General features: G+C 38.2%; 2 protein-coding genes and 1 pseudogene across 2 annotated transcripts; all 3 read right to left on the bottom strand.

Annotated features, from left to right (window-relative positions):
• Window positions 1-13,734: 13,734 nt before the first annotated feature.
• On the bottom strand, window positions 13,735-16,890 carry LOC149815712 (cytochrome P450 CYP72A616-like; annotated as a pseudogene).
• Window positions 16,891-35,955: 19,065 nt separating this feature from the next.
• LOC149815710 (uncharacterized) lies at window positions 35,956-70,099 on the bottom strand. Its single transcript, XM_089989642.1, has 6 exons — window positions 69,702-70,099; window positions 68,167-68,334; window positions 67,820-68,081; window positions 67,569-67,735; window positions 38,216-38,365; window positions 35,956-36,552 (listed from the first exon to the last, which is right to left on the bottom strand). The coding sequence occupies exons 1-6, from the start codon at window positions 69,744-69,746 to the stop codon at window positions 36,205-36,207; spliced, it is 1,140 nt and encodes a 379-aa protein (XP_089845768.1). The 5' UTR covers window positions 69,747-70,099; the 3' UTR covers window positions 35,956-36,204.
• Window positions 69,833-70,054, bottom strand: LOC149815711 (ATP-dependent helicase/nuclease subunit). Its single transcript, XM_089989643.1, has one exon. The coding sequence runs from the start codon at window positions 70,052-70,054 to the stop codon at window positions 69,833-69,835; it is 222 nt and encodes a 73-aa protein (XP_089845769.1).
• Window positions 70,100-72,089: the final 1,990 nt, after the last annotated feature.

The raw sequence follows: 72,089 nt of genomic DNA, 5'->3' as shown, positions 1-72,089 counted from the left end.
CAAACAATTTCTCACGTCGCAAGATTTTCATAAATCTCGCGATATTTGTCACTATGCATACGAATTGGGTGGAGTTGGGTTCGTGTTGAGGTATGCTAACCCGCCAATCCGCTGACACGACCCGCCAACCCGACCCTATTGCCACCCCTACCTATTTGTTCACGTTCAGCTTGCCTAGCTTATTTTATGGGTTTGAATGAGCTCCTTACCAGCTAAAAATGAGCCGACCAGCTTGACTTGTTTCTCAGGCTGCATAATTATTGGAATGTAGGTCCATTGATTGGAAGATGCTGATTGAACTGTGCACTTTTGTAGTTCCACCTGCTCTCTTACGTGTACTTACACTTTCTTGTTACTTTTGGTTGTTGAGTTGGACCTGTCCCCTTCAATAAGTTGGTCTGAAGCAATGTTGTCAGTATCGGTATCGGCCCTGAATCGTTGAGCCACCGATTCAGATGTATCTACCGATACAGATACTCAAGTGAATCGTTCTGTATTGACCATTAAATAATAAAAAATATTATGTATCAATCTTAACATGACATGTGTTAAAATCATTAAAATGATATTAAATTACTAATAAAACTTTAATCTTAGTATTCATACCCAAACCAACCTGATCCAAAACCTGTCTTGAACCCCCGATACTCAAACTAGGGATGGCAGTGGACAGGGGAAAACGGGGTCCCGCCTCGCCTCGCCTCACCCCTTTTGAATCGGGGATGAAGGGCATGAAGCGGGGATGGAGGCGGGGATGAAGGTTAAAATCCACCTCCGTGTGGGGATGGAGGCAAGGATGGACTTACGCTTTCCCCTACCCTGCCCCATCCCTGCCTTGCCCCGGCCCGCCCCATCTCATCCCCAATCCTTCTAAGGGATGACAATAGACCGAGAGAAAATGGGGCCCCGCCCCGCCTTGTCTCGCCCCCGTTTGGACAGGGGATGGAGGACATAAAACAAGGATGGAGGCTGGGGTGGAGGTTAAAATCCATCCCCCTGCAGGAATTAATGAAGGTTCAGGTTTTGAGACAGCGTGGGGGTGGAGACCTTGTCCCCCGGACCCGCCCCCACCCGGTTCATTGCCATCCCTAACTCAAACTGATCTTAACCCAATATAATGTACATTGATTATGAGAAATTTAAATATAGTTATCAATAATAAAAATATAATTATCATTAATCCAATAGGGTTCCTTTACCGTAACAACTTTTTTAACCTAAAAATCTGAAAAACCTAATAGAATGAACTCCTATTAAAATAAACCCACCTATTTATACTCAACCTAATTCATACCTTAACCCACCTAAGCCATACAAGTCTACAGTCTTAATAATATCTAGACTCGACCCCAACATGAATAAAATTAAGACCCGACCCATTTAGAATAGACCTGTTTTTCACCTAAACATGTTAACCCATATGGGGTCCACAAATTTCAGCCATAGCCAAACCCAAACCTGGACCCAAATCAAATTGGGTCAGGTTTGGGTCTATTTATTAGACCCGATTGAAAAATGGGCCTACTTAAGACCCAACTGATTTGCACCTGAACCCGTTAACCCACAGTCTTCAATTTTAGTTATACCCAAACCTGAACTCCGAATCAAATTATAGATTGGATTTAAGTCTAATTTGTAGACCCAATTCCAATTAAAAAACGTGTCTGACAAGATTCGAACCAACCCCTACTTCAATTTGATATTGGTGAGTACAAGTCGTAGTCAACCTGCCGTGGTCAACTGAAACAAATACATGAATGGTCCATTCTGTTGACTCCCAACGTGGACCGTAATCTATGAGCCTTAGCTTGACTTTAATCGAGGATTTTCTTTTCATTTGGGACATGAGCCACTGGACGACTCTTCCATGACGCGACTGTTTAGCCTCCATGTGCTAGCGGGATTCGATCCTGGGCCTTCAGCTTGACACAGGACCCACATGGGTGATCACTAGATTCTTTGCTCAATCCCAAAGGATTCTCCTCTAATGCCCTTCATCTTCGTTCATGCAATGAACGGCATCTAACTACTGTTATTTTTTGTTTTTGTTATCAGCCATGATTGAAAAATCACAAGCATTATTTCTCTCTAAAAAAAAAAGAAGAAAAAAAATCACAATTACAACTCTGTCTAAGGTTTTCTGAAGCATGAAAAAATGCAGAAGGGATTCAACATATCTCCTTCAGTGATGGGTAGATGTATGCTCATATGAAAAATATTAAACAAAATTATTTTAAAAAAGATTGTATATTGCAATGGAGTATTTTATAAAGAAGAAACAAGAGAATTTAGACTTTTATTATGCTTGATGACAAATGACATGCTGCCAATTGTTTTTAGGCCGATGTTATAGCATATGAAGACTAGTACTATTTTGGTGATGCAGTGCCTTTTGATACAACATACAATAAAAACTAGTATATGATGTCATTTGCACCATTTATTGGTGTTAATCTTTATAATCAATCAATCTTGTTTGGTTTGTGCACATGTATAGGGATGGCAGTGGACCCGGGGGAAAGCCGCCCCCCCTCGCCCCGTTTGGACCGGGGATGAAGGGTATGAAACGGGGATGGAGGCGGGGACGAAGGTTAAAATCCATCCCCGTCCGGGGGTGGAGGCGGGGATGGACGTGCACTTTTCCCCGCCCCGCCACGATCCCCGCCTCATTCCCGCCCCGACCACTTTTCCCCGCAATATCCCCGCCCCGCCTCATCCCCGTTTGAACCGGGGATGGAGGACATGAAACGGGGATGAAGGCGGGGGTGGAGAATAAAATCCATCCCCGCCAAGGAGGCGGGGCGGGGGTGGAGGATAAAATTTTGAGGCGGGGCGTGGGTGGAGACCTTGTCCCCCACCCCGCCCCGCCAGGGGGGGGGCAGGACTGGGCTGTAGCCCAGTCCTGCCTCCCCAAACAGTTAAAAAAAATTTTTTTTTTTTTTAAAAGCCCAGTCCTAGCCCTGCCCTGATTCCATATGAAATAGATTTTTATCCATTTTTTAGCCCAGCCCAGTCCTAGCCCAGCCCTTACTGCAGCAAATAGTTTGATTTGTCCATATGAAATAGATTTTTATTAATAATTGTAGCCATTTTTTTTATCTCAAAAAAAAAAATTTTTCGGGGGCGCTGCCCCCCGAACCCCCCACTATCACACAAATAATTTTTTTTCTACACCCCTGTTTGCCCCCCCTCACATGAATCCTAGCTACGCCCCTGCTCTACCTGCCACCTCTCTCTAAGTGGGGGCTGATTGACTCTATCTCTTTCTCTCTCTAAGAGGGGGTTGATCAACCCTTTCTCTCTCTCTCTCTCTCTTGTTTTTTCATATTTTCCCACTCTATTTTTCTCATGCTATACAAAACAATCAAAAGATTTTCATTTAGAAAAGTTATCATATTAAAACTTCTCCTAGGAAAAATTTTCTTTTTCTTGCTTTCAAACATGCCCTAAGAGATGATCAAAGACTGCAAAGAGTTGAACAATACATCTATGGATTTCAGAAGGATCATCCAAGTCAGGCGGCACATCTGTAGCTATAAAAAAACAAGTGTTTTCTTTGAAGGCAAACAAATGCCTGAATGAATAAAGTATTGGAGTGTGACTTGTGTTATGAATCTTCATTGGATGACCTCAATATGTTGCTTGCATAGAATAAAGACGGAAACACGTACTAGTATGAAAGACATCATGACCATTATAGAAAATGAGGTTGGTGTTAAAGACTTCACGACTGGTGGAGAAAATAAGGTTGTTGGTATTAAAGATGTCAGTGCCATCGATGAAAATGAAAATGTTAGCATTAATGATGCCAAAGCTTGTAATACAAGTGGGCATATGAGATTGGTATGTTCCACTGATAATTGTATATATGATGACATCACTATTAAAGATCGTGAACCTGTGGTTGTGAAAGAGAGTGGTAAAAGAATTTTATCAGGCATCCATCAAAGTAGAACCAAGTCATGCGCATGTTGTCATGGGGATGAGCATGATTTTCGCAAATGCTCTCTTAGCATAAAATCAGGTTAATCATTAAATTTTGCAGTACTTGATCCTTTTATAATAGTTTGACTTCAGTGTATTATGACTTCATTTTATTTTTGTTTTTCTCTTATAGGAATACTTCAAATGACAGTACAACTAAACCATGGAGAAAGAAGCAATGTTAACATATTTATAGTTATTAGGTCATTATTACTTAATCTCCATACATGCTAATCTGCTTGTTTTGACTTAGCTAATTTGTAGGTATCAATGGATTCAAAAGGCAGCTTCATTGACTCATTTTTAGTCTATGATAGGGCCTTCATAAAGGTATTATATTTAACTATGAAAAAATAGCAGTGGGTTCTTTGTATTATTAGTTGAACTATTACTGATCTCAATACCTCTTCATCTTGCAGAAGTTCTTTTTCTAGTTTTGTTCTGCGTCTAAATAGTGCCAGTAGCTATAAGTTTTAGATAGGGTGTGAATTGTTAATTCCCTAGTCCAGCTGGAGGATGGGTATTGGCAATTGAAAATGCACATTTTGACTTGTATAGATAGTTGTTCCTGGTGGTGATCTTGCCAAGGTGTAGAGGGTTGTTTGTGTGATCTCCAACTCGACTAGTGTTGCTATGGTGTTCTCTTGAATCGACCACAAGTTGGTGAGAATATTTGCTCGTGAAGATCTTGCTACAGTGGAGAAAGATTATGAAGAAGTTGGAGCTGAGTCTGCAGAGGGAGAAGAATATTGATCTATGTTTTAGTTGCTCTTTGGTTTGTTGGCTTGGTGTGCTCCCTTTGTATTTGATACCTGGGTCTATGTTAATTGTTGTTTATGTTTCACCTTGGTGTTCATGTGTATCCTACCTCTTCCCTTTTTTGCAGGTGGTGGTGGGGATGCTGGTTTTATATATACAAAGAGGGATTAGTTGTTTTGTATAGGCCTCTCTCTTCTATTAAGATAGATGTTAGTTTTTTTTGTTTTTTGTTTTAGTTGTTTTGGGTTTGTGATCTCATGTGACTGATGCAGGGAAATGGTTTATTTTGATCAGTATACATTGGTTTTTTTGGTTTCTTTGGTACGCTATTTTTAGGTACAAAATCTCTCTGATATGTCTATCCATCTGCTGTATCCTATTCAAACTTATTCTTGTAAAAGGTTTTGGCCTATTCCCAAGATGTGGGGGGGCTTAGTCACGTTCATGATTGTAGGCTTAAGTTATCTTCTTTTCAAATGTAGCTAGTTAGTGGAAAAGTGAAAAGAAACTCTGAACTTTTCCAGTTACTCATGATTTTTGAGAGAGGTGAATAGTCTAGAGTTTAGCACCTTGTTAATAGGTATGACATTCAAACCATGTATAAAAGACCAGAAGCTGCAGTTTTGAGGTTGAATTACATTTTTTTAGCAGGTGCACACCCGCATTTGCATGTGATTCCTCTGTCATGAATGAGTATTCGCCAAGATTTGTATCACTCAATTAGTTCTCGAATATTTGGCAAAAAACAATCATATGGAATCAATCTGAAAGGACATAGATTATGCAGCAGATAGCCATGGGAAGAGCATGTCCAGTCCACTTTCTCATGCTAGAATGTCTCTCTGAACTTTCACACTTATAGGCATGCTCACTCATCACCACCACCCTCTTCCTCTTATGTCTCATTTTTTCCATATTTTTTCACTTTGTTTTTCTCATGCTAAAACAAGCTTAAAAACATTTTTTTTTGGAGAACTTTTCCTACCACAAACTCTCATAGGCAAAACTTTTTTTCTTATCAGAGCTTTTCTCTCTTCCAAATGAGCCCTTAACATTTTTTTTACTTGAAAAGAATGAGGAAGGGAAAATATGTGTGAATGATTGGGCAATTTGGTTATTTTCAATTTAGCATTTATTTTTACTTGGAAATCGAACATCTCACTTGAGAACTTGCATGAGTGGGTCCAATGCACATCTCCATCAAGCGATATGCACGGTGGGGATCCAATATGATCAACCGAGATGTACCACGGAATTGAATTACTTGCGAAGCAGGTTATATGTTCCCCCCCGGAACACACAGGTGCATGTTCTCGGGTCTAAATGAAAGCCACATATGTAAGCATGTGGGGCTCGTTTCCTCGTGTGTCGGCATCACTTAGCATCAGAGTCTGGTGTGTTTGCAAAGACTTAAGTATCCTTTCCCGCCATTAGCGCCATAAAACGACGTTTCGAGTAAAGGAAAAAAATGTCCTCCCGCCAGAAAGGGTTAAAATCATCATTGTTTTTGCCCTAAGGAGTAAACTTCTCTGCTTTAACAGGAACTCCTCGCAATATGCCGCCCTAAATGTTCTGGATCACCCTTTGACGATGCACCATCTGCTGTAACAGGAGCTACGATAGACGACACACTCTTTGTCATCGTCTGCTGTCGTTGGAGCACCCTTTGTCGTCGTCTGCTGTCGCCAAAGCACCCTTTGTCATCGTCTGTTGCGATCGGAGCACCCTTTGTCGTTTTCGTCATCTATTATCGTCGGAGCACCCTTTGTCATTGTCTATTCGTGAGAAATAGTTGAACTACCAGAAAAATCAGTATTCTGTCTATTGTTCATTATGATACCAGGGTACAAGTATCGAATTGAGTAGACAAAGAATAGTGATTAACAACAGAGATAATGATGACAATATCAAACTGAGTAGAGTAGCAATTTACAATAGAAATCAGATAAGAGAGTAACGATTTACAGTATAAATCAGATCAGAAAGTAGTGATTTACAGTAGAAAGCAGATAAGAGAGTAGCGATTTACAATAGAAATCAAATCAGAGAGTAGCGATTTGCAGTAGAAATCAAATTAGAGAGTAGCAATTTACATTAGAAACCAGATAAGCGAATAACAATTTATAGTAGAAATCAGATCAGAGAGTAGTGATTTACAGTAAAAATCAGATTAGAGAGTAGCGATTTACAGTAAAAATCAAATCAAAGAGTAGCGATTTACAGTAGAAATCAGATCAGAGAGTAACGATTTACAGTAGAAATCAAATCAGAGAGTAGCGATTTACAATAGAAATCAAATCAGAGAGTAGCGATTTACAGCACAAATCAGATTTCTATTGTAAATCGCTACTCTCTAATCTGATTTTTACTGTAAATCACTACTCTCTAATCTGATTTTTACTGTAAATCACTACTCTTTGATCTGATTTCTACTGTAAATCGTTACTCTCTGATTTGATTTCTACTGTAAATCGCTACTCTCTGATCTAATTTTTACTGTAAATCGCTACTCTCTTATTTAATTTCTACTATAAATTGCTACTCTTTGATTTGATTTCTACTGTAAATTACTCTTTTCAATAAAGAGAGTAAAAAACCCCACGACTAGCTAGAGAAAAATATTATTGCTCTTTTCAACAATTACAAGAGAGAAAGAAAAGAAGAAATTTATACAAGGCAAGGGCGACAACCCTAAACCTAAACAATTTGGGTTTGATCCATAAGAAACCGAGTTTCAAACATAAGCCCAAGAAAAATTTGTTCTAGGGGGCGCTGCCCCCCTAGACCCCCGCCCGCTGATCGCTCAGCGAGACTTGTGTCGGGGGAACCCTCAGACCCCCCTTTCTGTAAAGAAAAAAACTATGAATCAGGTTCCACAACTCATCAGACAGGAACAAGAAGGCAGCCATGTGTTGTAACACAAGCTAAAAACAAAGGCAAAATGTGCAAATCTATTTACGGAGAGCGGGAGGACATTTTCGTCAAAAGCATATCTGCCTTTTTTATATGTTATTTTATTATAAAGGCATCGTGAGCAACATTGGCATATGAATTATTGCGGGTCCCAAGATATTCCCCCCTACACACAGGAACACGTGAATTTGTGTTCTTGGGAGAACACACACCACCTGCTTGTATTCATGCTTAGGTTGATGCCAAAGATACAAGAGACAGGATCAGGTAGGTACAACGTGATTTCACACTTTAAGCAGGCTGTTGCACAGGATCACCCACTATCTTTAGGATAGTGCCTGTCGGTTATGGGGCTCTACATCAGATGGTGGGTGATCAGGTGGAGAGGTGTCTCTCAAGTAAGCCAAGCTGAGCCGAGCCAAAAAAAAAAAAGTACGATGAAGTAAAGAAGGAAAAGCTACCTGTAAAGCTCTCATAATGACATAAATACCCAAAAGACAAGGCCCTGGACGTAGAGGTCAACTACATCTTCATAAGGGCAAACTCGGTCATTTTTTTTCCATGCAAACTGTCAAGGTGTGTATATGCAGGACAGTGAAAAGACAAGCAGAAAGCATTGTTGTGCAACAAATGGATGAGATGGTGAAGATGTTGCATAGCTGGAGCTATGGGCTGTGCACAGGGGAAGTGCAGGAATACAACAATGGCTGTACAGGTGAATAGCAGCATAGCTGCCAGAAGCTGGGGTGTAAAGTAAACAACAGGTAATGGGCAGTCGGGGTGCATAGCATGTGGATAGTGGGGTTGGAGCTGTGATATATATGAATGTAGTGTTGCACTGTGAAAGGGAAAGAGGGCAATGGTGATTGATGATGTTATAAGATTCAATGTAGCCCAAAATCGTTAGCTAAGTGCCGGCTAATTTGGCTGGAAATGGAAATTTACTGTGTAATATGCCATATAGCAAGCATGAACAGGATACGTGTGATAGTTTTAGCTTGACCAAAAGGTACTTTTCAGACATTTTTCAAAAAGTTTTCAGACCATGAAGTCTGGCAAACTTTTTCCAGAGGACAGCTTTTCAGATAAAGTTGACATTATAATAAAACAAAACCTAATTTTATGTTTCTTTTCTTCATTTTCTTCTTTTTTTGGCAGTTTATGCTTTATCAATAACCATTGGTAATTCAGTCATTATACAAAGTTTTTCTAAATGAAAGTCATTACACAAAGTTAAACAAGTGGATAAAAGTTATTTGCAAAATATTTCCTTGAAAACAATCGAGTATCAACGAGCAAAGTGATAGTATGGAAATTAAGGCTCTCTTTGGGAGCCTTGGTTCTAAGGTGTGTTGCAGTTTCCCCAAATACTCATGCACTTTGACTGTTTGGGAGCACTAGTGTTGCCAAAAAGGCCCAAAACACTGTACTAGGAATGGAGTTGGCAGCCCCAACACCACGTTTCAACACCATTCAAAAGGAAATGTTTTTGACAAGTACATCATCAACGCCCATTTTGGCAACACATGGAAATGGTGCTTCTATCTTAACGCAAGGTGCCAAAAGGGAGCCTAACTTATTAAAATGAAGCGTTTGCGGAAGTAAAGGTAGTGTGCATGCCTCCAGATATTGTCTCGAAAAACTCATCATCAAAATCAATTTCCAAAAGAAACAATTTCCTAGAATCAAATATTCTTGCTTTCTTCAACAACACTAAAATTGCAAAAAAAAAATTGGACCACCTTTTGTTGAAGCATTCCAGTTTCTGCAATTTGTGAGTACCATCTAATTATCAGCAAATATTGTTAGTGAATGGTACTAACATCAAGATGCATGCAGTGCACTATACCCATTTGCGTGTATGGACAGTTAATGCTTACTCTATATATACAGTCTTGGTATTCAGTTGCAGACATCTCCATCTTCAAACAAATCCTTCCTGAAAGATCACATTTACAACTGGTCATGGATGCTGGCAAGGACTCACAGTCCCACGATAAGAAGGCTTCTGGCACAGAGGGTGGTCCAAAGAAGGACCATGACATCATGAAAGCTCCTGGAACAGGTGGGGCTGCAGAAATTTCAAGGAAAGAGTTTGAGGCCAACCCTCAGGAATATTTCAGCAATCTGCATGAGGCTGAGAAGAACAAGAAATAGGATCATCTGATTCTCTTTCATTTTGGTATGGGATGTTTGGCAGCCTGTAGATAGAATGACAATGATGGGTTGCATGTTATGGTGAGCCAGGCCTTTTGGTTTCAAGTTTGATAGTTGAATAGCAAATAACTATGTTCTTCTTCTGCCTTGTTTCTTCAAGTGCGTGTGCAAATGCTTGGAAAACGATATGAAATTAAAGCTCTGTTTGAAGGCCTTGAATTGGAGGTGTGATGCGGATTTCCCAACACCCTTTGCTGTTTGGGAGCAGTTTGTTGCGATTTTCCCAACACACTCTGTTGTTTGGAAAAGTGGTGTTGCCAAAACACTACACAAGGATGAAGTTGGCAACTCCAACACCACATTTCAAACACCATTCACAAGAACATGTTTTTGATAACTTCATCCTCAACACCACATTTTGCAAGACTATATTTTAGCAATACCACATTTTGGGTGACACACGGAAACAATATTTCCCTCCCAAACAGAACCCAATATGAATTGACACTCCTTGAATTTTCCTTTGCAATGGAACTACTTGAGTGGGCACAAGTTTATAGCTGCTAACAAGCACACATTCATGAACATTTCAATAAGCACTACACTACACTAAGATGAATAAGATGAATTTCATCCTAGTGTAGTGTTGTTTGGGAAAGTAGTGTTGCCTATACACTACACTAGGATGGAGTTGGCAACCCCAATACCACATTTCAACACCATTCACAAGAGCATGTTTTTGACAACTTCATCCCCAACACCACATTTTTGGTGACACATGGAAACAGTGTTTCCGTCCCAAACAGAACCCAGGATGAATTGACACTCCTCGAATTTCTCTTTGCAATGGAACTACTTACATGAACCTTGAGTGGGGCACAAGCTTATAGCTGCTAACAAACTTATAGCTGCTAACAAGCACACATTCATGAATTTTCCAATAAACAAGGAAAAAAAGAAACTGAAGCTAAATTGGTCCAAATAAAATCTCATTCTAACAGCTACATAATCCCTTCAAGTTTCAAAGAAATCTAGGAGCCCCAGGTAAACATCTTTAACTTTAGCAGAAGGGCGTCTTATAAAAGAATTCATGCTAATAGCTTGTCAAGGTCTCCTGTAGGGCTGTCAACGGACCCGACCCAAACCAAACCCTATAGGGTCCGTGTATGGTGATAAATAAGAAGACCCGATTAAGACCTGGGTTTGGACCCGAAGGTCTGATTAATACATGGACCCAGGTATAGTTTGTGAAATTTTATACCAGACCCAGACCCGGACCCGACCCGAGTTCCAATTAAGATCTGCAATTTTTCAATGTAAAAATGATAAAAAAAAATATGATTTTGTCGGATATGGTCCGGGTTTGGTTCGTGTAGTTCTTATCAAACCAGGGTATGGTTTTTCTTGTAGTGGATCCGATAAGACCCAAGTCTGAACCCGATACCATACCCAAAAATCTGGTCCAAGTCTGGTTCCACCTGGGTCCGAACCAAAACCGACCCGTTGACACCCCTAGTCTCCTGTAGTCATTTCCAACAGACCAGCAAAAACGGAACGCTCTTAGGCAGTTTTCTTAGTTTATGTAATGCAACAAGTGCTCCTAATTGATGGAAAAGATTGCCTAAAATGCCATGGCCATGTCTGCAACTCTTACCTTACCCTAAGATATGGTCATTTTTATGAAGTTTTTTATATGATTAGTTATTTTTATGAAGTTTTTGATATGACTATCATGTAAAGAGGCTATATGAGGCCAAAATGGAGTATCCATGTGACATAAACCTTACCCAGCCATTATAAAGGAAAACGAGCATGAATCACTAGCTTGACCTGGATTTTAGTCTGCAGGCCTGAAACCTTAACCTGACCAAGACAGAGCCACACATAAACCATGACATGCCAGCAGTAGTTAGGGGGGTGGTTGTCAAATTAAAAGATTGGATTTGATCAGGATCCCAGCAAAGATCCATCAAAAGTATTGATCAAAATCCGAATTTTTCGACCATGTAAGCCAAAGTCCAATCATAAAACATCTTAGAATCCTAACTTTAATATCCATGGCTAAAATTAATGCTTCAGATTTGGATCCCAAGGTCTAATATGACCCATTTGTACACATAATCATGTCTCTCGTCTATATTTGCTTGTAAAATGGGCTGGACTTGGTTCAGATCACTACCCAGTTTGACTAATCACATAACACGGGATCCATGTCATACCCGACACACCTCAAATATTTATTTCATTTCTCCATGTGGATAGGTGTCTGGTTTAATGTTCATTGGATCGGATCCAATGAACATTTTCAAAAAGAAAGTGAAAAAGAAAAGACTGATCCAGTCAAGGCTCTCATTAACACTAAGCCTTTGTACAGAAACGAGTTTTTGCCTGAAATTACAACAATTAAGACTAGTTACTTGATTAATGATGCAGATTAAAAAAACAAAGAAGAAGATTGAAAAGCCAATCAAGATTTCCATGAATCAACATGCAGGAAGCCTCCGGCCTAGATGAAGCTCTCGCAGAAACCCGTCGCATTTGAAGTGAATAGTTGTCGTGTGGCAAAGGTGCAATGCAGAGGAGAACAAGAAGGTGAGAGAAGTTGGTTTCTTTCTTCATTGCCATGGTTGATCTGATCAGAGGGTATGGAACCATGTTCGGGTCCATATGGTCCGAGTCCAATCTGTGTGCTGCAGGACCATGTTCGGGCCTTGATGGCCGAAACTAAACCAAGGTTAACTGGGTATATTAAAGAGAAAGACATGTAAAATTCCTGATCTTAATTGGATCTTGGGTAAGATTTAGGTTCTTTATTATGAATCTCTCAACTTTTCAGGACCTGTGGATCCAGACTGATCGATTAGCTAAGCGGACCTGAAATAGTAGGTCCAGACCCTAATATTATCAGGTTGGTTCCACATCTACTTAGGTCAGACCGGACCCATTGACTCTAATTGGACCTACCATAGTAAAATCCAATACATCTGCAGCTAAACAATGGTAATATGATGATCTCGTTAGGCCCAATATTACATCTTGGATCCACCTAATCTCGGTTGTCACAAATAAGTTGATCCTCCTCCCTAAGCTGATGACGATTTTGAAACTTTAACCTTTATTGTGGAGAATAACAGATATTGGCTTGCAAAAGTCATCATAAAATATCAATTTCCCAAAAAGAAACATTAATTTCCTAATATCAAATGCCCTTGTTTCCTTAAGAACACTGAAATTGCAATGCTTTTTGGTCCACCTTTTGTTGAAGTATTCCAAAATCTGTAATTACGAGAGTACCATTTGATTATAATTAGCAAATACTAACAGCTTTATATATAGGAGAAAATGTGAAGTAAAAAATATACGGTTACTCCAATAAATTTGACTCCTAGGAAAAAGAATGATGTAACGTCTGTCAATGATATTTACATCAAGAATGCATGCAATTAATGCACTATACCCATTTGCATGTACGGGCAGTTAATGCATACTCTCTATATATATACAATGTTGGTGTTCAGACAAAGTTTTGCTTGCATTTAGATGTACTGAGAGTCCATGTTATCCATTAAATACAAGTTGACTAAATCTTGAAGACGAACCTTTCATGAATTGTGCTCTTCCTGTTCCTGTTCCTGTTCCTGTTCCTCTCTCTCTCTCTCTCTCTCTCTCTCGTGAACAAAATTTGTTTGGTTCTAGTCCATGAATTACATATTATATCCTACAATTCAAGGTGTTGCAAATTCCTAAATCATACAACAAATGATCTAAAAATACTTGAAAATTTCTCTAGAAGCATAGGACTACATTGCTTCCTTGTCTATTGCAACCAAACGCCTGCACCGGTGTGTGTGTGTGTGTGTGTGTGTGCAGTCTTAGAAATACTATGTCAAACAAAGCTGAGGGAGGTGACTGACAGTTCTCTCAGATACAACGCAAGATGATTTGAGCTCCATACTGGGGTTGTAGAGTTAGGATAATATGTGGGGCATGAGTGTAAGATGGCGAGTGCTCAAAGGAGAAATGCTGCAGAATCATGGCTAGCGCCAACTTGGCCTCAATTAATGCAAATGACTGACCAAGGCAGATCCGGGGACCCCAACTAAATGGGAAGAATGCCAACTGATGGTTTGAGGCATTTGAAATTCCTACTGAGAACCTCTCCGGCTTGAATTCAACTGCATCATCACCCCAAAGCAGGTAATCGTGATGAATCTGGAGTTTTGGTAACAGCAGACGCACTCCGGCCGGGAGGGTGACATTTCCTAGTTTCGTTGTTTTGTAAGTGTGCCTCAAAGCAAGTGGTGCAGGTGGGTATAGCCTTAGAACTTCATATAGAATTATAGTTACCTGTGGTGCAGTTTAACACTATCAGAACAGCAAATTGGCAAGTTTGGAACTAAAGATTCAACTAGGACAACCTAACATTTCAGCCAATATGCTTCATTACTCATCTGGATGCAGTCATGGCTGAACCAATTCAAATAGGAGGCCGCCACAATCTTCACAAGAGAAGGGAACTTACAGTCTTTAGGTGGCTTAAGCTTTCAAAAGAGGGAGTGCTCTTCCCACAAACTTCCCTTGCTTGCGTCTGCCGGCAAAAATGCATAGAAAGTAGAATCATGGTCCACGTTAGCAATACTGCAGTTGTCTCCTGGCCTGCAAAGTAGAACACTCTGCATTCCTCTATGACTTCAGCTCTTGTCATTCCTTTACTTCCATGTTCATGGTGGTTCTTATTTGATTCTAATAGTAAGCCCAATAAATCATCATTTTTAGCAGTCCCCATCATCTCTTTCACTCTTCTCAATTATACTATTAAGCACGGATATGATCTTTCCGTTCAGCTCCTTTCTTCTAAGATTCTTCTTTGTGGGCAATAACCTGTTTTATAGTAGCACACACTTAATTTGGACTACGTTTTCCTAGTGAACTGCAAAGAAAATATAGTTACACTACGTTCAATTGCTTAATTGCAAAGATGAATAGATTTCAACATGGAAGAGAGACAAAAACAATGCTGCTGTATGGAAAGCATTTTTTCTCTTTGTATGCTTCTGATACATGTTTAAAACAAACATGTTCTACCTGATTCCGGGGATAAGCGTTCGAATGGCTTGGTCGCCTTCCTCATTCTGTATTTGGAATATACACTTTCCTTCTTCATAGTTACTGCCAAATGATGCTCTAGAAAATGACATCTCCAGTAAGATTCTGGAATTCCACAAATACATCAAGTTCACAAGATCCTTTGGGATCAATGGACTTTTCCAATCTCTGAACCAACTCACTGTAGCTAGAAGAAAATAATGACAGCATTCCCTGTTTACCAAAAGCAATGACAGAACTTGATAACACAGCTAAAGATGGCCATAAGGTCCTTATGAAAAATCTAGCAAGCTTTTCTTTTTTTCTTTTTGGATAGAAAGCTGGGTGGTTTTGAACGAAAATTCGCTAAATGTTTTGAATATGAACTTTTCAGTGAAATATCGTGATAGTGTTGGAAATTAGTGATTAACGTGAAATTGTCAGTGCATCACGATATCGTAAAACAAACATTTAGAAACATTATTTTCCAAAAAATTAAGATGATTGTGATTATGGCATACAGTGAAAATGGGTTCAGGTCAACTAATAGCAACCATTTATTGGCACATACTTGGAGCTGATAGATCAATTGTGATAATGGTCATTTTTGGAGAAAAATTGGGTCTGCATCTTTGTTTCATAGCCTTGACTAGGCTCTTCTTGATGCAGGGTTGTGTTTGGATTCTGAAAGTTTCATGGAACTAATTTTTTACTGAATTTCCATGTGTTAGTAAATGAGTTCTGCCAAATTCATTTGTCATTGCTCTGAGGTTGGTGGGATATAAACTGCACTGAAATATGAATTCAGTCATGATGAAAATTACCGTTCATCTGAAATTTAAGAGTGGTCTTATTATATGAAAACTTGAAGCAAAATCTGGAAACAGAAAACAAACAAACCAATTTTTCCAAATGAAAAGCGGGACTGATGAGCCTTCTTCGTGCTGACCATCGTTCACCATCGAAGCCAACAATGCCCCTTGAAAGATTTTGAAAGTGACCAAATTTGTTTGAAAGATTTTCTTTTACCATCTCTGGATCCATAACGATGAGCGGTGGAGTTTTTCCAATCCAACCGAGAGATAGTCTAACAATCCAATCTTTACCATCCATAGCACTCAACAAGAAACTCTCTCTCTCTCTCTCTCCACACACACACACACATGAATTATGCAGAGAAGCTATTTTGAAGGCCGTAAATCACCAAAAGAAAATATTTTAAATCCACAAAATTAGTGGCTCATGAAAAACGGTAGCTTGTCAAAATCGACAAACTAATGAGATTTAAAGAGGAAGCAAAAACATTAAGATCTTATTTTAGGAATAGAAGTATGAAACAAAATAAAATCTTAAATGGTGAACTTACACAGTATAAGAAAACTAGAGATAAACATGGACTAAGAAACTACTAGAATCTAACATACCATACTTCTCAACATACTAATGAGATTTAAAGAGGAAAGGATTTTGGAATAAAAGTATGAAACCAAATAAAATCTTAAATATCAAACCTGCGTAGTATAAGAAAACTAGCGATAAACACGGACTAAGAAACTACCAGAATCTAACATACCATACTTCTCAACATACTAATGAGATTTAAAGAGGAAAGGATTTGGAATAAAAGTATGAAACCAAATAAAATCTTAAATAGCAAACCTGCGTAGTATAAGAAAACTAGCGATAAACACGGACTAAGAAACTACTAGAATCTAACATACTATACTTCTCAACAGCTTCATTGAAGAAGGGTAAGACACGTGGCACTATATCATGGGAGAGGCCAATGGGCTTAGACCATGCTTGCTCTTGCATACTCAGTGCTTCCCTTATGTTCCCGATGATAAGTTTGTAAGGGTAGCCATGGATCCCTTGCCTCCTCAAGCCTCTGCAAATTAACTGCCTGGGCTTCCACCATACTGAGTACGCTATCTTCACTGCCCATGAAAGGCACAGTGCTGCAGAAATGAAGAGAAAAATGGTTGCCACCATGTCTTCCCTGCAGCGCAGTATGGGAATGGAAAACCACATGGTTGGTGTTTATGGGGTGTTCACAAATTTCTTGGTCACAGAGTAGCATCGAGTCAATAATGGATTTGAACTTGCTGCAGAAAATCAATCTGCATAATTGTTCTGAACACCATTTATTGCATCCCAATAGGTGTTTGTCTTAAATTGCTGACAGAAACTTGGTCTTGAGTCTTGACGTTACAAAGATTAAAATTTGTGTGCTTTAAAGAATACTATTTTTTTTTCCTAAAAAAAAAAAACCTTCTTTGGCATTATGAATTTCATTCTCAAAAAAAGAAAAAATCTGTATGAATTTGCTACAATGAGATCGAAGTGAACTCCATGATGAGATGATACTTACATTTTGTGTCTCGGTTTAAGTCAAACCGGTTCTTTACAGGCACCGTTTGGAAGTGAAAAAGATGTAGGAAAAGTGATACACGGACCCTTCCTAACGCTAGAATTTTTTTTTCTGAGTTTTTCTAAAAAGACCCTTTTTTTATAAGAAAGATTTTATTTTGGTTTAGTAAACTTGAGATTTTGTTTTGGTTTTGTACAATCTAAGTTTACTGATTGTTTGCAATTTCTGTTTTATGTAGATTCACCAACATTAATCAGTTCTTTTATTAGTATCATGTAAAACAGGAATTTTGATTATCTTTTGTCTGGCACAGAAGGTTTGAGGAGGTATGGCATGGTTTCTATAAATTGGAAAAAAGAAATCATTTGGTCAGATATATTGCCCCAACAGGGTCACTTAAAGAGGCTGTATTCCTACGATCTAAAACTCTGGGTTGAGAATAAGAGCATCCAGCCTTACACGCCCCAACCCTGATAAAACCAAGGTTTTAAAACTCGCCGAGTCAACTCGGCTTGGCTCGAACCTTTAGTGAGTCAACCCGGCAAGGTAAACTCGGTTTGCGAAGACTCGGCTACGACTCGGCCGAGTCACGAGTCATACTGGACTCAGGCGAGTTTTGGGCACTTTCGGCATGGACTGGATGTTTGAAATTTGATTTTTTGGGTATCAATTTGATGATAGACTTTGTCATTGTGTTATGATTATTAACTTTATACTTATGAACTTTATAATTGTGTTATATGGTCATAGGCCTTATGTTACGAAAATCGCAAGCAAAAAACATCCAAGAAAAACTGTCTCAAACATAAGCTCAAGAAAAAAAAAATCTGGGGGGGCACTGCCCCTCTAGACCCGCCGCTGAATGCGTAGCTGGACCCGAGTCGAGGGGAGCCTCTGGAACCCCCCCCCCCTCCAGAAAGGGCAAAAAACTCTGAATCAGGCTCCACAACTCGTCACCTTATGCTTTATACTTTACATTTCTTACTTGTAGAGTTGTACTAGATTGTGATGAATGTTTTACAACTTTACTCAACATCTTTAGCTTATCATGTGATAATTTCTAAATTTTCAATATATTAAGAGTTGGTACATAAAAAATTAAAATTGTTGTCACTCATTAAATTTGCAAAATACATATGATACAATACAAGTACAAATTGAAGTGAAAACTGAAAAACGAAAGTTGATTGCTGAAATACATTATAGATTGCTCAAGTATGGTTATCTTTACTATAGTTTTTATTCTTACTCTTGTAAGTTTTTAACTTAACTTTAAGGCTTGTTTCTATTGAAATATTGAATTATTGTTTTGCTTGGTTGTTTAATTTCTTGTTATTAGATAAGTAATTATAAGTTAGATATAGTTTTACTTGATGTTATTTTACTTATTAATCAATTAAACTAGTAATTAAGTCATTCTACAAACCTTTATATGTTTAAATGACAATTTATATATTATTTTTCTTTTAATATCAAAAGTTAACAAACCCCGATCTGAGTCACCGAGTTGACCCGCCGAGTCATAAGTCAATAAAGAACGAGTTGAGTCCCGAGTCACTGAGTTTTAAAACCTTGGATAAAACAATGGCAGTCCATGCACCAACAAGATTCGATCTTGGGCCTTCTGCAGTTTTGCTCCACACAGGACCCCACCCATTGACCACGTGGGTTAAATAATGTTGTGGTATGTGTGTCACATATGTTGTCAACATGATCTTAATGGTTCGCTGAACATAACAATGTTTTTGGATTGATGGTATGTTTAGATATTTAAAAAATAAAAACACTATTATATTGAGCAATAGCATGGATTCTTGAAAATTATTTTTATCTGCAATGATTGTCAAGAGAAAACCATTGTTATCTTTAGTGAGTGTAGAAATCAATGGTATCTATATATATACAAGTTAATCTAACATTCAACTAGATGTGTTTAACATGAGATAGATTCAACTTTTGATTAAAGTACCCTTAATATCAACTTTTGCCTCCTAATCTGTTTTTTGTTTTTTTGAGCAACTATAAAAATGTATTTCATCAGTGAGTGACGAAGGGAGTAAAATCAGTGGATGATGAGGGGTCATTCGATTACATCAGGAAGGATAATTTCAAAACTAGGATCACAAAGCCAGAACATATCAGAATTGGGTCGTTTTGAACTTATTAAAAGGACATCCATATGAACCAGACAGTGCAATTGAGCAACAAACTCGACATCTTTGAACGTTTTTGAGTTTCTTTCATTCCAAAGCGAGCTCGCTTTGGATTGAAAGAAACTCAAGAACCTTGCTTTGGAATGAAAGAAACTCAAGAACGTTCAAAGATGTTTTGCTCAGATGGGACGTCTAGTTCATATGAATGTCATTGTTGTAGCCTACGCAGAAATGAGACAAAATATACCTGAAGTGGTCATGTTCGTCTGATAATGGCCGTAGAGTGAAACCTGACATGAGTGGTCTCTGAGCTGTTTGTCTCCTCAGCCAATCACAGCCCTCAATGAGCGCAGGCCCTTCAGTGACGGTGAGGAGGATCAGATCCCAAAGAGAGATAATATCTTGATTAAGTTTCAATTAGCTTGATTTTCTTGACTTACATAGGGTTTCTCATCAATATCCTTTTTATATAATTAACCCTCATTAGGAAATAATTAAGATAATTGTTTTCTCCAAAATGATGAGGTTTATCCAATAGGGACACCTTTAGGGGAGTCATTATATGTGGGTGACTCTAACATTCTTTTACTTGTCCCAACGATAAACCCTGAATACCTTATGAGAATAACTTGATGAATAGATTGGCCTTTAAAATCTATTCTACAAATCCTTAGTTGAATCTCTAATCCTTATGAGATAAACAACCTAAAAACATAATGAGAATCATAAAACATTGTATGTGATCACTTTATTCATATGCATATGTTTAAAAAGAGCTTAACAAGTCCATCCTCAATACATGTTTGAAATACAATCTCGTTGCTAGCCCTTTAGTAAGAGGATCAACAATCATCTCTTTGGTACCAATATTAACAATATGCACTAGATGATTTTATGTATTTTCTTTAACGACAAAGTACTTTAATTTTATATGCTTACATGATGTAGTACTTTTATTGTTATTCGAAAAGGATACTACAACTTTATTGTCACAGTAGACCTTCAGTGACTTCTCGATGGAATCGACCACCTTTAACTGTGATATGAAGTTCTTCAACCATATGGCCTGCGAAGTAGTCTCGTATAATGCTATAAACTATGTCTCCATGGTGTGAGCAACAGTGGTCGTCTGCTTCCCACTCCTCCAAGAGATCACACCCCAGCAAGTAGGAAGACATACCCAATAGTTGACTTTCTACTATCAAGGCACCATCCTAAGTTTGCATCTGAGTAGCCAATGACCTCAAGGTGATCAACCTTATGATACGTCAACATATAGTCTTTTGTCCCTTGCAAATACCGCATGACTTTCTTAGCAGTCTTCCAATTGGATATGTCTGGGTTAAACTAAAATCTACCAAGCATCCCTACTGTGAAAGAAATATCTGAACATGAACAAGTTTGCGCGTATTGCAAGCTGCCAACAACTGATGCATATGGATAAGCACTCATTTGTGCTTTGTCAATATCGTTATGTGAACAATTCTTTAGGCTCAGTTTATCACCTTTTGATATGGGTGATGCACCAGGAGAACAATTCTTCATCCCATATCGCTTTAATATCTTATTTATGTAGGATCTTTGGGAGAGGCCTAAAAACTTTTTTGCTGTCTCGACGGATCTCTATATCAAGTACATAAGCAGCCTCACACATATCTTTCATGTCAAAATATGATGTAAGAAGTTGTTTTGTCTTTGCAAGTAACTTTATATCGTTGGTTGCAAGCAATATATCATCTACATAAAACATCAATATAATGAAGTTACTCCCACTTTCCTTAAGGTATATACATTGATCAATGATGTTTTCCGTAAACCCTAAAGTCAAGATGACTTAGGAAAATTTAATATATCAATGTCGGGAGGCCTGTTTAAGTCCATATATTGATTTGTTAAGCTTGCAAACAAAATGATCATCTTCAGATAAACCAAGAGGTTGATCTATGTATACCTCTTCATTCAAGTCCCCATTGAGGAACATTATTTTCACATTCATCTGATATAGCTCTAAGACATAATGAGCTACGAATGCCAAAATTATTCTCATTGACTCCTTAGTTGAGACAGAAGAGAATGTCTCATTATAGTCAATGCCCTTCATCAGGGTGAACCCTTTAACAACCAAACTTGCCTTATGTCTCTTTATGTTACCTTTGGAGTCCCTTTTGGTCTTAAAGACCCATTTACACCCTATGGATTTTACTCCTTTAGGTAACTCGATAAGATCCTACACTTGATTCTTAGCCATAGAATCCAACTTTTCATTCATGGATTTTATCCAGTGTGAACATTGTTTGCTTTCAACAACATCCATAAAAGTCAACGAATCATCATCTATATCTATAAAATCATCAGGCTCTTGAAGTTACACCACATAATCAGGATGTATGACAGAAGCAGATTTGGATCCCAATCAAAATATCCAGACCCATTTTGGACATCGCTACCCAAGGCGATCCACACGCTTACAGGACATATGTGGTCCTAGTGGATCTCTCAGTTAGTCGATGCTCATCGTGATCCTTTTATTGCTTTGATTCCATTACGAAATCATATTTTTGGATATTGTTTCATCAATAGTTATTTCATGTAATTTTTTTTGTTTTTTTTAGGAGTCAGATTCTATGGATCCGGATAGTTCTGGTACTCTGTAAGATCTCTTTGTGGTACTAGAAGGTGTATGGGGTCCAAGGGTAGTTTTATTTTTTTGTAAATTCGTTTTTCTCTTGGTGTTGGTGCAGGATCCAATTCGCAGCCTATCTGGATCTGGATCCATCTTCATGAGGGGGGTCCTAGGTGGCACCACTTTAGTGTAGTCCATCTTGGACCTCATTTGAATTCATGTTGACCAACCCAAAGTCATAAATGAACTGTTGGTGGAGTTATTAGCATTTGACAAAATTTGGGCTTGCACAAACATTTTTTGTGCAAAGCTTGGGAAGGCCCAAGGTTTCTTCATTGTGGCTCTTCCCAAGCAACCTAAGCCTTTAACTAGGAAAGTCAACCAAGGGGTTACGGAGCTTCTTTATTTTTGAAATTGGTAGTGTGGTTGATTTTAGAGTGAGAAAAATCAAGTTTTTGGTGTGGTTGGTGCTTGAAAAAAGCTTTTGAGTGTGGATGTTTGGTGGAAGGTTGCTTGGAGAAGAAGGTGAAACCTTGTATCACCTTGTGAGTGTGGAAGTGGAACTCGTGGGTGGTTTCATTCGTTGAGGCTGATCTAAACTTCCGTTCGTGGTTCATTTATGGCATCGGTTGCTTCCCAACGACGGCCATTCCAACTACAAACCGGATAATAGTGGGTTCTTCATTTTGTTTGTTTACTTTGATCATATGAAACTTGTGTTGATCGTTTCATATTGCTGAAAGTGTGACTAGTTCATTGACTCTTTTAAATGCATGATTAGATCATTTTTATGTTAAAAATTGGATTCCTCAATCAAGTTAATTCTCGGAATATTCAGTGTGATTTGGAACTCGTTATTATAACAAATTTTGTGAAATCGTTGTCTTTGTTCGCCAGAGATACCTTCAACGAAACGGTCGTATTGGTCTTAATACTGATCTGATTTTGACGTTCTTTAGCTTTCCGGAAAGCTAAGAAGATTGTATCCAACTTTGTAGTTGAGACTATTTCATGATTCGGTAGTGTGAGGCCCTGAACGTTGCTATCAAAGTCTCGGACTCACAGTGACCCACTGTGATTAATGTGGTTCAGAACACTCCTAATAGTGTTCGGTATTTTGCCGTTATCTAAAGATCCGCTTCATGAAAATTAAAAATTTTTATTCTGTGAAAAGCTCAGACCAAATCCTACAACTTTGATGTTTGAAGATTTGATTGAATCATTGTATTTATATTCCAAAAATATCAATTTTTGCTGTCATCAAATACTTGAAGTTTAATTCCTGCAATAATATTTTTATATCATTTTCGATATTCAAAACATTGTAGAGGATTGTAGAGACATCAAAAAATTATGTTATTTAGTGTTCTGGAAAGGTCTGAAACTAAACTTCATTTTGTCAGTTGTAAGTTTTTAGAAACTCTAATGTTTACTAGTCCAAAAATCTCATCGAACTGACTATTATCGAAATCGTCAGTTTGTGTTATACTTGAATAGCAGTCCTAGTTCCGAGTTCATGGAACGGACGTTCCTACTCCGAATCTGGTATTTTCGGATCCATTGGAAAGCTGTGCAAATCGTGCACAACTTTCATTTGGATCGTCTTCGTCAAAACAAAGTGCACAGGTCCTTAAAATCTATTTTACAGAGTTCTGTTTGGACTCTACATCGTATAAGCTTCCGCGTGCATTTGGATCCGTTTGGATCCTGGATCGTGGATCGGTGTGTACCGAGTCCATACCGTAGCATTGCATCATTTTGGTATCAAAGCGAGGGTTGTTAGATTTTTCAATGCAACATGATTCCCGGTGTGGTGGGGAATTAAAAAAAAATTAGGTACCATTCACCATGGCGGGTTGAATGGGCGGTCGAGGTCAAAATAAATTTAATAGGAGAAATGATGATCGTGACCACCAATATGAGGTGCGAGATCTGTAAAGACAACTGGCCAAGGCTAATTGCCGAGTTAAAGATTTAACTCGTCAAATGGCCAAGAATGTTAGATTTAACGATCGGCGTGAGGAAAGAAGTTTGCACAGTTCTCGAGAAAATTGAGAAACCCAATCATATGGTTCTGATGATGACTTCAAGTTACACCAACGAAGTCTAGAGAGAAGAGATAACCTATAGCCTAGAAAATCTCATTGGGATTCAGTCTTACGTTTTGATATCCCAGAATTCAAGGGAACTGGAACTCTCGAAGAATTCCTAGATTGGATTAGCGAAGTTCGTAAAATCTTTGAGTTTAAGGAGGTACCCGAAGATCATCGTGTGAGATTAATATCCCTCACATTAAAGGGTCGAGTTGTAGCTTGGTGGCGTCAGCTCAAGCAGACACGCAGACATTAGGGTCGAACCCTGATTGAGCGATGGGAGCACATGAAGCAGAAGCTTCGTGCTCAGTTCTTTCCGTTAAACTATCATCACGAGTTATATCATAAATATCAAAGTCTAAAACAAGGAACCAGATCGGTGGATCAATACACCAAAGAATTTCATGATCTCGTGGCATAGAACGACATCCGTGAGAGTGAAGAACAATTAGTTTCGAAGCATATTGGAGGACTGAACTTCTAATTACAAGATATATTGAATTTCGTAGAGTGATGGATTGTGTCTGAAGCACATCAAAAGGCACGTCAATGGGAGAGGTCCACCCAGAGAAAGACCTTGGTTAGGCCTAGTCCTGTGACTAGACCCGTAGTGCGGGCTCCTACTGTCCCCAGTGCGAAATTTGTCTCACCCTACCGTCACCCCAATGCTTCAAACTCACCTAGGGTTGCGAACCAGCATGGCCCAATAGGAAACCAGACTAGAACCTCTAGTTCGAACACTCCCATCAAGTGTTGTACTTGTGAAAAACCTGGTCATAAGTCCACTGAATGTCGTGGCAAAGCCCTATTCGTTGAAGGAATTCATAAGAAAGAAGATGTCCAATTCAATTCTGAGTTTGATCACATTTATGATCCGGAAGTTGAATCATTTGAAGAGGAACCAGAAGAAGAGTTTGTGGATGAGAATGTGTTGCTACCTGATCGAGGTGAAGCACTTATTACGAGGCGAGTTTGTTTAGCTCCGAGACAAGAAACAAGTGATTGATGGCTAAGAACTCACATCTTTGAGTCTGCCTGTACCATCAATGGGAAAGTGTGTCGGTTCATCATAGTTTCAGGTTATTGTGAGAACGTTATTTCTGTAGAAGCCATGACTAAACTAGGTTTGAGTTGCAAGACTCATTCCCATCCGTATCAGATTTCCTGGCTCCAAAAGAGCGTTGATGTTCGTGTCGACCGGCAATGCTTGGTCAATTTTTTTATTGGAAACATCTATTTTGATCAAGTATGGTGTGATGTGCTCCCCATGGATGCTAGTCATATCATACTCGGAAGACCATGGCAGTATGATCGTTCTGTTATCCATAATGGTCGATCTAATTTATATTCGTTCACCTTCAAAGGGTGGAAGATTCATTTAAAGTCATCCAAGGATCTACCACCTTTATCTTCATCTTCATCATCTGCTTCATCTTCTCGTACTTCAGATTCCACTCAAATTTCTCACCCCACTTCATCCAAACCTGCTCCTTCAAAAGTTAAACTTTCAAGTGCTTTTATTGCTAGACACGAGCTCCAAGAGGCTCTGAGTCAATCTAGCATGTGCTACTTGTTCTCTGTTGATTCTGATTCATCTCATGGTGAGTCAAAGTCTGACACCATGGATCCTAGAGTCACACCCCTTTTAGAAGAATTCCATGAAGTCTTTCTCGATGAGTTACCGGACGGATTACCCCCTCTGCAGGAAGTCTAGCATCATATCGATTTACACCCTAGCACGGTATTGCCACATGCCCCACATTATCGCATGAATCCTACGGAGTATGAAGAGCTTCGTAGACAGGTTGAAGAATTGCTGACTAATGATCACATTCGTAAAAGTCTTAGTCCATGTGTGGTTCTTGCTCTTCTTGTTCCCAAGAAGAATGGAATGTGGCGGATGTGCATTGATAGTCGAGCTATCAATAAGATAACCATCAAGTATAGGTTTCTCATTCCGAGATTGGATGATCTGTTGGACCAACTGACTGGTTCAAAGATATTTTCTAAGTTAGATTTACGTAGCAGATATCATCAAATATGAGTTAGGCCTAGCGATGAATGAAAAATCGCGTTCAAGACTCGTGATGGTCTCTATGAATGGATTGTAATGTCATTTGGTTTATCCAATGCTCTATCTACCTTCATGAGAATTATGAATCAAATTTTTTGATCTTACATCGGCAAATTCTTGGTCATTTATTTTGATGATATTCTCATATATAGTTGAACTGAATCTGAACATATAGAACACTTACGTTTAGTGTTCGATATCCTCAGAAAGGAACAATTTTATGCATTTATCGATAAGTGTGTCTTTTGGGCCACTGAAGTTTTATTCCTTGGTTACGTGGTCTCGACGACAGGTATATCTGTTGACCCTTCAAAAGTCAAGTTGATTCGAGATTGGCATGTGCCAAACTCCATTACTGTCGTGCGTAGCTTTCATGGGTTAGCTTCCTTCTATAGGAGGTTCATTTTGCATTTTAGCAGCATTGTTGTTCCGTTGACCGACTGTATCAAAGGCAAGACCTTTCAATGGAATCCAAAAGCTCAACAAACATTTGAGCGTTTAAAATCCTATCTCTATTCAACGTTAGTGTCAATTTTGCCTAATTTCGATCTTGCTTTCGAGTTGTCATGTGGCGCATCTGGTGTAGGTATAGGTGTTGTGTTGAGTCAAGAAGGTAAACCTGTGGCTTATTTTAGTAAGAAACTGAATGAATCCAAATTGAAGTATAGTACCTATGATAAAGAATTCTATGCTATCGTCAGAGCATTAATGCACTAGCGGCATTATTTGGTGCATCGAGAATTTATTCTCCATACTGACCACGAGGCTCTCAAATACATCAATGGTCAGCATAAGTTGAATGCCCGTAGAGCCAAATGGGTCGAATATCTGCAAGAACTTACATTTGTGCTGAAGCATAAGGCATGAAAGGATAATGTTGTCGTTGATGCCTTAAGTAGGAAAACCATTCTCCTGTCTACCGTGAAATCATCTGTTTGGGGTTTTGAGGAATTCACGTCATTATATGAGTCAGATAGTTATTTCTCAAAAATTATTAATGAAGTGAATAGTCAACCTCATGACAATTTCTCACTGGTTGATGGATTTTTATTTAAAGGTAATTTACTTTGTATCTCAGACTGTTCCCTGAGGCAACATTTGATTTCTGAGATACATAATGAGGGACATTTTGGTCGAGATAAGACAATGCATTTAGTGTCTTCAACATATTTCTGGCCCCACATGCGAAAGGAAGTGAATAGATTCGTGAAAAAATGTCATACATGTCATATCGGCAAAAAAAATGCCACTAATGTTGAGTTATATTTGTCGTTGCCTATTCTTGAGAAACCTTGGCAAGATATAACCATGGATTTTGTGTTAGGGTTACCTAAGACCTCTCATGATCTTGATTTTGTCTTTGTGGTCGTCGATCGATACACAAAAATGGATTGATTCATTCCGTGTAGAAAAATCATGGATGCATATCATATTGTGGATTTGTTTTTCAACGAAATCTATAAATTGCATGGCATTCCGAAAACTATCACTTCTGATAGAGATGTTAAATTTGTAGGTCATTTTTTGCGTCAATTATGGAAAAAGTTAGGAACCAATCTACAATTTAGCATTGTGCATCATCCTCAAACCGACGGTCAAACTGAAGTTGTTAATCGATCTTTAAGAAATTTGTTGTGAGCTTTAATTAATGATAAACCTATGTCATGAACTCAAATAATTGCACAAGCTGAATTTGCTTTTAATAAGTCTGTAAATCGTTCCACTGGATTTAACTCTTTTACTATTTTGTATGGTTTTAATCCATGTTCTTCTGTTGACTTAGCTCACGTTCCTGTTGTTGGTCCTGTTTTAAATTTTGTTCAAGATCGTGTTTCTTTGTTGCAAGATATTCATGAATAGATACATTTCAATCTTCAAGACAATATCAGTAAGTATAAAGCAAGCTATGATAAGAAGCATCGACAGGTATTGTTTGAACTTGGAGATCTGGTATGAGTTACTCTTACTAAAGAATGTGTACCTCCTGAGTTGCATGGTAAGTTGGCGCCTAAGCGCATTGGTCCTTGTGGAGTTACTGGCATCATTAATTCTAATGCTTACAGGGTTCAGTTGTCGGCTCAATTCAAAACTTCGAATGTGTTTAACGTCAAACACTTGGAGCGGTATCGTGGTGATGCAGAAGACGAGGAGTCAACTTCAAGGATGAAGCCTTTTCAACCTAGGGGGATGATGCAGAGCATCTAGAGACAGAAGTGGATTTAGATTCCAATCCAAATAATCAGACCCGTTCTGGGCATCGCTACCCAAGGTGATTCACACGCTTGCAGGACATCAGTGGTCCTAGTGGATCTCCCAGTTAGTTGATGCTCTTCATGATCCTTTTATTGCTTTGATTCCATTACGGAATCATATTTTTTGATATTGTTTCATCAATAGTTATTTTATGTATTTTTTTGTTTTTTTTAAGAGCTGAATTCTACGGATCCGGATAGTTCCGGTACCCTCTAGGATCTTTTTGTGGTACTAGAGGGTGTATGGGGTCCAAGGGTAGTTTTTATTTTTTTGCAAATTCGCTTCTCTCTTGGTGTTGGTGCAAGATCCAATTCGCAACCTATTTGGATCCGGATCTTGATCCGTCTTCATGAGGGGGGTCCTAGGTGACACCACTTTAGTGTGGTCCATCTTGGACCTCATTTGAATTCATGTTGACCAGCCCAAAGTCATAAATGAACTGTTGGTGGAGTTATTAGCATTTGACAAAATTTGGGCTTGCACACTCGTTTTTTGTGCAAAGCTTGGGAAGGCCCAAGGTTTCTTTATTGTGGCTCTTCCTAAGCAACCTAAGCCTTTAACTAGGGAAGTCAACCAAAAGGTTACGGAGCTTTTTTATTTTCGAAATTGGTAGTGTGGTTGATTTTAGAGTGAGAAAAATCAAGTTTTTGGTGTGGTTGGTGCTTGAAAAAAGCTTTTGAGTGTGGATGTTTGGTAGAAGGTTGCTTGGAGCATAAGGCGAAACATTGTATCACCTTGTGAGTGTGGAAGTAGAACTCGTGGGTGGTTTCATTCGTTGAGGCTGATCTAAATTTCCGTTCATGGTTCATTTATGGCATCATTTGCTTTCCAACGACGTCCATTCCAACTACAAACCGGATAATAGTGGGTTCTTCATTTTGTTTGTTTACTTTGATCATATGAAACTTGTGTTGATCGTTTCATATTGCTGAAAGTGTGACTAGTTCATTGACTCTGTTAAATGCATGATTAGATCATTTTTATGTTAAAAATCAGATTCCTCAATCAAGTTAATTCTTGAAATATTCAGTGTGATTTGGAGCTCGTTATTATAACAAATTTCGCGAAATCGATGTCTTGGTTCGCCAGAGATACCTTCAAATAAACGGTCATATCGGTCTCAATATTGATCCGATTTTGACGTTCTTTAGCTTTCCGAAAATTTAAGAAGATTGTCTCCAACTTTGTAGTTGAGACTATTTCATGATTCGGTAGTTTGAGGCCCTGAAAATTGTTGTCAAAGTCTCGAACTGACAGTGACCCACTGTGATTAATGTGGTTCAGAACACTCCTAGTAGTGTTCGGTATTTTGCCGTTATCTGAAATTGGCTTCATAAAAATTAGAAATTTTTTATTCTGTGAAAAGATCAGACTGAATCCTACAACTTTGATGTTTGGAGATTTTATTGAATCATTGTATTTATATTCCGAAAATATCAATTTTTGTTGTCATCGAATACTTGAAGTTTAATTCTTGCAATAATATTTTATATCATTTCGGATATTCAAAAATTTGTAGAGGATTGTAGAGACATCGAAAAATTGCATTATTTAATGTTCTGAAAAGGTCTGAAACTAAACTTCATTTCGCCAGTTGTGAGTTTTTGGAAACTTCAACGTTTACTAGTCCAAAACTCCCATCGAATAGACAGTTGTCGAAATTGCCAGTCTGTATTATACTTGAATAGCAGTCCTGGTTCCGAGTTCGTAGAACGGACGTTTCTACTCTAAATCTGATGTTTTTGGACCCGTTGGAAAGCTGTGCAAATCGTGCACAACTTTTATTTGGATTGCCTCTATCGAAACAGAGTGCACAAGTCTCAAAAATCTATTTTTTAGAGTTATGTTCGGACTCTACTTCGTATAAGCTTCCGCGTGTGTTTGGATTCGTTTGGATCCTGGATCGTGGATCGGTGTGTACCAAGTCTACACTGTAGCATTGCATCACTTTTGGTCTTAAAGACCCATTTACATCCTATGAATTTTACTCCTTTAGGTAACTCGAAGATCATGCACTTGATTCTTAGCCATAGAGTCCAACTCTTCATTCATGGCTTTTATCCAGTGTGAACATTGTTTTCTTTCAACAACATCCATAAAAGTCAATGGATCATCATCTATATCTATGAAATCATCACGCTCTTAAAGGTACATCACATAATCAGGATGTATGGCAGATTTCCTAACTCTTGTTGATCTCCAAACAGGTCATTTTATAGGTTCAGTTTGAACTTGTTCATTTTGTTCATATTCTTCTGCATTATCCACAATAGGTTCATTTTGGATTTGTGCATCAACACCGGGTGATCAAACACATCATTATTGGGAATAATAATATGGTATCTATCGGTGTTCTTCTCAACATGTAATGAAATTGGATCCTATATTTTCTTAAAACCAAGGTTTTAAAGTGCACCTAATTCTATTGAATCATCTTCAAGAAACTTTGCCTTATCTGTTTTAACAATCTGTGGTGGATGAGATGGACAATAAAACTTGTATCATTTTGATCTCTCTCGATAACCAATGAAATATCCATTGGTTGTTCTTAGATCAAAGGCTTTAATGTGGGGTTTATACAACTTATCCTCTGTAGGACATTCTCATATGTGCATATAAGACAGTGATGGTTTTCTACTTGTCCATAACTCATACGGAGTTTTAGGTACAGATTTCGTAGGAACCTTATTCAAAATATGTACAGTTGTCCTTAAGGCTTCACCCCACAACTTAATGAGAAGAGTTAAATAATTCAACATGGCTCTGACCATTTCTTTAAGCGTATGATTTCTCCTTTCAGCTACACCATTCTGGTATGCACTATCAGGCACGATATACTAAGACACAATGCCTTCCTCTTTGAGAAATCGAGCTAATGGTCCCTCCATTTGCCCCATCTCAGTAAACCTATCATAATATTTGTCACCTCTATCAGACCTGACTATTTTAATAATTTTATCGATTTGTTTCTCTAGTTCTTTCTTAAATTCCTTAAATATTTGAAAAATATTAATTTTTTCATAAATCAAGTAAAGATACATATACCGAGAATAGTCATCAATAAAAGTGACAAAATATTTCTTGCATGTGTAATAGAGGGTAAATGGTCCACATACATCTGTATGAACTATTTTCAATATCTTACTACTACGTTTGATACCCTCTTTATATGTGTTTGTTTGCTTAGTCTTTATGCAATTAACACACGAATCATTGTCAGTAAAGTCTATGAATTTCAAAATCTCTTCATTTACGAGTCTCTTTATTCTCTTTTTAGAGATATGACCCAACCTTCAATGCCAAAACATATAGGATTTATTATTAATCATGCTACGTTTATTGTCAACCAATGCATATTCAGAAGCCAAAAACTCTTGAGTTTGGATCTTTACGTTTAATTTGTATAAACCATCATATACAAATGCATAACCAATTTCAATTGAAATTCTATATATGAATAATTTAGAGTTTTTAAATTTAAAATAATATCCAAATTTATCTAACTTTAAAATTAAAATAAAATTTCTACTATATGATGGAACATAAAAAATATCATGAAGATCCAAATCTACGCCTATATCTAAAGTGATCCTGCAGGTCCCAACACCCTTTACATGCGAATGCATCTTGTTCCCTAAATAGATGTTATTCTCATGCATAGTTGGTTTCCTTTTATTCAGAAACGACTGCAAACAATTGACAATATGAACAGTAGCACCAGAATCAATCTACTAGCTATTTTCAAGAATATGTAATAAATTATATTCATGAGAAACAAATGATAAATTACCTTTCTTTTCTAACCATTTCTTGTACTTTATGCAACCTGCCTTCTTGTGTCTCCTCTTCTTGCAAAAGAAGTACTTCATGGGAGCAGAATTAGGTTGCTTGCTCTGAGATGACTTTTCTTCTGCTGACTTCTTCCTAGCATTTTTCTTAAAAGCATTTTTCTTTAGTCCTACCTTGAATCCATAAGAAGCCATATGTGCATTTTGCACCTCCTCTTCTTTCAATCTATCTTCTTCCTCAACACACTTGGACACAAGTTCATTGAACGTCTATTCATCATTATGTGTGTTGTAAGAGATCTTAAAATGATCATATTTCAGAGGTAGGAAAGTCAAAATTAAATGCACTAAGAATGAGTCAGAAATGGTCAACTTCATGTCATTCAGCTGAGATGCTATGTTCTTCATTTCTAAAATGTGCTGGCGAATATTACTCCTTCTAAAATACTCCATAGATATGAGTTTTGACATTAAAGTATTGACCCTAGACTTATTCAAACTGACAAACTATGCCTCAATGGCACTCAGAAATTCCTTCACTGTCCTGCATTGCGAGATAGCACTACGAATATTCTTTGCCACCTTATATTGCAAAAACAACATGCTAAGTCTATTTGAGCGCTCCAACTTCTCAAAAGCACTTTTTATTCAGCAGTGCTTTGATATGTCAAGGTAGCAAGCTCATCCTTTCTTAAGGCCAAATCCAAATCCATATGCCCTAATATGAAATGGATAATTTCTTTCCAATCACTAAAATTAGATCCATCAAGAAAATGGATAGTACTCGAGTCATCTAAAATCACAGAACCAGAAACTGCATGGCAAAAGACATGTATCAAAAGGAAGCATATACAAGACAAACCTGATGAAAAAAATAATAAATAAAAGACCCTTGATATGCTTATTTTTGGGCGAGTGTAGGGGATCATTGAAGTTCTACTTTGGTAAGAACCCTAACACGCATAATCACTACGCTTACCGACCATAGCTGATAAAACTAAATTTCATGTGAAGCTAGACCATCAACATATGACACCTTTGGAATTTCATGCATAATGTATTTCAACACACTTGCTTAATTTTACCCTACTTAAAATTCAAACACGATGAAACTCCCTTTGGGTCGCTCATCATTTCATATATGCATTGTTTCAAGTACAACGCTAATATTGGATAAAACTATATGATAGAAAAAAATGACAACATATATGCATCCAGTTACTTTGGTAACATGAATTCACTTGGTTATCTAATTATCCATGATTCCAATATCAATCATACATAATGCATGCATAATCACAAATAAAATGCATGAACATGATATATATGAAAAAAACTTTAACATGCTGTAACTTGATGTTAATGCTCATAAACCGAAGAAGAAACAAGTATCCAAATCAAAAAATATAATGAATCGACGAAATAATGGCCTCAACCGGTCATTAATCAACTCTATCGGCTCTTAAACCTTATGAATCGGTCATAAAACCCCTGAATCCGATACAGAGATACAAAGGTTATTGGATTCAGGCTCTGGGATCTATATATTGGTACCCAGATCCGACCTAGTAAGCTTTATGGGTCAGTCCGAGTCCACAAATCCATATCCAAATAGTGACCCGATCTGATGGAGCATTATGGATCGGATATGAATCCAGAATCCAAATCGGGTTCCATGAACCTGACCCAAATCCAAAACCAAAAAGGGCCTGGGTTACAATAGCCTTGGGTTTCTTACCCGAGAACCAGATCCGATCTGAAATCCCTTATGGATCGGTATTGGGTAAGTGGGATCCGGATCCAGATATGGGCCCAACCCGAGAACATCAAAGGCTCCCCTTATGCGGTTAGGGTTTCAGAAAACCCTAACTCAGTTTCTCTCTCTTTCTTCTCCCATGACCCGACGACCATGAAGTTGCAGAGGTCGTCTTGACACTGAAAGGTTGTTGGAGGCGGTTCTGATCGGTGACTGCACGGAAAAGGACTGGAAAACCCCATCGATCGGCGTTCAGTCGGCCGAACCCTCTGAGCAAAGAACAAGAACTGCAAGAGAGAAAAGAAGAGCAGGAGGTATCCGGTCAGCAAAAGCCAGCCCCAACCACACCAGACGGAGAGGGTTTCATGATTATTTTTTATTTTTATTTTTATTTTTTTATTTGGGCATTTTGGGAAACAGCCGACACAATGCCTGGCCTTTCCCTAAACCGACAGAGTTGGTCTAGCCCGCCTGTGGCCTGTACACAACACCTGCGCCTCCTTCTCCAATCCGGCTCAGTTGAGTCATGGAGAGGGGTGACGTTGTACAGATGGACTAAGACAGCCCTGCCGAAAAAATGTGCACAGGCACATGGTTGTGGGCTCATAATCCAATGTTGTGGTCTGTGCAGAAATGAGACGAAATATACTTGAAGTGGCCATGTTCATCTGATAATGGTCGTAGAGTAAAACCTGTCACGAGTAGTCTCTGAGACGTTTGTCTCCTTAGCCGGTCGCAGCTGACGATGAGCGCAAACCGTTCAACGATGGTGAGCAGGATCGAATCTCAGAGAGAGATAATGTCTTGATTAAGCTTCAATTAACTTGATTTTCTTGACTTACATAGGGTCTCTCATCAATACCTTTTTTATATCATTAACCCTCATTAGGAAACAGTTAAGATAATTGTTCCCTCCAAAATGATGAGGTTTATCCTATAGAGACACCTTTAGGGGAGTCCTTATACGTGGGTGACTCCAACAGTCCTAAGTTTCTAACAGCACCTTTCATATCTTAACCGAATTCAAGAGCACTAGTGGGAGAAATTGATGAAACATGATGCAAGGGAGACCAGGTTAGAACCCCCGACAATTATGAGACTTCCAGCCTTACTGTTACATTATTGCGTTCCGAAGTTTAGAGATACCTACGGTCTTTATTACACTTATTTACACTTCATAATACACGACCCGACTCCAACGTTTTGCAGTTGAGGCTCACTTAAAAAATCAAGCCTTTAAACATGAGGGTGGCTGCTGCTATACTTGAGTTAATAACCCAGATAGCACCATAGGTTCAGTTCCTCCAAGGAAGTCTAACTAGGGCTGATAATCGTACCAAGCAGCTCGCAGCTTGACTCGGTTCAGCTCGTTGAAGACTCGCTCGTGATTGGGTCGTATACATGGCAAGCCAATCCACGAGCTGCTCGTTAAGTATAAACAAGTGTGCACGGCTTGGCTTGGCTCAGCTCATACAAGCTCAAAAAACAAGAATATGTAACATTTGTCACAAAATGCATGCTTTGTCTTATTGGTCAGAGTTGGATGGCAGATACGCCCATATCAATTTCCCTGTTAATATTTTTATACGAGCCAGCTCGGAATCAGCTCGTACGGCTCGAGTGAACACCAGCCGGAGCCGGAGCTGTGTTCCATGGTAAACAAGCCGAGCCCGAACACGGCATGTCCTGTTTGTTCGGTTCATTTACTAGCCCCAAGTCCAACAGATTAGGAAGACTTCAAGCAAGACTAAATAACTCTCTCTCTCTCTCTCTCTCTCTCTCTCTCTCTCTCTCTCTCTCTCTCTCTCTCTCTCTCTCTCTCAAGAGCATCAAATAGAACTCCAAACATTCCAGTTGTATGGAGAAGGACACAGTAGCCCAATCATAAAATGGTGCTCCTCGGCACATTGAATCCATTCTAACAATAACGGTTTACTTTGATCCAATGACCATGGGAAGATTAACTTTACCATTATAAACCCAGAAATCACTGTACCAGTATATCAAAACAAGCTTCATATGCAACTTGCAAGAGTATAATAAATGTCATTCACAATTCTTTTCCCTTTGAATACCAGCAGACTGCGCATGCAAAGAACCTTGGATTGCCAAATGAACCAATTATTATGCTCGACTGCCCAGGCAAAGAACCTTGGATTGCCAAAAGAACCAATTATAATGCTCGAGGCTTGCTGTTAGATCCTGAAAACAAGATCCCTTTCCAATCCTACAGGAGTATAAGGAATAGCATTTACAATTCTCTTCCCCTCCAAAAATGGCAGCTCATCCATATAAGGAAGCCTATCACGCCAAACAAAATCATTCTCTTGCTCAAGTTTCTGAAGAATCTCACCAAGTGCATTCATTTCTTGCTCAAAAACTACATGCCAAGCATTTTCCCTCGGTGATCTGCTGCTCATGTCGTTGATGGCAAGACGAAGAATTCCTATTGCAAGACCCACCTGCCTATTACTGTTGACTTCCATTGCCATATGTCTCCGGCTTCTAGCCTCATGCAGTACACTGCTCAAGGAAATAAACTCCTGCACATTAGATTTTAATGCTTGCATGAGTACGCTGTAACGATGACAAACACTTTATAAGAGCAGGAAGGGTAGAAAACAAAACAAGGAGCTAATGTTCGAGAATCACTTGGGAGACCAACATTCAAAAACACTCCTACAAACAAGGCAGACATCCAAGAGGTATTGAAGACATAAATCATCATCATGAAGTTTGTCAAAACTAAATGCTGTTGACATAAACATGATCTAGACAAACTATAACAGACCCTGAAACCATCTGATATACATATATGTGATCAAGTTGATATGAATCTAATTTCACAAAACTTCCTTTTTTTAATATCTGATCAACCATTTAGTGAAATGTACAATCTGGCCCTCACTGTAGATAGAAGTCGATATGGCATGTGAAAGCAAGCAGCATTTGCCAGGACTATGTTCTTGCAATATTTCAAGCTGAATCAATGATTTCTTGTCAAGCATGATAGTGATTTCCTGTCAAGAAAACCACTCATTCACAATGCTCTTATAGACTAGTGATTATCAAATTCTGACACTGAAGAGGATGACCAAGAATGTGTATTGCAACAATAATGCAGGAAACACTGCAACTAAGATACTCTGTAGACAAAAGGGAGAAATTTCTCACAAAATTATAAACAAATAATAATAATGAACCATTGAACACCATGAGGTGAAACTCATCCTCCGAACTCAGGGGTATGCTTGCCAGTGTGTAGGGCAGGAAAAACTCAAAATCCAACTTATTTGGAACACAAAATCACACAATATTACGCCAGCAACATCTCAAATATGGTCAGCAATTTGACATGATACATTTCAAAAACTGAAGTCCTGTAAATGACAAGTACTGTTTAATTCTCTCAAATAATGAAAGTATGATGTATGAGATGAAAGCCTGCTTGTGAAAGTTGACAGAATCTTGGTTATATTTCTATGGGAGAAACAACATTCTTGATGAAATAATAACTGTTGCTCACAGTCGAAGTCTAAAAGTGGGCTCCTGGACTTCTTAAGGCATGAGATATCTAAGAAGAAACACTGCAGAGTGTCTGATTTTGATATCCAGTTATAGGAGGAAACCGAAAGCACAATTCATCTGACAGTTTTTTGTCTCGGGAAACATTCCATCCCTTGGAATCAGAAAACATAAAATGTACTGAACATCGAGCACCAAGGACAACATCAACGTATAGGTTGTTGCATGAACAACTGCACTATGCCCTCTGTAACTTTCTGAAGAGAACATGCAAAGCAATTCACTTATGCAGAATATCTGAGCCTATTTCCATGTATGACTTCCACTTGGCAAACTTGGCAATTGTAGTGGTCAATATTAATTAGTGAAGCATTGGACATGATTCCCATGGAGCTGGTGGTGCTCCATGAATTTTGTTTCCTTATCTTTCCTGGAACTTCTGAATAGCAAATTGGGGAAATGGAGGCACATAATTTCCAAATACCAGACCAATATGGACAACAATGACAATAAAATTCTCAAAGGGAGCTGAATTCTGTATACGCAATTGGAAACAATCTAGCAATGCCATGAAAATAATTACATTCCCTACCACAGATGCAGCTAATAATGCAAATGAAAAGAAAGAGGAGCATTAACTTCTAAACCTTCATCAATGTCAACACCAACAAGAATACTTACAATTAGCTGATTTGACACATTGTTCAAATCTCCTGCCTTTGAGTCTAAGATGCAAATAGCCTCAATAAGTAATTGATTGACACCATAGTGTAGTTTGGCGAGGAGGCTCCCACTGCTTGCTTTTTCTTCAGCTTTCCTTATTGTGACAGCCTACCAGCAGATGAAATGAATCAGCCATTTCTCAATAGAAAAAACAAAGGGAAAGAGTAGAAACAGAGAGCATCAGAACAATAGAAAGATTTGATTGGATAGCAGTCATGGCAGGTCCCACTCCCCTGGAACATGAACACAAAGGTTTCAACTTTCAAGATGGCCATCCTGAATGCCTAAAAGATCACATAGCAGTTATAAAGACACGGCTTGATTGTTCCAGATTCCGTATAAAGTTGAGAAAGATGAGAGAACACAAGAGACAGGCTGAAACTCACGATTACCAATATGGGAAATCATCGGGTATGGCTGTATATAGTACTAAACTGTTAGATAATGCTCTAGCAAAAGTTACATAATAAAATACATATCAGGGGCAATAATGGAACAAACAAAAATGTTACAAATAGGACACACGATATCAGATCCATTCACGTCTCAATAGTCTCCCTCGAGTGAATGGTCGCTTGGACTTCAAGAACAAAAACTTTTGCTTAGTCAACCCCCTTTGTAAAAAGATCAGCTATTTGATTTTCCATTCCGACAAACTTAGCCTCACGTTTCTCGTCTTGCATCTTACTCCTTATAAAATGTTGGTCAATCTCTATATGTTTTGTTTTTCCATAATGAATCAAATTTAACGAAATTTTTATGGCACTTTGATTGTCACAAAACAAAACTGATTTAGGAACCTTCTCATTCAAATCACGCAACAAATTCCTTGTCCATGCTAACTCTGAAGTGGTAGCTGTAAGGAAGTGAAAATACACTACAAAAATATCTCTCAACAAATTCTCACAAATACACCACAAGAACCACAAAGGTTCACAAAGAGAACTCAAGAACATAAACTACCTGAAAATGGGTATACAAACATGAAATAAATAAATTTAATGAATTGGGATAAAATCCCATACAAAAGGAATAATATTACAAAGGGGATTAGTCCCCATATTTATAGGGAAGGGAAGAGGAGCCTCAAGGGAGTCTTTGGACTCCCAACGGCTCTATTAGAGCCGTTGGGAGTCTAACGGCTCCCTTGTGGCTGCACCTTTTTTGACTAGTCAAAAAGGTACTTTTTGACTAGTCAAAAAGTGAAGGTTATAAGAGTCCTAAAATGGACTGATTTAGCTAGTTCTAGTTAGGTTTCAACTAGAAATAACTAAACCAAATACTAATTAAAGAAAAAAGAAAATTACATGAGATTACATGCCTATGAGATTACATATTTTAACAGTAGCTGCCATGACCCGGTATTCTGCTTCAATGCTCGATCGAGCAACAACCCTTTGATTGTGACTCAACCAAGATATGAGGTTGTTTCCAAGAAAAACACAATAACCTGAAATCAACCTCCTTTCATTTGAATCTCCTGCCCAATCAACATCCGAAAATGTGATAACCGCAAGAATGTCCTCTCCTTGAGACCTCTTATAAAATAGTTCATCACCTAAGGTTCCTTTTAGATGATATAAAATCCTTTTTACTGCTTCCATATGACCGGACCTTGGTTAATGCATGAATTGTGAAACTTGGTTCACCGCATACACACAACTTGATTGTTCCAAATTCCATATACAGTTGAGAAAGATGAGATAACACAAGAGAGAGGCTGAAACTCACAATTCCTAATATGGGAAATCGTGGGGTATGACAGAATATATTACTAAACTGTTACATAATGCACTTTTACAAAAAATGCCCCTTAGCAAAGATACGTAATAAATTACATACCAGGGCAATAGTGAAACAAACAAAAACGTTACAAATAGGATACACAACCCAATGATCCAATGACCCAAATCAAATCCATTCACGTCTCAATAGCGGTTGCATTTTGAGAAGACCAAAACACACACACACACGCATGCTCACGAGCACATTAACCAAAGTTCCCTCCTAAGGGTTGGATCCACATGAAGGAAGTTGATAAAATACAAACCAAAAAACTAAAAAATACTATTTTTAAACTAGTGGATGATTTATGTAAGTCAAACTATTTTTTTTTGTTCTAGTTTCCTTAAAATCAGTTTTTAAAAGTGTAGAAAAAACAAGTTATTTTTTCAGTTTTCTGGGAAAACATTGATTATGGCAAAACAAGGAGTAAAAACTGTTAAAATAATATATATATATATATATTCTCTTTTTGAGTCAGGGGTATTTTGGTCTTCTCACCTTGTAATAAACTCTGTCCACTAGGGACAGCCCTTTTTAATTTTTTACTTTTTATTTTTCTTTTGTTTTTTAACCAAAGACTAGGAGCTCTTTGGTCATTGGACCAAAGAGTTGTTGGAGCTGCCCAACCGTCGTATTTATGACCGTTGGCCTCCCCTTTATGTGTGCTATTGTGTATAAATAGGGGTAAAACCAGAGTTACCGGAAGCGCCTAGGGTAAAGGGGAAGCGCGCTTCGAAAGCGCGAAACGTCACGCTTCCGAAGCGTGAGGGGAAGCGTCCCCCTTTTTTGGGAAACACGCTTCTCTTTTATGGGAAGCGCGCTTCCCCCCACGCTTCCCCCTTTTTTCATTTTTTCGCTTTCCCCTCGCTTCTGGTTCGCTTCCTAGGTCGCTTCCGGTTCGCTTTCGAGACGGTTCATAATTTTCTTCTAAGTGGTCCCACGCTTCCCCGCTTCCTACATTTTTGAAAGTGCCTCGCTTCCCGCTCCCGCTTCCCGTATCGCTTCCCACTCCCGCTTCCTCAACTGGCAACTCTAGGTAAAACCCCACTTATTCTTTCAATGCTTGTGCTAAGCATTTGATTAATAAAGGCTGATACTTTTTACATTCTTGTGTATTTCTTTTTTGCCTTATTGACTTTTGTATTGTCCCATAGTGGACATGTGCATGTGCACTTGTATGATTGTAATCTTGTAAACCCTTAGTGGCTAGTGTTTCCTGCTTCCGCATATTTCATTACATGGTATCAGAGTCATAGTGCTTTTGGATTTGTGGAAAGTTGCCGTCAAGTGATCGGGTTCAAGACAAAGTTTTCTAAGAACCGTGCACTCCTCTCCATTCCACTCTCTTCCTCTTCTTCTATTTCTCATATAATGAAGACCAAAATCGACCTTTCATTCAAGTTCAATGGAAAAAACTATATGATGTGGGCATCCGCCATGTAAAACAATCTCAAAGGAAAGAAACTTTGAGGGTATCTGATGGACACTATCTCCAAACCCCAACTCAAGCTCACAAAAATTGGAGGAGGTCAAAAAAAGGCTTTAGAGGGAGATGCTAGCGCCAAGGCCATTAAAGATCATCATAAGGAAGTACAAGATTGGGAGAACAACCATGCAAAAAATCTTGCATGGTTCATGAACAATGTCGAGCATAAAGTATATCTAAACATTGCTAAATTTCGAAAAGCCAATGAAGCTTGATTTTTTACGAATGGTATGTAAAACCAAAAAGATCTTACAAGAGTATATTTTTTGCAAGAAAAAGTTAAAACTACTATGCAAGGGGACTAAAGTATCCAAGATTATTATAATGCTTTAAATCCCTTATAGGATGAGCTAGCACTTTTGGAGCCTAAGTGGGTTGTCATTGAAGATGTGGAACTTAGGCAAAAACAAATAGAACAAGAGAGATTTTTTCAATTCTTATATGGGCTTCGTCCTGAATTTGAGCAAGTTAGATCTTCTCTCTTACATAGATTTGTTCTTCTTCCTCTTGAAGATGCTATTGCCAAAATTGTTCAAGAAGAAACTCGTCTTGCTATGAATAAAAGTTGTGATGAAATGTTGTCGGTCTCTAAACCTGACAACAATGTTAAGACCTATAAGCCTCTACACTTTGGGAGGCAAAACAACTATAGTAATAATAAGAACTATATTGGTAAAAGAAAAATGATTATTTGTCATCATTGTAATAAGTTGGGCCACATTAAACTTGTTTGTCCTAAGTTGAATAAAACCTTCAAGTATAAGGTTTCTTCCGTTGAAGAATCTAATCTCAAGAAGGCAAAAGTGGTTGCGATTTTAAATACACACTTGGTCAAATATCCATGGTACTTCAACAAATTCTTAAAGCAACCTTATTTATATCGGGTGTCGCTATTGCCTCCTCATCTTCACCCGGTACGTATTCTTGGATTCTAGATTCAGGAACATCTTTTCATATGACCCCTCATGAGAATGCCTTATCCAATATATGCACCAACTCAAACGTGTCTTGTGTTTCTATCACCGATAGAACCATTTTTAAAATTGAAAGTATAGGAACTTTGGATTCTAAAAATATTCAATTTTTTTTGTTCTGAAAGTTAGAGTCGTTCCCAAACTAAATTTAAACATTTTTTCGGTCTTTGAAATTTGCTGACCGGGTGTGAAATATCTTTTTTATCTAAAAATTGCTTTGTGCAGGATCTTTGGTCCAGGAAGCGGATTAGGCAAGGTCATAGGAAGGGAGATCTTTACTTTATAGACTCATTGTCTCTCCCTTTAAAATTTTTTTGTAACCATGTCCAAGATAAAGGAATTGAAACTTGCATAAAAGATTTGGACATCCAAGCTATTCTAAAATGTATCATTTTCCTTTTGAAAAGAAATTTTGTAATAAAAAAGATATGACTTGCAAAGATTATATCCTTGAAAAAATGAAATCTATCCCATTTTCAAATAGAACCTTTGTTTTCACAAGACATTTTGAATTGATGCACTCAGATGAATGTGGCCCTTCCTCGGTCATATCTAACGGTGCTTACTCATATTATGTTACTTTTGTAGACGACTTTACTAGATATGTGTGGATTTATTTTTTTAATTTTAAATCGAAAGTCTTCTCTTTCTTTAAAGAATTTCACATGAAAGTTAAAAATCAATTTCAAAGCAATATATCGACTCTTAGATTAGATTCGGGTGGATAATACATATCAAATAAATTTCAAAACTATTTAAAGCAAAATAGGATTTGCCATAAAACATTCTGCCCTAAAAGCCCTCAACAAAATGGACTAGCAGAAAGAAAACATAAGCATATAATAGAAACCGCTAGAACTCTACTTATTTCAAAAAATATTCTCAAAAGTTTTTGGGCCAAAACCGTTTTAACTTCCACTTATTTGATTAATAGAATGCCATCATACATCTTGAAAAATGTTTTCCCTTATGAAAAACTTCTCAAAATGACATCCAATTTTAATCGTCTACGAGTTTTTTGTTGTAAATGTTTTGTGCTATTACACAAAATAGATAAGTTATCTGCAAAAGCAATTGAATGTGTGTTCATTGGATATAGTAAAAATCAAAAAAGATATAATGCTTTGATTCCAAAAATAATAAACTTTATGTTTATAAAGATGTGACATTCTTAGAGGACGAAAATGGTTTTGAAGAGAATGATAAGAAAGAGAAAATAGACTATATGTTTTTGCATCTCTCCAAGAGAAGATTTACATACTCATGATAATTCTTCCAATCATCATAAAATTATATATGATAACAACCATTAATACCCTAATATTGAGACATCACCGAGTAGTGATGGCACCATTAATAGTTCTCCTAAGAATATTCAAGTTTATACCTGGCGTGAGCAAAATAATCCTACTAGTGAAAATTTTTCTCAATATGGTGAGCCTATAGAAGAAACTTTACTTAGAAGATCTAGCAAAGTGTCCATTCCACCAAATAGGTTTGTCTCTCATGAAACATTATCTCCTAATTATAAGACTTGCCTAATAGCATTACATTCACACCATGAGCCTTCACATTATAATGAAGATAAAAATGTTCCTCATTGGATTGAAGCTATGAACATAGAACTAGATGCCCTTAAGAAAGCAAAAACTTGAGAAATAGTTATATTACCTTTAAACAAGAAAACAATTTGATGTATATGGGTTTTTAAGGTCAAAACCAAAAGCAATGGAACTCTAAAAAGATATAAAGCTAGGTTAGTAGCTAAAGGATACTCTCAAGAGTATGAAATTGACTATGAGGAAACCTTTGCACCCATAGCTAGAATGACTAGTGTTAGGACTCTAATTGCCATTGCCTCAACTAAAAAATGTTTTATATATCAATTAGATGTTAAAAAATGTCTTTCTTAATGGAGAACTAAATGAAGAAGCCTATATGGATCCTCCGCCAGGATTTGATATTGAAAAAAAAAATCTTTTAAAGGCTTTGTATGGTCTTAAACAAACTCCTAAGACATGATATGATAGATTCAGTAATATTATGATTAATTTGGATTTTTATTCCTGCTACACTGACACTACTCTTTTTGTCAAAAGTACAGGTACCAACATTATTATCCTTCTACTTTACGTAGATGATATGATAATAACAGGAAATGACAAACAAGGAGTTAGTCATGTTAAAAATGTTTTAAATGAAATTTTTGATATGTCTAACTTAGGATTTTTAAGATATTTTTTAAGAATTGAAGTTGTATATTCCCCTAGATGTTATATCATTTTTCAAATGAAACTTGTTGCAGATATATGTTTTGAATATGAAATTTCAGATGATAAAAAAGTGAAAACTCTTGAAGTGTTGAATGCTAAATTAAGACTTGAAGATGAGACTCTTCTTGAATATCTCACACCTTACAAATAGCTAATTGGGTTTCTCATTTATTTGTCTATCACCAGACCAGATATATCACATGCAGTTCACTCTGCCAATCAATTTCAACATGCTCTAAGAATTGTGCATATGAGTGTTGTACTAGGAATCGATATAGGGCTCTTTCTATCCTCATCTTTAGATTTACTTGCTTATAATGATGCTGATTGGGGAGAAAATTTCAATGATAGAATTGCAACTACTAGTTTTTGTGTTTTTTTAAGAGATTCACTGATTGCCTGGAAATGCAAGATGCAACAGAAGATTTCATTGTCCTCTACTAAAGCCGAATACAGAGCTATGACAACGACAACTATGGAACTTGTATGGTTAAAAAATCTTCTCAGAGATATGGGTATCGACATTTACAAACCTTCCAAGATTTGTTGTGATAATAAAAATACGATTTACATTGTTAGCAACCACACCTTCTACGAGCTTACCAATCACATCGAGATAGACTGTCATTATGTTCGTGATGAATTTTTGAGAGGAACTATTGAGTTGCATTTTGTCACTTCATAATTCTAGCGTGCATACTTCTTTACTAAAGCTTGTGCTGCTCTACGTTTTTTGTTTTTGCTGAACAAACTTTTGATGTTTTCACCGTAAGTTTGAGCGGGGTGTTAAAATTTTATATATATATATATATATATATATATATATATATATATATATATATATATATATATATAATTTCTCTTTTTGCTTCAAAGGTATTTTGGTCTTTTCCCCTTGTAATAAACTTTGTCCACTAGGGACAACCCTTTTTTTATTTTTTTACTTTTTATTTTTCTTTTTGTCTTTTAACCAAAGACTAGGGGCTCTTTGGTCATTGGACCAAAGAGTTGTTGGAGCTGCCCAACAGTCATATTTATGACCGTTGGGAGCTCCAACGACTCTTTGGAGCTCCCAACGGCCTCCCGTTTATGTGCTCTATTGTGTATAAATAGGGGTAAAACCCCACTTGTTCTTTCAATGCTTATGTTAAGCATTTGATCAATAAAGGTTGATATTTTTTAGATTCTTGTGTATTTCTTTTTTGCCTCATTGACTTTTTATTGTCCCATAGTGGACTTGTGCATGTGCACTTGTATGATTGTGATCTTGTAAGGCCTTAGTTGAAAGTGTTTCATGCCTCCCCATATTTCATTACAAAAACTGTGAGAGAAAGAAGAATCCTAATGGTTCTAAAAAAGAGGTAAATACCCCTAATCTAAAGTTGAAAGAAAAATAGCAACATTATAACCCTAAAGGTTTCTTATGTCATTTTTGTACATTTTATAAAATGAATTTTGCACTAGACTACCTGCATCAACTTTAATAGGAATGAGACGCATGTGTGCATGCATGCTCATACACGCACCTCAACAGGAATAAGATACATGTGACGTGTGATCTCACACACAACCCAATTGTTCAGGTTTGACCTGATTCCAACCTAATAATCGGACTTGGGGCCACCGAGGTGGATGAGATAAGTTAATTGGGTTGGGTCAGTCTGTAGATCGTGTACCATGTTTTTTGACTGATTATAAACCACATGAAGTTGGCCAAACCTGACTAATTGACAGTCTTACTACTACAAGCCTTGAACCCTTAAATAGACTGGAAGTTAAAAACAACAAAAGTAAAACAAACAAGATGAAAGAGAATTGCATTCAGTAAGTTCTGCCACAAGTAAAAAGGAACACCACCAAAGGCAAATGACAACCATGAACTTTCCAAATGTTCTTCAATTATGATAATAAAGCAGCAGTTACCTCATTAATAAGGGCAATATGCAGTAACTTAAAGCCAAGGTTACCGAAAACACTATAGGACTCGGGAAAGCGTGCTTCCCTGAAATGCGTTTTGAAAGTGCGAAATGTGTTGCTTCCGAAATGTGTGGGGAAGCGACGACCCTTTTAAATGGGAAGTGTGCTTTCCATTATGGGGAAGAGTGCTTCTCATTTTGCTTCCCACTTGCTTCTCACTCGCTTCCCAATATCAGAACAAATTTGGAGCCTTTAACAAATTTTTTTGACCAATATTGGGAAAACTTGATTCCTATTTGTTTCCTCTTCGCTTTCGGTTCGCTTCCCTTCTCACTTCTGAGACGATTCACGGTTCGCTTCTAAGTCGTCTCGCGCTTCCTGCTTCCTAAAAATTTAGAAGTACCTCGCTTCCCGCTTCCGCTTCCCAAATCGCTTCTCGTTCCCGCTTCCTCGACCGACAACTCTGCTTAACACACCAAAGGCAGTCATGACTTTATAACTGTGAAGCTGATACGACAATGTTAATCCAGATAACTGAAATAGCAGTATAGTTATTCTGACTCCCAAGATTGTCTTGTTATAGAATTTATTGTATATATTCATTTTATTTTGGGGTCAAATGAGAAAGCTTGATGATTAGGTTGCAATATCTTAAGCAAGGGGTCTTGGGTTTGAATCCCACAACTTGCCTATAAAAAACAAAAGGGTCATTTTACTTTATTTTGTATGTAGGCATTACAATATTTATGTATCAGATTAGGACATAATATGCTGGTTGCAGTTTGGAGGAGCCTTCAATGCCTCTTGCTTATGGAAAATATTTCAAACTGAGATGGCATGTCAACAGGTTATATCAGAAACATCCTTCCGAGAACTCAGCTGAAGACCAAGTGGAGCAACAACTGTAAGGAAATATGCGGAAAAGCAAAGAGTGCACTAAGCACTTACAACATCCACTAATGAGCAAACAAAAAGGGCTAATACCCAAACCCACAAGAGACAACACAACATAAAAATATAAATGTCTCTTATTGAAAGAGAGAGAGCTCTCAAGAGTGAAGAATACAAGAGGGGTTCACCCCTATTTATACACAAGAGAGGGAGAGGGAGAGGGAGAATGGCCAAGAGGCCTTAAAAGGAGAGCCACCTAGGGGCTCCCCATGTAGTCGTTGGGAGCCCCCAACGGTCACAAATGTGACCGTTGGGAGCCCCATCGACTACATGGTGGGGCCCCTTTTGTGTGAGCAAAAAACATAAAAATAAAAAATATGTTTTACAAAAAATAAAAGGGAAAATAAAAGAGGAAAAACAAGTACCCCTATCGGGTACTTGTGAAATGACTAAAATACCCCTATCGGGTATTACATATATATATATAAATATATATATATATATATGAATTACATGTATTTTAACACCCTCCCTCAAGCTTTACGGGGATATAGCCGAAAGCTTGTTAAGGAGAAACAAAAACCGAGGAGCCGCAAGAGCCTTAGTGAAGAAGTCTGCCAACTGGTATTCTGATGTGACGTAAGGTAGTGCTATGGTTCCTCTTAGGTATTCATCACGAACGTAATGGCAGTCCATCTCAATATGCTTAGTACGCTCATAGAAGGTGTGGTTGCTTGCAATATAGATTGCGCTTTTGTTGTCGCAACACATCTTCGAAGGAGTAGAGATGACAATGCCCATATCACTGAGGAGGCTTCTTAGCCACACAAGTTCCATGGTTGTAGTGGTCATATCACGATATTCTGCTTCCGTCGAGGACAAGGATACTTTATGTTGCTTCTTGCATTTCCAAGAAATCATAGTCACCTAAGAAAACACAAAATCAGGTAGTTGAGACTCGGTCATTGGGATTTCCTCCCCAATCTGCATCAGTATACGCAATTAAATCAAGTGACGAGGCAAAGGAAAGAAAAACTCCCTTAGTTATGGTATTTTTGATATATCTGACGATCCTTAAGACTGCACTCATGTGCACGGTTGTAGGTGCATGTTGAAACTGACTGACGGAGTGGACGGCATGAGCAATGTCTGGCCGTGTGATGGATAAGTAGGTTAGAGACCCAACAAGTTGCCGGTAAGAAGTAGGATCCTCGAGAGGTGTTCCATCTTCCAACCTTAATTTTGCATTGATGACTTCTGGGGTTTCTGTCTTCTTATCATCGGAGATACCAGATTTGGAACAGATGTCAGCAGGAAGTTTCATCTGAGAGAGAATGTACCCTCGAGGAGAGTACGTCACTTCAATTCCTAAAAAATATCTTAAGAAACCAAGGTCAGACATATCAAAAAAAAAATTCAAAACCTTTTTAATATCATTAATGCCTTGCTCATCACTTCCAGTGATGATCATATCATCGACATAAAGTAGTAAAATAACTACTGAAGACCCTGCACTTTTCACAAACAAAGCAGTGTCAGTATAACATGAACGAAAATTCAAACTTGTCATTACATTACTAAATCTATCATGCCAAGCCTTTGGGGCTTGTTTTAAACCATATAATGCCTTTTTAAGTTTGAGAATCTTATTTTTACCAATGCATACTCCTGGTGGGGGATCCATGTAAACTTCTTCATTTAATTCGCCATTTAAAAATGCATTCTTAACATTTAACATCGAGTTTATAGATAGGCCATTTTTTCACTGACGCAATAGCAATAAGAGTCCTAACACTAGTCATTCTAGCAACAGGTGCGAAGGTTTCTTCATAATCTATACCATATTCCTGAGCATATCCTTTAGCAACTAACTGTGCTTTATAACGTTCTAATGAACCATCACTCTTGGTTTTAATTTTGAAGACCCATCTACATCCTATTGATTTCTTCCCAGTGGGTAACGAAGTTATTTCCCAAGTTTTTGCTTTTTCAAGGGCACTAAGCTCTAAGTTCATGGCTTCAACCCATTGGGGAATATCTTTGGCCTCATTATAGTGTGAGGGTTCATGAAATGAATGCAACGCAATTAGACATGCTCTATATCTTGGAGTTAGGGACTCATAGGAAACAAACCTATTAGGAGGATTGGAGATCCGACTGGATCTCCTTAAGGAGGTTTCTTCTATGTTGGATCCTTGAGAGTATTTTTCTAAGGCGCTCATCTGAGTTTGTTGACCACGCCTAACATATGTTTGGATTGGTCTATTATTCTCATCTATAACATTATCAAGAGGAATTTCCTCTAGGTCATTCAAAGACTCATTAGAGATTTCCTCTTCTTGAGGAGTCTCATCTTCTTGAGATAGAAGATCAAACAAAAAAGTATATTCACTTTCGTCAATATCTTTAGTTTTCACAAAACCATTTTCATTTTCCAAAAATGTTACATCTTTGGATACATGGAGTTTGTTATTTTTCAAGTCAAAACATCTAAAACCCTTTTGATTTTCTCCATAACCCAAGAAAACGCATTCAATAGCTTTAGGAGATAATTTGTCTCGTTTATGAGTAAGGACAAAACATTTACATCCAAAAACTCTTAATCTATTGAAGTCGGGTGTTCTTTCAAATAGTTTCTCGTATGGAGATGTATTTTGTAAGGATGAAGATATCATTCTATTTATTAAGTAAGTTGAGGTTAAGGCCGCTTCGGCCCAAAAATTCTTTGGAATTTCTTTGGAAATAAGGAGTGTCCTAGTGGTTTCCATGATGTGTCTATGCTTTCTTTCGGCCAAGCCGTTTTGTTGGGGAGTCCTAGGGCACGATCTTTGATGACAAATTTCATTTACTTCTAAATAGTTTTGAAATTCATTTGATAAATATTCTCCACCCGAATCGGATCTAAGAGTAGAGATATTACTTGAAAATTGATTTTTAACTATCATATGAAATTTTTTGAAAAACTCAAAGACTTCGGATTTCAAATTGAGAAAGTAGATCCATACATACCTAGTGTAGTCATTGATGAAAGTGACGTAATAGGAGTACCCTCCTTTAGACATGACGGTGGAAGGACCCCAAACATCCGAATGGACTAACTTAAAAGGTCTTTTGGACACAAAAGTTCGGTTTGGAAAAGGAGTAGATTTCATTTTGCCAAAAATACAATTTTTGCAAACAAAATGTTTCTCATTACAAAATTTCTTTCCAAATGGAAAGGAGTACATTTTTTAAAAACTTGGATGTCCAAGTCTTTGATGCCAAATATCAATATTTTTATCTTGGACATGGTTACAAAAAGAGTTAGTGGGGAGTTTCAAGTTGCTCATGTAATAGAGATCTCCTCTCCTATGGCCTTGCCCAATCAGCTTCCCGGACCGGAGATCCTGTATAGAGCAATCCTTAGTTGAGAAGAAGATTTTACATCCATGATCACATATTTGAGCAACAGAGAGGAGATTTAAATTAAGTTGAGGTACAACTCTCACGTTTGGCACAAAGAAATCTTTTGAAAAGTTTAAGGTTCCAAAACTTTTTACTTGTAAAGATGTACCATCGGCACTTGAAACATAGGAGTTTTTATAATTATTACATAGATCGGAAAGCTCATTTTCAAAGGGGGTCATATGAAAGGAAGCTCCAGAGTCAAGGATCCAAGACGACATACCTGGAGGAGAGGAGGAAGCTACGGCGGCACCCGAAGTTGATGGAATCTTGAGTAGAGTTTGTAGTGCTTCCGATATTTGAGCAAGAGAAAAAGAGTCATTTCCTTTGATTGCTTCCTCTTTCTTTTGAGTAGCTTCTTCAACGGAAGCAACCTTATTTTTTGGTGCTTCATTCAACTTAGGGCAATTAGGTCTTATATGACCCGGTTCTTTACAATGATGGCAAATGGCTTTTCTATAGTTGTCATTATAGTTATTTTGTCTTCCAAAATGTGGAGGTTTGTAAGTTTTCATATGGTTGCCGGGTTTTGATACGGCCAAGACATCATCTCCTCCTTTAATCATGCCAAGACGGGTTTCTTCTTGGCATATTTCGGCTATGGCATCTTCCAAGGGAAGAGGCTTTGATCTATGTAGGAGGGAGGATCTAACTTGTTCATATTCGGGCCTAAGCCCATGTAAAAATTGGAAAAAGTGTTCTTTTTTCATTTGTTCTCTCCTTAACTCCACATCTATACTAGAAACCCATTTTGGTTCTAGTAAAGATAGCTCATCCCATAGAGGGCCAAGAGTGCTAAAGTAGTCCCTAACACTCATTTCTCCTTGCTTGATAGTCCGGATTTTTTCTTGAAGAAAGAATTGACGAGCAAGGTCTTTTTGGGTAAACATACCTTTCATGAAGAACCATGCTTCATTTGCCATCCGAAATTTGGCAATGTTGGCGCAAATCTTGAGCTCCACATTGTTCATGAACCAAGCAAGAATCTTGGCATGCTTACTTCCCCAATCTTCTATTTTAGATTGGTGATCTTCAATGGCTTTCATGCGGGCATCTCCTTCAAGAGCTTTTTCTTGATCACCTTCCATCTTAGTTAGTTGGAGTTGTGGTTCCGGAATGGTGCCCATGACGTATCCCCAAAGCTTTTTCCCTTATAGGTTGTTTTTCATGGCGGCGGCCCACATCATATAGTTGGAGCCATTGAGCTTGAAGGAGAGATCAATCTTTTGTTCTCCTTCCATAATAATCACTCACAAGAGGATAAAAGAAGAGAGATACAACATGAAAAAAATATAGCTACACAACTAGCTATATTAAGAAGAAGAGCATACACAAGGCTCTGATACTATGTAAGGAAATATGCGGAAAAGCAAAGAGTGCACTAAGCACTTACAACATCCACTAATGAGCAAACAAAAAGGGCTAATACCCAAACTCACAAGAGACAACACAACATAAAAATATAAATGTCTCTTATTGAAAGAGAGAGAGCTCTTAAGAGTGAAGAATACAAGAGGGGTTCACCCTATTTATACACAAGAGAGGGAGAGGGAGAATGGCCAAGAGGCCTTAAAAGGAGAGCCACCTAGGGGCTCCCCATGTAGTCGTTGGGAGCCCCCAACGGTCACAATGTGACCGTTGGGAGCCCCATCGCTACATGGTGGGGCCCCTTTTGTGTGAGCAAAAAACATAAAAATAAAAAATATGTTTTACAAAAAATAAAAGGGAAAATAAAAGAGGAAAAACAAGTACCCCTATCGGGTACTTGTGAAATGACTAAAATACCCCTATCGGGTATTACATATATATATATAAATATATATATATGAATTACATGTATTTTAACAACAACTGCATTAAAAATTTTAAACCAAGCCGTGTGTGCTTGTAAGTATAAAAATCTCCTTCCAAATCGCATTAAAAAATCATTTTTAATATTAAGTTGGGTTAGATGTCATTGCCTAGCAAATGCAAATGCAAATGCAAGTAGAATATGATCATGGTCATATAAGCAACTGGAGTGAAGGTCCCTATAGAGTCTATTTCATACTGACTATACCCCTTGGCCATTGGTAGTGTTTTGTAATGTGCAATCAAATCATTTGATTTTGTTTTTATCTCGTACACCCATCTATAACCATAGCAGTTTATGTAGGAGGAAGAGGTCCAAGATCTTGTGCACGTCACACTGTGCAGCAAATTTCTCCACCATTGCTTGTTTCCATTAATTGGTTTGCTGCCTCTTCATAGATTTAAAAGTGCACTACAGCCCAAAAGCTCATGTTTAGGAGAAAAAGAATCATGATAAACAAATCTAGATGGTGAAAGAGAAACACGAGTAGAACGGCGAAACTGTATGTGGTAGGTAGAATCTGCACTTCTGATGCAGCCTTCAAAGGGCTGTGATAAGAGCAGTGAAGACACGACTCGTAAATGCGCACTCCAGTTCTCATGTAACCTTGATGAAGGCTGGGAAGGCACGACTGTGTATAGTCGGATGCTGGACAGGCTTAAAACAATAAAGCTCACCCAAATGGTGAGTTGGAACTTATTTTATTAGATACCCAATGTCAATGGCAGATTGCTGATAAACAAGTTGAAGAAAAAATGGTAAACAGCGAACTGCAATGGAAACAAGAAAGAATGACAGAGAAAAAAAAAGAAAACCAGGCTGCTCAGAAAAGAACGAAAATAAACTGTAGTGATTCTCCAAAGACTCCCCTCACGCAGCCCTAAGTCGTGCTTTTTAAAGATGATCACTGGATCCGGGTCCGACCCCGGACCCAGACCCGAGAAGGCTTCAATTCGGGACTGGATCGGTGTTGAGCCGGGTCTTCCCTTTTCTGGAGTAGGTGCGCGTTATTTTCCTGCATCGAGTCAACTCACCTGGGGTCGGACCCTGCTGCTGGGTCCGATCGTCCATTCCAACTGGTGGGTCAGGTTCCCTGGCCGTGCCAGGGTCACATGGTATTGGTACTGGTATCGCCTGCTCTGCATCAACTTCTGAATAACTTCTCGAGCTCTGACTATGCTCTAACATGACACCTCTCTATTATTCAATCTAGAAGAGGTGTTTGAATCTCCATGACTATAAGTGTGAATGGACATGGGAGAACATGAAGAAAGAGCTATTCTAATCATATAAACGGTTCAAAAAGGTAACTATCAAACTCATGTTCCTTGTGTTAAATTATGTAAATCAAACTTGTAACTTCGTATATATATATTTTACATATATAAGGTAATACATATACATATATATAATATATGTATATGTATCTACCTATTATATATATAAAATATATATATAATTCTATCTTTAGTCTTAGGGGTAGTTTAGACATTTTACACATATTCTTTTTCGAATATGTCTTGTAATTTCTTTTCCCTTTTTCTTTATTTTTCTTTTTCATTTAATAAATGCCTTTGTACCTACCTTGGGAGGGGCCCAACACACTAGTCGTTGGACCCCTCCAACGGTCACATTTGTGACCGTTGGAGGGGCTCCAACGACTATGTGGAGCCCCTTCCAAGGTCTCCTTTAGCCCTATAAATATGGGCACTCTCTCTTGTATTTCCTTAAGGGTTTTGGGATTATTGCCCAACCTTTTCTTGTTTATGAATCTTATGAGTGCATTTGCACATTTGTGATTTTGTGTTCTTGTGTTTTTGCACAAGTGTTCTAAGTGTGCTTGGTGTGTGTATGTTTACACATTTATTCTCAAGGAATCGATTATAGTATCTTGTTGAAGATATTTGTACATGGTATCAGAGCGAGGTTGAAGAAGAAGGATTGTGATTCGCCTTCACTTGCATTCCTCGAAAAACGTGCCTTCAAGTTTTTTGAAATCGAAGTGGATCATCTTCTTCGGGCAATATTTTAGAAGCTTCTTTTGACAAGAAAGACACGAAAAAGATTTGAGGTACGTATTATTTCTTGTCTTCTTCCTTCCTTAATGGTCGAAAAAGACTCTCATTTCTCTCTTGGGTTTAAGCTTAATGGCTCAAACTATCATGTTTGGGCCGGGAATATGGAAGCCCATATTAAAGGAAAGGGGCTTTGGGGTTACGTTCATGGATCTATACCGGAACCAGAACCCAAAATCACCATCATCGAAGGAGGAGATATTAAGATTCTTGAAGCGGAGGAACGACAAAGGGCTCTTGAATAGTATTCCAAAAAACATGACGATTGGGAAATGAAGAACTTCAAGATCTTATCTTGGTTTTTCTCGTCCGTTGAAACCAAGATAAACGCCAATATCATCAAATTCAAAAAGGCTTCCGAAACATGGGTGTATCTTGAGAAAATGTACACTTCAAGAGATCTATCCCACAAGTACTTCCTCCAAAAGAGAGTCTTGACCCTTCAACAAAATGATATGAGCATTCAGGAGTATTTTGCCGAATTATCCTCTATTTGGGACGAGCTCGCAATTCTTGAACCAAAATGGAGTGGAGAAGCTATTGAATTGAGGCACAAACAACTTGAGGAAGACCGGTTCTTCAACTTTTTAAATGGCCTTAGACCCGAATTTGAACAAGTTCGGTCCTCTCTTTTCTCCGCATTCACATCTCCCGCACTTGAAGATGTTATCACCAAACTAAGTGGTGAAGAAACACGTATGGGGATTAGCAAGAATAATCCTAGCATTTTTATTGTCTCTTCTACTCAAGAGGATGGTGAAATGGTTAATGTCGTGTCAAGACCAGGGAATAACATAAAGACCTATAGACCTCCTCATTTCAAGAACCAAGGTCAAGGAGGAAATGATCGGCATGGCAAAAGAGACTATAGCAAATTGAATTGTTACTTTTGTAAAGAACCAGGACATATCAAACCTATGTGTCCTAAATGGAAGAAATTGATTGCAACGGCTATGGGCTCCCAAGTAGAAGAACGACCTCCATCAAGTGAGCCTCTTTCCCTTCAACAAATCATAGAAGCCTATGTCACATGGGTGTGGGTGCGGGCGCGGGTGCGGGTGCGGGGATTCGGCACTTCCAAAAAACCCGGGTGCGGGGGTGCGGCAGGGGCAAAAATGTAATAAGTAATATATATATATATATATATATAAAGGGGGTTGGGGAATAGGCAGGGTTTTTTTTTTTAACTTTGCAGCTGTCAGCTGCTGTGCGTGAAAAACTTACTTTATGCTAGTCTGTCAGCAGCTGACAGACTAGCATAAAGTTTTTAAAAAAAAAATCGAAGCCCATTTAGGCAATTTTTTTTTAAAAAATGGACATTAATGATCCTGGGTGCGGTCAACGCACCCAGGATCGAGTTGACCGCACCCGGTGTGGCACCCGCACCCGCGTCGAGTCGCGTCGACGCGGGTGCGGCACCCTCCTAGCCGAATCCCTGTGACATAGGTAGAAGCATTACAACCTCTTCTCAAGGGAGCCACTTCTGGAGCCGCTATGTCATCCTCTTCCCCCGGTAAGACATCTTGGCTTTTAGATTCCGGGGCATCCTTTCATATGACCCCTAGCTCTTGCTCTCTTTCAAACCTTTCTAAAAATTCTTTTTCATCCTTTGTCTCAACCATGGACGGAACATCTCTTGAGATTAAAGGAATAGGTAATTTTGAAAGACAAGACTTCTTTATTCCAAAAAATCGTTTTATCCCATAACTTAATTTAAATCTTCTTTCTGTCTCCCAACTCTCGGACCATGGTTGCGATATAAAATTCTCTTCTAATAAATGTTGGATACAGGATCGTCAGTCCGGGAGATTGATTGGGGAAGGCTCTAGAAGAGGAGACCTCTACTACGTAGATTTTCTTCAAGTTCCCAAGAGTCAATTTTGCAACGTCGTTCAAAACAAAGATATTCATGTATGGCATAAGAGATTGGGTCATCCCAATATTGTTAAAATCTCCTATCTACCTTTTGTTAAACATCTTTGTAAAAGTGATTTTCTATGTAATGAATGTATTCTTGGGAAAATGAAATGCTTGCCTTTTTCTCAAAGAACCATGTTTACGACAAAACCATTTGAGATTGTTCATTCCGACGTATGGGGCCCGGCTCCTGTGATGTCAAAAGGAGGTTTTTCATACTATGTAATTTTTGTGGATGACTACACTAGGTTTTGTTGGATCTATTTTCTTAAGCATAAACATGAAGTTTTTTCAACTTTTAAAAGTTTTCATATGATGATTTCAAATCAATTCAATGGATGCCTAAAAATCCTTAGGTCCGACTCTGGAGGAGAATACCTCTCAAATGAATTCAAAAGATATCTTGAAAATTTCGGTATTCTTCACCAAAAATCTTGTCCGAAAACCCCTCAACAAAATGGGTTAGCCGAACGAAAGCACCAACACATCATTGAAACAACTAGGACTTTACTCATTTCACAAAACATTCCAAAGAATCTTTGGGTTGAGGCAGCTCTTACCTCTGTCTATCTCATAAACAGACTTCCATCGAAAAACTTAAACAAAATTTCTCCCTTTGAAAAACTATACGATAAGGAACCTGATTATAGAAGGTTAAGGATCTTTGGGTGTAAATGTTTTTTTCTTACTGATAAGAATGACAAACTTTCGCCTAAAGCCATTCCTTGTGCCTTTCTTGGCTATTCTGAAACCCAAAAGGGTTTTCGTTGTTATGATGTCAAAAGTGATAAACTGTATGTTTCCAGAAATGTGAGTTTTTTGGAAAATCTAAGTGGATTCGAACATAGTGACCCTCATAGTGAAAATATGAATTATTTTTTCTATTTGATTTATTGAATAAAGACGATGATACTAGTGATGATGAGTCGGATCAAGGTAACCCAAATGAATTTGAAACTGAAGAAAACATTTCCTTGCTTCCTTCGTCACATCAACATATTGATGAAGGATTACCTAGAAACCCTATCACCTATACTCATAGAGATCGAAGCAACTTTAGAAGTGCTCTTGACAGATATAATGATGCTAATCCCAGTGCCGCTCAGAATGAAGATATCCCTCGTAGAACCGAAAGAAGTAGAAGACCTCCTTCTAGGTTCATTTCCTATGACTCCTTTTCCCTAGATATAGAGCCTGCCTTAGTGCCATCCACTCTTATATAGAACCTAGAAATTTTGAAGAAGCACGAAAGTGTCCTGAAGGGATTACGGCTATGGATAATGAACTTGAGGCTCTAAGAAAAGCCAAGAGTTGGGAATTTCAAAATCTTCCTAAAGGTAAGAAAACAATAGGGTGCAGATGGGTTTTCAAAGTTAAAACTAAAAGTGATGGATCCCTTGAAAGGTATAAAGCTCGTTTGGTTGCAAAAGGGTATAGTCAGGAATATGGAATTGACTATGAAGAAACTTTTGCTCATGTAGCTCGTATGGTCACTGTCCAATGTCTTATAACTTTTGCTTCTATCAACAAATGGAACATCTATCAAATGGATGTTAAAAATGCCTTTTTTAAATAGCGATTTAAGCGAAGAAGTTTATATGGATGCTCCACCTGGAATGGAGACTCCTAAGGGAAAGGTGCTTCGTCTTCAAAAAGCACTTTATGGTCTAAAACAAGCCCCCAAGGCTTGGTATGATAGGTTTAACTCTGTAATGATTGAAAATGGATTTTCCTCTTGCTTTACTGACACTGCTCTGTTTGTTAAAAAATCTAATGCAGGGATTGTGATTTTACTATTATATGTTGATGACATGCTCATCACCGGGAGTGACTCTAATGGGGTTAAAAGTATAAAATCTATCTTAAAAGATAAATTTGAAATGTTTGATTTGGGTTTTCTAACTTACTTTTTGAGGATTAAAGTAGCATACTCTCTTAGAGGATATTTCTTATCTCAAACTAAGCTTGCTTCTGAGATCATTGACAGGTCAGGTATTACAGATGAGAAGCTTTGTGAAACTCCTGCCGTAGTAGGGGCAAAAATGAAAGTTGATGATGGGGTTCCACTTCTGAATCCTACACCCTACAGACAGCTTGTAGGATCATTGATGTATCTGAGTATTACCAGACCAGATATATCCCATGCAGTCCATACTGCGAGTCAGTTTCAACATGCGCCTACATCAGTCCACATGAGTGTCATCTTACGAGTCGTAAGATACATAAAGGGTACTCTAAATAAGGGAGTTTTTCTGTCATCTTCTTCCGATTTAAAATTAATTGCTTATACTGACTCTGATTGGGAAGGTGACCCAAATAACCGTCACTCCACCACTGGTTTTTGTGCATTCTTAGGTGACTCACTGATTTCATGGAGATGCAAGAAGCAACAAAAGGTGTCACTCTCCTTAACAGAAGCTGAATATCGTGTCATGGCAACTACTACCATGGAGATTGTTTGGATTCATCAACTGCTTGAAGACATGGGAATCATAATAGAAGGGCCCACCAAGTTGTGTTGCGACAAAAAGAGTGCAATCTACATTGCGAAAAACCACGCATTCCATGAGCGGACCAAACACATTGAAATGGACTGTCACTATGTTCGCGAAGCATATCTCCGAGGAGTCATTGATCTTCCTTATGTTACGTCCGAATATCAGTTGGCAGACTTTTTTACCAAAGCCTTGTGCGCTCTACAGTTCAACTTCCTTCTTAGCAAACTATCGGTCATCCTGCCCTAAGTTTGAGGGGGGGTGTTAAATTATGTAAATCAAACTTGTAACTTCGTATATATATATTTTACATATATAAGGTAATACATATACATATATATAATATATGTATATGTATCTACCTATTATATATATAAAATATATATATAATTCTATCTTTAGTCTTAGGGGTAGTTTAGACATTTTACACATATTCTTTTTCGAATATGTCTTGTAATTTCTTTTCCCTTTTTCTTTATTTTTCTTTTTCATTTAATAAATGCCTTTGTACCTACCTTGGGAGGGGCCCAACACACTAGTCGTTGGACCCCTCCAACGGTCACATTTGTGACCGTTGGAGGGGCTCCAACGACTATGTGGAGCCCCTTCCAAGGTCTCCTTTAGCCCTATAAATATGGGCACTCTCTCTTGTATTTCCTTAAGGGTTTTGGGATTATTGCCCAACCTTTTCTTGTTTATGAATCTTATGAGTGCATTTGCACATTTGTGATTTTGTGTTCTTGTGTTTTTGCACAAGTGTTCTAAGTGTGCTTGGTGTGTGTATGTTTACACATTTATTCTCAAGGAATCGATTATAGTATCTTGTTGAAGATATTTGTACATGGTATCAGAGCGAGGTTGAAGAAGAAGGATTGTGATTCGCCTTCACTTGCATTCCTCGAAAAACGTGCCTTCAAGTTTTTTGAAATCGAAGTGGATCATCTTCTTCGGGCAATATTTTAGAAGCTTCTTTTGACAAGAAAGACACGAAAAAGATTTGAGGTACGTATTATTTCTTGTCTTCTTCCTTCCTTAATGGTCGAAAAAGACTCTCATTTCTCTCTTGGGTTTAAGCTTAATGGCTCAAACTATCATGTTTGGGCCGGGAATATGGAAGCCCATATTAAAGGAAAGGGGCTTTGGGGTTACGTTCATGGATCTATACCGGAACCAGAACCCAAAATCACCATCATCGAAGGAGGAGATATTAAGATTCTTGAAGCGGAGGAACGACAAAGGGCTCTTGAATAGTATTCCAAAAAACATGACGATTGGGAAATGAAGAACTTCAAGATCTTATCTTGGTTTTTCTCGTCCGTTGAAACCAAGATAAACGCCAATATCATCAAATTCAAAAAGGCTTCCGAAACATGGGTGTATCTTGAGAAAATGTACACTTCAAGAGATCTATCCCACAAGTACTTCCTCCAAAAGAGAGTCTTGACCCTTCAACAAAATGATATGAGCATTCAGGAGTATTTTGCCGAATTATCCTCTATTTGGGACGAGCTCGCAATTCTTGAACCAAAATGGAGTGGAGAAGCTATTGAATTGAGGCACAAACAACTTGAGGAAGACCGGTTCTTCAACTTTTTAAATGGCCTTAGACCCGAATTTGAACAAGTTCGGTCCTCTCTTTTCTCCGCATTCACATCTCCCGCACTTGAAGATGTTATCACCAAACTAAGTGGTGAAGAAACACGTATGGGGATTAGCAAGAATAATCCTAGCATTTTTATTGTCTCTTCTACTCAAGAGGATGGTGAAATGGTTAATGTCGTGTCAAGACCAGGGAATAACATAAAGACCTATAGACCTCCTCATTTCAAGAACCAAGGTCAAGGAGGAAATGATCGGCATGGCAAAAGAGACTATAGCAAATTGAATTGTTACTTTTGTAAAGAACCAGGACATATCAAACCTATGTGTCCTAAATGGAAGAAATTGATTGCAACGGCTATGGGCTCCCAAGTAGAAGAACGACCTCCATCAAGTGAGCCTCTTTCCCTTCAACAAATCATAGAAGCCTATGTCACATGGGTGTGGGTGCGGGCGCGGGTGCGGGTGCGGGGATTCGGCACTTCCAAAAAACCCGGGTGCGGGGGTGCGGCAGGGGCAAAAATGTAATAAGTAATATATATATATATATATATAAAGGGGGTTGGGGAATAGGCAGGGTTTTTTTTTTTAACTTTGCAGCTGTCAGCTGCTGTGCGTGAAAAACTTACTTTATGCTAGTCTGTCAGCAGCTGACAGACTAGCATAAAGTTTTTAAAAAAAAAATCGAAGCCCATTTAGGCAATTTTTTTTTAAAAAATGGACATTAATGATCCTGGGTGCGGTCAACGCACCCAGGATCGAGTTGACCGCACCCGGTGTGGCACCCGCACCCGCGTCGAGTCGCGTCGACGCGGGTGCGGCACCCTCCTAGCCGAATCCCTGTGACATAGGTAGAAGCATTACAACCTCTTCTCAAGGGAGCCACTTCTGGAGCCGCTATGTCATCCTCTTCCCCCGGTAAGACATCTTGGCTTTTAGATTCCGGGGCATCCTTTCATATGACCCCTAGCTCTTGCTCTCTTTCAAACCTTTCTAAAAATTCTTTTTCATCCTTTGTCTCAACCATGGACGGAACATCTCTTGAGATTAAAGGAATAGGTAATTTTGAAAGACAAGACTTCTTTATTCCAAAAAATCGTTTTATCCCATAACTTAATTTAAATCTTCTTTCTGTCTCCCAACTCTCGGACCATGGTTGCGATATAAAATTCTCTTCTAATAAATGTTGGATACAGGATCGTCAGTCCGGGAGATTGATTGGGGAAGGCTCTAGAAGAGGAGACCTCTACTACGTAGATTTTCTTCAAGTTCCCAAGAGTCAATTTTGCAACGTCGTTCAAAACAAAGATATTCATGTATGGCATAAGAGATTGGGTCATCCCAATATTGTTAAAATCTCCTATCTACCTTTTGTTAAACATCTTTGTAAAAGTGATTTTCTATGTAATGAATGTATTCTTGGGAAAATGAAATGCTTGCCTTTTTCTCAAAGAACCATGTTTACGACAAAACCATTTGAGATTGTTCATTCCGACGTATGGGGCCCGGCTCCTGTGATGTCAAAAGGAGGTTTTTCATACTATGTAATTTTTGTGGATGACTACACTAGGTTTTGTTGGATCTATTTTCTTAAGCATAAACATGAAGTTTTTTCAACTTTTAAAAGTTTTCATATGATGATTTCAAATCAATTCAATGGATGCCTAAAAATCCTTAGGTCCGACTCTGGAGGAGAATACCTCTCAAATGAATTCAAAAGATATCTTGAAAATTTCGGTATTCTTCACCAAAAATCTTGTCCGAAAACCCCTCAACAAAATGGGTTAGCCGAACGAAAGCACCAACACATCATTGAAACAACTAGGACTTTACTCATTTCACAAAACATTCCAAAGAATCTTTGGGTTGAGGCAGCTCTTACCTCTGTCTATCTCATAAACAGACTTCCATCGAAAAACTTAAACAAAATTTCTCCCTTTGAAAAACTATACGATAAGGAACCTGATTATAGAAGGTTAAGGATCTTTGGGTGTAAATGTTTTTTTCTTACTGATAAGAATGACAAACTTTCGCCTAAAGCCATTCCTTGTGCCTTTCTTGGCTATTCTGAAACCCAAAAGGGTTTTCGTTGTTATGATGTCAAAAGTGATAAACTGTATGTTTCCAGAAATGTGAGTTTTTTGGAAAATCTAAGTGGATTCGAACATAGTGACCCTCATAGTGAAAATATGAATTATTTTTTCTATTTGATTTATTGAATAAAGACGATGATACTAGTGATGATGAGTCGGATCAAGGTAACCCAAATGAATTTGAAACTGAAGAAAACATTTCCTTGCTTCCTTCGTCACATCAACATATTGATGAAGGATTACCTAGAAACCCTATCACCTATACTCATAGAGATCGAAGCAACTTTAGAAGTGCTCTTGACAGATATAATGATGCTAATCCCAGTGCCGCTCAGAATGAAGATATCCCTCGTAGAACCGAAAGAAGTAGAAGACCTCCTTCTAGGTTCATTTCCTATGACTCCTTTTCCCTAGATATAGAGCCTGCCTTAGTGCCATCCACTCTTATATAGAACCTAGAAATTTTGAAGAAGCACGAAAGTGTCCTGAAGGGATTACGGCTATGGATAATGAACTTGAGGCTCTAAGAAAAGCCAAGAGTTGGGAATTTCAAAATCTTCCTAAAGGTAAGAAAACAATAGGGTGCAGATGGGTTTTCAAAGTTAAAACTAAAAGTGATGGATCCCTTGAAAGGTATAAAGCTCGTTTGGTTGCAAAAGGGTATAGTCAGGAATATGGAATTGACTATGAAGAAACTTTTGCTCATGTAGCTCGTATGGTCACTGTCCAATGTCTTATAACTTTTGCTTCTATCAACAAATGGAACATCTATCAAATGGATGTTAAAAATGCCTTTTTTAAATAGCGATTTAAGCGAAGAAGTTTATATGGATGCTCCACCTGGAATGGAGACTCCTAAGGGAAAGGTGCTTCGTCTTCAAAAAGCACTTTATGGTCTAAAACAAGCCCCCAAGGCTTGGTATGATAGGTTTAACTCTGTAATGATTGAAAATGGATTTTCCTCTTGCTTTACTGACACTGCTCTGTTTGTTAAAAAATCTAATGCAGGGATTGTGATTTTACTATTATATGTTGATGACATGCTCATCACCGGGAGTGACTCTAATGGGGTTAAAAGTATAAAATCTATCTTAAAAGATAAATTTGAAATGTTTGATTTGGGTTTTCTAACTTACTTTTTGAGGATTAAAGTAGCATACTCTCTTAGAGGATATTTCTTATCTCAAACTAAGCTTGCTTCTGAGATCATTGACAGGTCAGGTATTACAGATGAGAAGCTTTGTGAAACTCCTGCCGTAGTAGGGGCAAAAATGAAAGTTGATGATGGGGTTCCACTTCTGAATCCTACACCCTACAGACAGCTTGTAGGATCATTGATGTATCTGAGTATTACCAGACCAGATATATCCCATGCAGTCCATACTGCGAGTCAGTTTCAACATGCGCCTACATCAGTCCACATGAGTGTCATCTTACGAGTCGTAAGATACATAAAGGGTACTCTAAATAAGGGAGTTTTTCTGTCATCTTCTTCCGATTTAAAATTAATTGCTTATACTGACTCTGATTGGGAAGGTGACCCAAATAACCGTCACTCCACCACTGGTTTTTGTGCATTCTTAGGTGACTCACTGATTTCATGGAGATGCAAGAAGCAACAAAAGGTGTCACTCTCCTTAACAGAAGCTGAATATCGTGTCATGGCAACTACTACCATGGAGATTGTTTGGATTCATCAACTGCTTGAAGACATGGGAATCATAATAGAAGGGCCCACCAAGTTGTGTTGCGACAAAAAGAGTGCAATCTACATTGCGAAAAACCACGCATTCCATGAGCGGACCAAACACATTGAAATGGACTGTCACTATGTTCGCGAAGCATATCTCCGAGGAGTCATTGATCTTCCTTATGTTACGTCCGAATATCAGTTGGCAGACTTTTTTACCAAAGCCTTGTGCGCTCTACAGTTCAACTTCCTTCTTAGCAAACTATCGGTCATCCTGCCCTAAGTTTGAGGGGGGGTGTTAAATTATGTAAATCAAACTTGTAACTTCGTATATATATATTTTACATATATAAGGTAATACATATACATATATATAATATATGTATATGTATCTACCTATTATATATATAAAATATATATATAATTCTATCTTTAGTCTTAGGGGTAGTTTAGACATTTTACACATATTCTTTTTCGAATATGTCTTGTAATTTCTTTTCCCTTTTTCTTTATTTTTCTTTTTCATTTAATAAATGCCTTTGTACCTACCTTGGGAGGGGCCCAACACACTAGTCGTTGGACCCCTCCAACGGTCACAAATGGTCACATTTGTGACCGTTGGAGGGGCTCCAACGACTATGTGGAGCCCCTTCCAAGGTCTCCTTTAGCCCTATAAATATGGGCACTCTCTCTTGTATTTCCTTAAGGGTTTTGGGATTATTGCCCAACCTCTATGTCACATGGGTGCGGGTGCGGGCGCGGGTGCGGGGATTCGGCACTTCCAAAAAAAACGGGTGCGGGGGTGCGGCAGGGGCAAAAATGTAATATATATATATAAAGGGGAGAGAGAAAATCCTTTACGCAAAAAAGGATTTAGAAAGCTCCTGCCAGGAGCTGTCAGCTGCTGACAGCTCCTGCCAGGACTGACAGGAGCTGCCAGGAGCTGCCTTTTCAAATCCGATTTTCTCTGCTGACAGCTCCTGTCAACAGATTTTTTTTTTTTTAAAAAATCGCAGGAGCTGTCAGGAGCTGCCTTTTCAAATCCGATTTTCTCTGCTGACAGCTCCTGTCAGCAGCTGACAGGAGCTGTCAGCAGATTTTTTTTTTAAAAAAAAATTGCAGCCCATCAACAGCTGTCAGCTTATTTTTTTTTTAAAAAAATTCGCAGCCCATTTTAGAGGGCAAATTTTTTTAAAAAAAAAATCCAAAAAAAAGGACCTAAATGATCCTGGGTGCGGTCAACGCACCCAGGATCGGGTTGACCGCACCCGGTGCCGCACCCACACCCGCACCCGCGTCGAGTCGCGTCGACGCGGGTGCGGCACCCTGCTAGCCGAATCCCTGTGACATAGCCCAACCTTTTCTTGTTTATGAATCTTATGAGTGCATTTGCACATTTGTGATTTTGTGTTGTGTTTTTGCACAAGTGTTCTTGGTGTGTGTATGTTTACACATTTATTCTCAAGGAATCGATTATAGTATCTTGTTGAAGATATTTTTACACCTTGCAGACCAAATAACTATGAAAGAAAGATATTAACAAAAAATGACATATCTAGATACATAAAGCTTCATGGTTATGGGATCATAACCTAGAAATCACACTTGAGTCACTTGGATGACATCTTATTCACTTCATTCGAAGGATGCAAAGCAAAGAAAGAGCATCCAAAAACCATAAGGGAAAAAGCAAGCCAGCTGAATGGAAGATGGTTCACCAAATTGAGTTCATTTAAACAAAACAATAGATGGCAACATATTAGCTATTGTCTGAACTACCTCGGCTAAAAAACATGAGGAGCTAAAGAAAGTAGCATAGCTCGCATAGTCTCCACTCTCAATGATATTCCTATTCTTTCATTTTGCAACACCATTTGTTTTGGTGTATATGGGTAAGATATCTGAAGAATCACAAATTTTGATTTAAGGAAATCCTGAAATTAAAAAAACTCCCCACCTAAGTCATGAGCTATTTTGGAAAGCACATAGATTTCTCCCAAATAAACTATGAAGAAGAACACACCATGAACTCACTATCAAAAGATTGTGAAGAAGATACAACTTATCAAAGCTTGTTGCCTTATTCACCATCTATAGTGTTTTCCACCACAAGAATTTCCGTATGAGTATATTTCATCTTGATGCACTAAATCAATCCCAAACAAGAAAAGCATTTACAATATGCAACCTGTAAACTTACGTCATTTGCTTTTAAAACTTAATATATTTATTACTCTGTCAAAGAGAGGATTATATAAGACAAACCCTAGTCTCATTTTAATAGGAAGTTTGAGAAACGGCATTCTCTGTCAAAATTAATCAAATCAATAGCATTAAAGAAAGAAAAAACATGTACATGTTCAAACATGATTCATAACAAGTGGTAGAGTAAAATGGTTCGGAGAGTATTATGGGAAATACATCATATATTACTTATCATAATGAACTTATTATAACATGATAGCTATCTTATGTTCTTCCTGATATACACAATCTTCTATGTAAAATGACTGAAATATACAAAGATTTTGAGTAAGCAGTTTGATATAATTTAAATCTATGATCTGCTACTGCCTATGTATAACATATTTACATATATAGAAGAGTATCAACATAACAAGTTTAAGATCAACTCCAGGCAAAACCATCAGGGAGAATTAAAAAAGGCTTGTATGCAAGAACAGAGGGACACCACTTTGTGGAGTCCACTTTACTAGAAAATTAGAATATAAACACATTTGTACATGCATATACATACTGCAGTAGCTCATATGTCAGTATTCATGAAGAAGTTCTTGTTTTTCTGGGGGGAGGGGGGACCTGTGCTTCAGCCAGACAAATGAGGCTCATGATGGAAGACATCGATATAGTGACCTCTGGGGGTCTTTCCAGAGGAAGAAAAGGCTGCAAAGCAGGGAGTACATCCTGTGCCAAATAGTTGTAAACTCCAGCAGCCTTCCTGAAAAGGGCAGCAGACTGTACAAGATCTGCAAAAGCAATTCATATGTAAACATTACCATAGAAAACAATGAGCTACAACAACAATATGAATCTGTATGCTGAGCACCAACCATCTGGTAGAAGTTCAAGGGCTCTTTCCCGTAGAAGTGCACCATAAAGGAAAAGGATCATCCCAAGTTCGAACCTAAGATTATTGATCTGAAAGAATTTAGGCCCCATAAGATTGAAGATCGAAGATGCACTAAGTGCACTAGTCCACTGTAATTTAAGATCTGATGTCCATTGACGCATCCGGGGGTTGTTCCCAACCAAGTCAACATGCATTATTAAGTTCTCCAACAAAGGTAAATACCGTTCCAACCTTTGCAGATCCTGATTAGAACATCCAGATGAGGAACTGGACTCATTAACAAGAAAAAAAAACTTAGAACAGATATAATTTGTAATCAAGGACTACCTGTTGATATCGAGAAGTAATCCCTCCAGAGATTTCCCTTGCAATAGCTTCTGTAAGGACAGTGCTTCCATTTATAGACTCCTCAAGTGCTTTCCTCCTGGAGCTTAGCTCTTTCAGTTGCTCCAATGTATCAGAATCATGTGCATGGTATGCTCCTTCAAATAAAACCTGCCAGAATAAATTGCACATGATGCATCTGCAGATTTGAGATCAACCATTCCAAACCATGGATATCCATCAACATTGATAGGCATTATACATTATTCACTAAAAGTTGAATATTCATTAATATAACTATGTCACATAGGTGCGGGTGTGGATACGGGTGCGGGTGCGGGTGCGGGTGCGGGTGCGGGTGCGGGTGCGGCGATGCGGCACTTTAAATAAACTTGGGTGTGGGGGTTGCAGGGAGGGTATATATCTTTGACACTTCTGTGTGTTTTCCATGATACAGCCCCGATTTCAAGGTAAAGCAGGAAAGCAACCAAAAGCTTCTATGCCAACATAAAAGTCAGATACTAAGCAATGGCATTAGATTGCGATGAGAATTGTCACAATTCCTACCGTTTAATTCATGATCCTCCAATTACTTGTACATGATTATTCTATAATGTCATCAGTGTCAGTGTTACCAGAATTCCGAACTATCTAAAACCACGCACATCAAAGAGTATAGATACAATCACAAGGATTATTTATTTGATAAAGGAACCATGGGGCATGTGAATAATCAAGCTTCGCACACCTTGACAGATCAGAGAGTGGTGAATTTGAATTCAAGACTTATATCTAGCATACGAAATATCCAACTGGTCACAATCTTTTAAAGCATTAAAATCAGGTAAAGTAGTAGGGGCCATGCTCTTATCTATACCTGTTGCTACAACTATGTTTCGAATTATGGATCGGTGTTGGTCATCACCCGTCTCACAATAGGTCGATGTACTTCACAGGATGTCTGAGGAGATTCTCAACACCTCGTTACTACCCTTTACCGCATTGTCCACAAGCAGCCATTTTTGCCCCAAAAAGGAATGAACAGCGCAAATTTCCTGCTTCTATCATACACTCAGAAGGTTGTAATTTATACATTGGAACAATCTGTGCCTTTTGCATCATAATGGATCAAATTACATCGATGTTTTTTATTTACTAAACAATAAAAAAATATGATATGAAAAGGAACAAGAAGTAAGCAATGAAATCATCAACATCAGCAGTGTATCCACATCCATCTCAACACATGAATCAAGGGAAAAGTAAAAAAAAACATCCACAATAGACCAATTATTAACCACATAAAATATACGACCACAAAACCACAAATTCCACTGACTTTACACTGAAGTATAGTAGAAACCTTGAAATTTCGGGCTACCCATCTCTTAATTACAACGAATTCACTAACTATTATAAAAAGGAACACATAACTCATAGCAAACCAACACACCCCAATAAAAGTACAGCCTATGCAAACCATATTGGGAAAACAATTCACATAAAAATTTTAATTATGAGGGCAAAGATAACATCACCTTCTTAGTCTTGAGTTTCGAAGGGTCATGGAATGGCAGCAACATCTTTGATCGAAAACAAAAGAAAACAAAAGAAAACCCACAAAACAAATCGATCCCCAAGATGGAGAAACACGCCCAACAGCAAGAGTTTAGGAGTCTGATAGGAGCTCTGAAGAATCCTCAAAGATGATGGTGGTGGTGGCTTCTTGTTGTGCTTTCCTCTGCTGCTGCTGCTCGTACTCGAGCACCCTCTCCATCATCTTCTGCTTGTATCGAGTCTCTAGTCGGTTCTTGACATAGAAACCCAGAGCGCCGCCGACGAGGGTGCCCGAGATGATTCTGATGTAGGCCCACCCTTTGGACGACCCCATTCCTCCTTCCCAACCACGGAAACGACCATGCGTATCTCTCTCCCTGATGGGTTGGCTTGATCGGGTGATGAGTTTTGTTGTCCTGTCAACGGGATCAGGCGTTGAGTTTTTTTAACCTTTCAATAAATAAATAAATAAATATATATATATATATATATATATATATATATATATATATTGTGACAGAAATGGCTTTTTAAGGGTCGGTCGGGTTTGGGAATATTTGACTCCCGAATGAGAAGTATTGTCTTTGTCGTTAAGCAAAATTGGCTCATGCACCAACCTGACGTGTGTTAGCTTCTTTCTCGCTAAGTACGATTTCTTTGAATCGCTCTATTTGGATCGTCGCTCCCACATCAGACGCTACGCTTCTCTGTTGCGTCGGTCATGGATCAAAGCATGGTCGGTCATCATTTTCAATGAGGGTGACCCTAATCTTTTAGCCCAGTTTTTTCGTCGGGCTATTGCGTCCAGCAAAACTTTTCGCATCAAATCTTGTTACCTTTTCCTCCTTTCTCCTGGTGTCGATTGGATCTTTGGGAACCTTATTTGGGTTTGGGGTCATATTCTTCGTTCACGGTTCCTCGCATAGCTAATTATGTATGATCGGGTTCAGACAGACTGTCTTCTAAAACGTATCGGCTTTCATCTTTCAAGTAGGTGTATTACGTGCAAGACGGGTCAAGAATCCACTTATCATTTGTTCTGGGTTTGTCCCATCTTTGAGGACCTTTTCAAGCATACCTGAAACGAGTCTGCCATCAATGTGCGTCAGGAGTCTTTCACTCTTGATCTTGTGGAGCCCAGAACCTATTCGCAATTGCAACTGATGGTAGCTTATCTGGAGAACATGGCTTCTCTCTTTCTGGTGGGTTGCCTGGATGACTCGCAATAATGCCATCTTTCGGGAATACACAGTTGTTTTCCATAAACTGGCGCATTGCATTTTAGCATACGTGCATACTATTTTGTGGTTCTCGTTCTCTAACCTTCAGTGCTTTCTGTCGTTCTGGATGCCTCTTGGCCCGGGCTGAATCTTTCGTGTTTTCGTTTAGTTTTCTTGTATTTCTGGTTTTGTTCTTGCTCTTGAACTTCAGGCCTGTTTTCTGCTTTGGTCTTTGGGCTTAATGTTTGTTGACCCTTCGTTAACGTTGATGCTCTCTCTCTCTCTCTCTATCTATATATATATATATATACCTATATATATATATATATATATATATATATATATATATATATATATATATATATATATATATAGAGGTTGGCTCGATGGGGTGTTGAGTTTTTCCTTGACTTGGAATAAGGCTGGTAAACAAGCCAAGCTGCTCGTAGCTCGGCTTGGCTGGTAAAATGCTAGTTTAAACTCGTACAAATAGGATCGGGATGCTAAACATAAACAATAGTTACTCATTCAGTTTGACTCGTGTCATCTTAATTAGTAAAAATATATATTTTCAGCATTTTATATCATATAACTTATGTAAAACATATGATTGAATTATTTGGTTTACAAAAATAGGTTTTGTGATAAACTCTTATTACTTCAGCTATGAAACAAAGCATTTCCTCTGTAATTTTATTTTTTTCAGCTCTAAAACAATGTTTTCTTTTTTCTGTAAACAAGCCAACTCGAAAGCTAGTTTAACTCAAGCTCATTATAAGCTCAAACTCAGCTTGGTTTGCCACAAGAATAAGGCAAGCTTGGAATACTTCAAACTTGACTCATTCATCAGCTCTAACTTGGAGAGAGAGAGAGAGAAAGAGTTGGATCCAACCTAATTAGGAGTGTCAATGAATTGGGTTTGACCTGGACCCAACTTGTACCAAACCCTACAGGGTCAGGATGTTTGGTGATAAACACTGAGGCCCGATCAGAATTTAGGTTAGACTCAAAGGGTTCGATTAATATATGGAGTTGGATATGGTTTGTGAAATTTCATACCAGACTTGGTCCCGACCTGAGTTCAGATCAGTAAATTTTTAATGTAAAAAAACTTAAAATAATATTATCTTACCAAGTATGTCCGGCTCT

This window comes from Nuphar pumila, chromosome 15, assembly GCF_984573655.1.
Source record: "Nuphar pumila chromosome 15, dmNupPumi1.hap1.1, whole genome shotgun sequence".
NCBI classification, from domain to species: domain Eukaryota; kingdom Viridiplantae; phylum Streptophyta; class Magnoliopsida; order Nymphaeales; family Nymphaeaceae; genus Nuphar; species Nuphar pumila.
Note: the sequence above shows the minus strand (reverse complement) of the source record. Positions and strands in the feature narration are given on the sequence as shown.

What these genes read in the sequence shown, in the direction of transcription:
- LOC149815710 (XM_089989642.1), bottom strand. Translation starts at nt 69,746, where the DNA reads ATGTTGCTGCCATTCCATGACCCTTCGAAACTCAAGACTAAGAAG. An exon ending in CCTTGAACTTCTACCAGATG is followed by an intron (nt 67,736 to 67,819) that starts GTTGGTGCTCAG and finishes TTGCTTTTGCAG; the next exon opens with ATCTTGTACAGTCTGCTGCC. An exon ending in ATGTGTCAAATCAGCTAATT is followed by an intron (nt 36,553 to 38,215) that starts GTAAGTATTCTT and finishes TCTAATGTGCAG; the next exon opens with GAGTTTATTTCCTTGAGCAG.
- LOC149815711 (XM_089989643.1), bottom strand. Translation starts at nt 70,054, where the DNA reads ATGGGGTCGTCCAAAGGGTGGGCCTACATCAGAATCATCTCGGGCACC.